This window comes from Periplaneta americana, chromosome 4, assembly GCF_040183065.1.
Source record: "Periplaneta americana isolate PAMFEO1 chromosome 4, P.americana_PAMFEO1_priV1, whole genome shotgun sequence".
In the NCBI taxonomy this organism is placed as follows: domain Eukaryota; kingdom Metazoa; phylum Arthropoda; class Insecta; order Blattodea; family Blattidae; genus Periplaneta; species Periplaneta americana.
In genome coordinates this window covers 21,284,722-21,345,669 of record NC_091120.1, presented here as the reverse complement: position 1 = coordinate 21,345,669, position 60,948 = coordinate 21,284,722, and the positions used below count along the sequence as shown (strand labels likewise).

The 60,948-nt window shown below is 35.2% G+C and overlaps 2 protein-coding genes across 3 annotated transcripts; one reads left to right on the top strand and one right to left on the bottom strand.

Annotated features, from left to right (window-relative positions):
* Positions 1–201: 201 nt before the first annotated feature.
* On the bottom strand, positions 202–4,868 carry LOC138697567 (AN1-type zinc finger protein 1-like). Its single transcript, XM_069822913.1, has 3 exons — positions 4,625–4,868; positions 1,450–1,834; positions 202–881 (listed from the first exon to the last, which is right to left on the bottom strand). The coding sequence occupies exons 2-3, from the start codon at positions 1,828–1,830 to the stop codon at positions 432–434; spliced, it is 831 nt and encodes a 276-aa protein (XP_069679014.1). The 5' UTR covers positions 1,831–1,834; positions 4,625–4,868; the 3' UTR covers positions 202–431.
* Positions 4,869–8,773: 3,905 nt separating this feature from the next.
* On the top strand, positions 8,774–23,987 carry LOC138697569 (peroxiredoxin-like). 2 transcript variants are annotated; one of them, XM_069822914.1, is made up of 7 exons: positions 8,774–8,959; positions 10,640–10,688; positions 11,364–11,505; positions 13,193–13,328; positions 14,466–14,594; positions 15,690–15,795; positions 23,686–23,987. In XM_069822914.1, exons 1-7 carry the CDS (start codon positions 8,906–8,908, stop codon positions 23,772–23,774), a joined length of 705 nt encoding a protein of 234 aa, XP_069679015.1. In that variant the 5' UTR covers positions 8,774–8,905; the 3' UTR covers positions 23,775–23,987. The 2 variants fall into 2 exon arrangements, with proteins under 2 accessions (XP_069679015.1, XP_069679016.1); XM_069822915.1 differs by lacking the exon at positions 8,774–8,959 and adding an exon at positions 9,046–9,197.
* Positions 23,988–60,948: the final 36,961 nt, after the last annotated feature.

Here is a 60,948-nt window from a genome sequence, read left to right as displayed (position 1 = left end):
AACAAAGGAAATTGAAGTTTTTTGAGGAAACTTAGCTGCCTTGTTCACCATACCTTGTGGGATCTGCCAAGAATTGCAATTTAATAGCAGTGCATCAACAGTTTCACATTTGTTTTAAAAGCACTTTATGTTACAGGTAAAATCAATGATTGTGTAACAATATTGTGGTCATTTCTTATCCTACAGGTTTCTACAAGAAAATTATACTTCAATCATATGTTTTTATTAATTTTCCATACCTTCATACAACAAATAAAAACATAATGAAAAATAACCACACAACAAGCCCACAACTTTTGTAATTTTCAACTTATAGTAGTTTAGTATTTTATTCATTTTCCGATTTCACCATTCTTTCTTTCTATTTAAATATAGTTAAATTATTAAGTACCCAAGATGCAAACACACACACACAATATTTTATGTAAAAATTAATCCTTATATAATTCTAAATTTTTAAGGTTATGGGAATCAGAATCATTATCTGTAATATATTCCAAAATCAAAGTCTCTCCATCATTTACCAATCCGTCCTTTAGAAGTTCTTCCAGTTTTCTTTCCATTTCTATGCACACTATCTGCCCATTATGTTGGTGAAAGATTCTTAGCTTCTTTGCAATGTTTTCATTGTTTCTGTTTGGGACATTACAAGCATCTGCAACTGAATCAATTACTCTTCCAACGGACCACTGCTTTGCAACAAAAACAGCTTTACTTTTTTGGGGAACTGTTAATGGAGAATACACTAAGAAGTACACTCTGTCTGTTGTTGGTATTCCTTTAGAACCAACAGCTTTTCCTTTCAGTCTCATTAACTGTACTTTCAATGCAGTCTTGTTAAGGCTTCCTTTCTTCATTGCACGATTTAGACTTGCATCCACCTACAAGAGAAAATAAGTACAAATGTAAGTCACAATCTCGCATAAAAATTGCGCATCAAATCTTCATATATTTTCATTTATTTGAAGTCTGCCATAAAATTAAGTCCATGTGCTTTTATTACAGGATATTAAGAACACCATTCCAAAAGAAGACTTCCAGAGGTGTTTCCGGCAGTGGAAGGATCGGTGGGCTAAGTGTGTGCAAGCACAAGGGGCCTACTTTGAAGGGGATTAGGGTCCCAACCCCGTCAGGTATTTGAAATATTTTTTCTGGCTAAAGGTCGGATACTTTTTAGACAGGCCTCGTAAACTGTAGTGTACGGAGACTTTTGTTTTATTATGTTTTTGGTTTTCAGATTCATTTAATATAATTTACAAGTTTGTTTGTTTATTTTTCAAACTATTGTACATAATTCCGTTAGTATACATCAGGATAATCTATAGAAACGGAACTGCAAGTTTTTGTTTTACTTTTGTATATGTTATTATGTAAAAGAGAATAAATTATTAGGTTGTATGGAGATATTTTTTACTGATTGTATATGTCCCTCAGTTCTTCAGTGCCTACCTGTCGATCAGTCTCAGCCTTTGCTAATTCGAACTGTTTTCTTGGTGCTTCCCATTTCTCCCTTTCCTTGTCTCTTGTAGCCTGAGCCTTGTCAATGCAGCCATGATGACGGTGTTGAAGGCAGAAATGTCTCTTACATACTGGGCAGCACATTTCAACAGGATTTAACGTACTGCAGCCCTCGTGATTGCAACTGTACTGTTTCACAGGCTCTGTCACTTCTTTGTTTGATTCAGCCGTGTCTTGTATGCATGCATGCTTATCTGGCATATAATGCTCTTTACAAAATATAATTTGGCAATGGGTACATATAAATGGAAGAAAATCTAGCTGTTTACATTCCAAGACTGCACATCTTTTTCCCAGTTCTGGTAGTTCCATTTTCCTGTAACAAAGCAATATTTTATAGTCAACATATAATTTTAATATTGCTGTTTATTCTTTTACAATGAAATGAAATATTTCCTATGTCACGTGACTGGCAGTAAGAAGAACCTGCCATAACCTGGAAAATACTTAAGATTTTTTGAAAATCATATTGATGGCTTGAATATTCACAAATTAATTCAGAAAGTGTCTTACAAATTTATCTTGTTTGGTTGCTCTATAAACTACTTTATGCTCGACTATGCCGAAATGTAGTAATTATACACCTAGCAGCAGTCCTTTAATGCATGTCATTAAAGTTCAGGTTTTCGATTATTCTCGGATATGCAATCAAAAGACAACTAGCAAAACGTCACGCAGGCTGGAAATCCAATACTGTCGCAGAAGGTTACTATAATAATTAGCGTTAATTGTAAATAATATTCAAATAAATTCAATTTGTCATCTCCTTTTTCAATGTCGAGTTCAATTTCAAGGTTATATCAAGTTTAACGTTTATCTTACTCTTTAGATTATATCAAGGTCGTCGACATTCGTTGCCCGGAAAAAATCAATACTTTCGCGTCTGCGCACATCTCACAATTTACGAGATCGCACAAGGTCAGTTTGCTCCCCAGTCACATAAGAATTACATGAATACTTATGAATAATTTCAAGTTAGAAATATGGTCGAGCATAAAAAGTCGTATGAAACTTGCCTATAGGTAATTAAGACGCTCGTATGAAAATTATGAAACTCACTTGCACTCGTTTCACAAACATCCTCGCATCTTAATTACTATCATGGGCTCGCATAATGTACTATTATCGAGTGTCAGATCACACCTTACTGAGAGAGAAACACTATCGACCCCAGATCACACTTCATTGCTATTCCGATTTTAAGAATTTCCTTTTCAAGTTATATCACTATCTTGTTCTTGGATGCTTCAAATTTCTGTCTTCCTTTTTGTTCGTAGTTTAAGATATATAGGGTTATTAAAAAATAAGTTACAGTTTGAAATACAGTGAAACTCTGATAACGCCCATTTGTTACACTATCCAGCATTATACGCTCTTTTTGTCCAGTCCCTTGATATCCCTATATAACACCATGTAAAATCCACTGCTTAATATGCTCATCATCCCGTTTAATACACTCTTTCACCTGTGAAAATTCTAAAATACTGAGAAAATTTTCCTGGACTTCTACATTTACAGCTAGTACCCACATATTCAAGAATTTGTAGGAGTCTTTATTTGGTGAATACAATGCGAATGCGACCCTTGGCTATCTGTACCTGCAAGACTACTGTATTCAGAGCCTGTTCTTCTTGTTGGCAGTTTTAAATCGCATTGTCAGTGAAGACTAGATGAAGAGGAAGTGGAAGTGGTAGACATTCCAAATCCTTCTCACAACGAAGCCTTCCCGTGGTATCTGTGATTCGTAGATTCATTAATGTCACTTCCGATTTAAATTGTGTGGAAAATGCAATTATTCATAGTACTGGATTAAGTGCAGGACAGAAAACAATTTTTTACTTTTTTAATAAAGGGGAACTTTAATTGATAAGAAGTGAATTTGTTCTGACATTTCCTGAAAGGAAAGAAATTAATAAAATAACCTTTTATCCTGCATAGTTACATTATTTAATCCTTAAATTTCTTCACAAATGTTTATGCTGATTTATACCTTTGTGTTAAAATTTAAAAAAATCCAAAAATGACCCACTCTCGCTAATACGCAGTCCCATCCCTTGAAGAGCGTCTTACAGAGGTTTCACTGTAGATATAACATTTAAAAAAATTAATCGCTAAACTGGAGAATTCCCACGGTATCCTTGAACCGTGCCGTTATGTTTAGCACCAAATTTAAGTAAATACACAATCTCGCCAACATAAGAACACGACGTTGGTGTGTGGCGTCGTTGTAGGGAGAAATTTGGTTCTTTTCTCTCTCTACCTCCTTCGTTCTGAACATTACTGAGAGATAGCACCACTGTTAGCTACAAGATAGCCTATATTGAAGTAGATTACGTGACTTATTACGTGACTTAGATGAGAGTCTCGAGACAAAACAGTTTTGCTATATTTCTTTTTTTTATTAAATGTTAAGCACAGGAACGCCATTTCGTAATTTTATTTAAGAAACAAGCCAAACAAATTATCTTTGCATCAAAAACGGATGCTCCCTGGACCAAATTATCGTATTTTATACGTAATTGTTTGAATGCAACAGAAGCCAGAAGTCTTGCACTTGACTAATGCAGTGAATTATTTAAGAATATAATATACCACCATTTCGATTGTGTTTTGTTTGGCATGGCTCGGTACGGTCTGGTGACTAGTGGCCAGGGAGTAACATCGACTATCGACATTGCTCTGCCGTGGGTATTATCCAGTTATTCCAAATTAATGTATACACAAAATGGTAACACATTTTTGTATGTATCGAACAATGGATTTGTTCATTCATCACACTCATTTGTTTTGGTTAATATGGTAACAGGTTTTGTTTATAATGTGCCAAAAGTAAATTTACTTCTTATTGAATTTTTAAATCACTATCATTAACTTCTGGTTTAATTACCTTAATACGACATTTACTATTGTTAATGTAGGACTTTAGTTGTTTTCCACTCACGGAGGCACAAAGAGGAGTAAAGCAATTATTTATTACTGAAAGTCGCTTTTTTAAGAGTTTTTTTATAGTTAGCAATAAAGTCTTTGAGTGAGACAGAATATCAATATGAACTCGAATAAGAAATCTGTAATAAAGGAACAGTGAAACTGATATCGTGTCCCTTACCGTGTCAGTTCGTAAATCCTTGATGTTGCTCGCTTAAAATTCCTAAAGCTATGTCAGCCCACTTTTGCTCCTGTTCCTTCAGTGTCATATGAGAATCACCATTATCTGCTTCAGGATCGGGCAATTCTGCAGGTGGAACATTTATGTCGTCATTTGGAAGCTGGTCTTCCCGCCATGCGTCATCTACAATATCCAACAATCGACCTTCAGCTGCTACTTGACTATCCATACTCTAGACTACAGCGGCTGAAAATAAACAAAAAACTGAATTTGAGCCTACATTTTAATTTTTATATTAGTTATTGTTTAGTCAACTGTCTAAAGACACGTCTGAATCTTACAAGTGATAGCAACAAGGCATCACTTATGAGGCAACTAAGCCAGGAGATAATTGGGTAGGATGACCAGTTCCTTTCCCCCTCCATTGCATACATCGCCGATTAGCTACATATTACTGTAATTGGACTTCAGCTGCATACAAATTATTGTTCTTCCTCTCACACATATTGTCAAGTAAGGTGCCTGCCTCACAATAGATGTACAGTACTGGCAAAAAAACCGGACCGACCCTTGTAGCTGATACAAAAGAATCCTGTGCTGTGTATTGTGTCAAACTGTGGTAATTTCAATATGGATAGTGAAGCCAGAGGTATGTACTGCTATTTAATGTAAAAATACGCAGTTATCTTTGCCGAATAGAGGTAGAAATGTAATATTGATGCCAGATGAAAATAAAACTCTCAAAGTTTTTTCGTCTGTAAGTTTGAGGCACTGAAGGAAACAAAAGACGGTAAGAATCGAACAAATGCAATAAATTTCATTGTTACAATTAATTATACAAGATGGATGTGTTTTGTGACTAGCAAAATTTGAATCTGTGACTCTGAAATCAGCTACAAGGGTCGGTCCGGTTTTTTTTGCCATTACTGTACATATCAGCCAGAACCTCAATTTATATTAGTATGACACAATTATTTCATTATAGACTATTGGATCTTTCTAGGATGATATGCTGTAAACTGATTCTTATCAGAATGAAGAGATAAAAAGAAAGGATGCTTTTAAAAAATATTGCCAGTGGAAGTAGCAAAGGTGTTACCAAAGTAAGATCAGAATATTAAAAAATAAAACGTTAAAACTGACCAGATGAGTCTCCTTGGGAAGTCTAGTTACCGCATCAAAGGTAATAAAAGTCACTATCACAAATTCAGTGTAGTTGGTAACAATATGGGTTGTTTCCAAAATTTCATTCAACCCTGTTATGAAAATATTCAAGACAAAGTGCTAGCTCTAGTAGAATGTAACTGAGTGCATGCTCCTTATGTTAACATTATAAATCTTGAAAGCCTTGGCAGTACTAATCCTAAGATACATATGCACAAAAACAAGATAAGGAAGGATAGTTCAACAGGACAAGTTTAGTGCTGTTTTGCGACTTCATCATCACTGTGGTCCTGGCTGAGATGAGGTAGGCCTATTGTTTGATAAGATACTAAGACAGAATATTTTGTGTAAAAAAATAACTTTTATCATAAACGTTCCACTTATATTAATTCAATAAATTAAACAAAAATGTGTAATGGCATACTAACGACATTCTTATAATTATACTTTTCTGTGGTGGTCATTTTTATTAAGTCCAGCTGGATAAACCAACATGTAAAGTAATATAGCAATTTGAATTTAAGAAAACTGAGTAAGAATGTCCCATCTGTAATTATGGAATGGCTGTTATGTTCTTTTCTCCATTGTGGACTAGTGAAAATAGTCGTTCAACACCACCATTATTTAACGAGGGATTATAGAATAACCCACATTCAGTATCTTCAGCAGTTCATTCTTGTGTTAAGAGTAAAACTAAAGTTTTCTTAATAAGTAACATATGTTACTCTATAAAACTTTGTGCATAGGTATTAAGTATGTAGGCTACATTCTAATTTAATTTTGCATCCAAGTATATGGACCTACCCAGAAAATTTACTTATGTACAACTACCGGGTGTTCATTTCAAAGTGTGTCATGACGTCACTGCTGTTGGGTCAACGATTTGAAGCGAGTTTCAGCTTATATGTTAGAGAAGTTGCCTATTATTTAAGGCATTCTTCAATCTGAACTTGAGAACGTGTACGGTATAACTTGAACGTCGTAGCAACAGATGGCGGTCTGTACAGTCTGTGTGCTACCATAACCTCTTTCGAACTGTGTTTTGCGCCGGCAAGTCGTACGCAGGGTATTTGTTATCATCGGTTGCGTACGGTAACATTCCACAACACAAATCAAATGCTCTGTGTCCATGTTGACCGTCGAAGTTAATGTCAACAAATACGTAAGTAATCGTCTTAACCCTCTCCCCCTTTTCCCGACAGTACGTATTTCCAAACAGTTCACATTCCTGCCACTACCGCCGTTACCGTACGTATCGGTACTACTCTTCAGAATGAACGCCGTACTTGTTAGGCAACTTTTCTGCCTCTTAGGTTATACACCTCTGCGGAAGTGTAGGAAGATTGAATTCTCTAGGCTCATCGGCTAGCCACATGACGGCATACAGCGAGCCATGACACATTTTGAACTGAACACCCAGTATTTAGATTATCATTAGATACATGAAAAATAACTGTTTCAGTTTTATTCTGATTTAAAACGAGTTTAGGCCTATTGCTTTCTAGATATAAATTAGCCATATCCATCCATCATTAACTGAGTTTTATTCTGAATACTCACAATATCATTCCCAACTATATTAAAAGTGGTGTCATCTGCATATATTCTGAATACTCACTACATTATTTCCAACTATATCAAAAGTGGTGTCGTCTGCATAAAGCACTGACTTTTATGATAAACAGCTATAAGTCATTATATAAATGAGAAAGAGGAAGAGACCTAGCACAAAACCTTGTGGGACGTCAGTTACTGCAATTAGTGTAATACAGTTTTTATTATTGACACTAACAATTTGGCTTCTAGAAGACATGATTTAAGAAGGGATAACTCAACTCCACTTAATCCATAATTTAGTTTCATTTTGAAAATAGTATGTTGTCATATGTATGAATATAATAGTTACACAGGCTTTAATAGAAGTTTTATCTTAATAGACTATTAGGTAATTTCCGGAAACTTCACTTACTATTAGACACGTGTTGTAGAGATAATGTCACCACCGAAATGTCATATTTTATATCGAAGCAGAGGTTTTGAAAAATCATTTCATTGCTATAAAAATTATTTATAATAACAAAACTTTAATTTTGAGGTACCAATGTACAAAAATTGTCAAATAAAAGAAAAAAAAAACTTTAATTACTTATTGGAAAAACAATGTAGCCTGTCATGATATAGCTAGGTTACACAGAAATGTCAGTCGAAATAACAGTCGATTTTCATTTCAGGCTTTCAACAGTGGATTTCTTGGAGATTCTTTACAATTGTGCTACCAAAGGAAATCTGATATCTACTCATACGGATGTTGCATTATATCTCTGCCGGTGAGTGACCGTTAAACTTCAAGTCACTTATCTTGGTCGTGGACGTCACAGTACTAAAAACAACCTTTTGCTATATCTCTTCCCCCACCACAAACTTTGACGTTACACAGAGGCAGAGAGAGGAATGTGTATAATAAAATATCTGTACTCACCTACAGACCAAAATGCGCATAGCCTATGCATATTAAAAGCCTCAGCTAATCAAACGTAACCTGTTACTGATACTCGATCTTACGAAAACTCGCTATATAGACTATATGCTACCTATCCAAAACTTACATGCAAGACATTCAATCCCGCCGACCACCACTTTTACAGCAATTTTCGACTTTTATTCAGGCTGACAAGCAAGGAAAATTGGAATGAAATACATGCAAAGAACTACGGACCATAACCATTTATCATTGCCAAGTACGTTACTAGTCTTCCTTGGTAACGCAATTGTAAAGAAGCACCTTATTTGGTTGTATAATTATGTAGGCCTATATGTAGTATTACTTACAGAATTATCTAATTGAGATAGCAAGTTGTTATTAGTAACAAAAAAACATGCACATTTTCCCAATGTTATCTATTTAACACTGAGTATATTCAGAAAGGGGTCACGTTGTAATATAATGTGGTGTGAAGCATCTTTCATGAATCGCACTCTGGTTAGGCGTGTTAAAAAGTCGCCGTTTGTAGCGCTTAATAGGCCTGACTGAATTTTTACCGGTGCGTGTAATCCTGCAATCTTCGTTAATAATTACTATCTCAGTTGCTGAAATAATTTGTGAGATATCGTGGGACAATGTTTGGAATTGTAAAATGTATTGCACGAACAGCAATCGGGAAACATGCTTTGGTAAGTTACTTTCAAGCCAATTATAACCTCACTTCTATTTATAGGGCTTACAGTCGTTCAAAGTTACGGAAATATAAATCGTCCAAAAATCCGAAAAAAATTCACTCAGTGTGTCTTCACTGTCTTCTGTATTTCTTACGTGAATAATAATGCGTATTTGACTCAAAGACGCAATAGACTAATGCTGTTAGTTGGAAGAAGAGAATTAGTTTTACCCTATCTAGTAAAATAAATGAAGGTAATGCTTTTTTATTTGTTTATAGCCTAATTTAATGTTTATTTGTCAGTGTTGACTGTATACCAAGGACTCTAATTCACATAAGTACGCATTGATAAATTACAATCCATTGACAATAGGAGTGACAAATAGGCTATATTTGGAAAAATGCCCTACTGTACCTACTTATTTTAAATTTCACAACATGAGGATCGAACCTTGATCCTTTGAGTGAGAAGTTAACTAATCTGTGCCTTGGTCGCAAAACAGAGGAAACTTACCGTTTGATAAAACGTGCTCGATCAGTGAATAATTATAATGGAATTTAAAATTTAATGCCTTGTGTAAGATAACAATTTCATTGTAGGCTAGTTAGTGTAAAAGGCCGACAGTCACAAACAACTGAATTTTTTTGTAATACTGGTAGGTAATTCTTCAGAAGAAGTGAACCAACGCCATACGTTCCACCACCACAAGGAGCATTTGAGCGATTATGAAAGGAGGGAAGAGAGGGCTTATGTTGTCACCTTGAGAAGTCTAGGGGTTAATTCAATGAAAAGGATAACGTTATCAGTGATATGATGAAAAAGAATTATGGGCAGTAAGCGGAAGGGACAACATTGGCGGTATCGTAAGTCCGGTGAGAATAACAGTAACTTATATAACTTATAGTCGGTGTCATCTAGGATTGCTTAATTGTGTGAAAGTAAACGAAACAGCTTAGGCATATGTGAACTGAATTACTTTTCGATTCTCCAGTAATTCGCCCTGGACCTGTAGTCATAGTGGATTATGCAATCATGTATTGGATTTGAATGGCAATGTCTGCGTTCGTAATGTGTCAGTGAAGTTCAGGGAGGGAAAGAGTCTTGAGCAAGAGGAGAAATGAGAGGACATTCTACAGTTGAGGATTGGACATAAAAAAGGGTGTAAGTGCCAATATCGTTGGAATTAAAAAAAAAATATGTCCCTGGCTCAATCCACGGAGAAAAATTATAGGCCTAAGTTCCATTGTAATTTTATTTACTTATGTCCTAACTTCTTCCAGAGATGTGCAAAATGTATGATATTACTTTATTGCTTGCACAAGAAAGCTCTGTTTCCTACGGTTTGTCTCATTGGCACTTAGAGCCTTTTTTAATGTCCATCTTCAGTTAATGTGGTGCAGTTACAGCCATCTATAAGAATATACAGATAAATATTTTTCGATTGTTATGTTGAAAGTATGGAAGCAAGGCTGAAGATTTTTATTGGCCTTAAAAATCCATTGCCTTAGATTGGCATTGAATCTGTGAATCTTGGTTCCAGTGGCAAGCATGGTCATTGCTAGACCACAGAGGACTATGAACTGTACCATACTGTAACTATTATGAAAATGCTGAACTTCATATCACTTCTGTGTGTTTAAACTGTACTGGTAAGTTAAAGAAGTTTAATAACAAAATGTATTATTATTTTTACAGAAACTACCTGTGTCCAGTTTCTCATGTAGCAAGCGAACTATTACTGTTGGTAAGTTATATTAAGTAATTATGATAATATTTTATTGCTGATAATACTTGGTGTTATACAAAAAAAACCTTAAAGTAAATTTAATTTTAATTTTCAAAATGTAATTAGGCCTAAATGTAACTGTTGTGATACAAAGTACCGGTACCACGAAAGCAATCAATCAGTCAATGAATGAATGAATGAATGAATGAATCAATCAATCAATCAATTAGAGTGGAGGCAGAGTGAATTGTAATGGCAAACAATTATCTCATGCCTCCATGTTAATATTATAAAATCAGTAGGCCTACATGTGTCAGAACGAGGCACCCAGATGCTTAAGCCATTAGCCTTGTGAACTAGTTTATTTATTTGTCCTGTGTTTAAATTTACTATTTATTGTCACGAAAGATAGGTTTATACGTTAGCCTATATGCATTTGAGTGGATAGTATATCAATTGGTTGTTCTACCAAGGCAAGTGTAACTTATATATTAAGATTATGTAGGTTTTGTGTTTCTGTTAGTGCTGATATTAATTTTGATTTTTATTAGCAATTCCATGTTACAAATTCATTGCAGCTAGTGTGAGTTGACTTGCAATGTAAATAACCTCACTTTATGTTATTACATTCACAGTACGTTTGTATTATCAAAGTCCCATGGAGTCATTTACATAATATGATTATTTTTTTAGGCGCTCAGTTGTATGCTCCTAAGGTTCAAGAGCCAGCACCTCATTTCCAAGGAACAGCTGTTGTAAATCAAGAATTTAAGGAAATCAGTTTAGCAGATTTCAAAGGAAAATATCTTGTCCTATTTTTCTATCCACTTGATTTGTAAGTATTGAAGTATTGGAACATAATTTATAAAGTACTGTATTTCAGTTTATAATTACCTGTGGTCATGGGGCATTGAATAGTTGGTAATTTAATATTGCCAACAGTTAGAAATGAAAAGCATTAACCCTTTCTTGCATTCGTCAACCTCCACAATCTTTGTGGTCCTCCAGCTTTTGTTGACCTATATATTGAGGATTGAAACTCAACATAAGACAGCCTGAAAGACATTGAACTTCTCTGTGATTGTGATGTGCACAAGATGCAGATTTCCATGGAAACACTTATTTATTGTTTCGTGATAGCTTTTGTCAGTAACAATAAATGAATATTAGTATCTGCTTCACTGACAGTTTGCACCACAACAAATTTTTTTAGCAGTACTGGCATCACATTTAGCAGACAAGGAGACATTCTCAACTCGGAAATCCATCTCCTAACTAATCACACTTAAAGTTCACTCTCCAGTGATGACAAATACCATGTTTGTTAGTAATATCTTTGTTTACTTCATTAAGAATCTGGTAATCCCCACCTTTCCCCATGTTCTTCTGAGGGCGTATTTTGTATTTCAAGAATAGTTGTCCCAGTTAGAAGGCAAAACCAAATAAAGCTTTTATTAACTCTAGCAATACCAAGGTATTTTAAATAACGCGCAGCACCAACACTACTACTGAAATGTTTAATTTTGAAACATTTTTTGAAATTTGTTATCAGCAAATAATATGTACTATAAGAAAAGAGAAAAATTGAAATATTATTGTAAATTTTTATAACAGTCTGCAAAATTTTATGCATCACTTTCTTCACACCTGTCCTCACATACTGAACAGACTACAATTTTACTACAAAAATGCTTAATTTTGAATAACTTTTGTAAATTTGTAATCAATAAATAGTATGTACTATAATAAAAGGGGAAAATTGAAATGTCATTGTATATTTTCGAACAGTTACATTAATTGGATTTTTTTTTTGTCCACTTAGATATATTTTTCTGACAATTCCTGTTAACAATAATAGCTCTTTTAGGTTTCTCAATGTTTAATGGTTATATATATATATATATATATATATATATATATATATATATATCACAGAATAAATATTTAAATTATCTTATTATTATTATTATTATTACTATCATCATCATCATCATCATCATCATCATCATCATCATCATCACTATTTCTTACCAATGTTTATTATTGTCACACTAACATTACTTATCCAACTTTCATTATTTACTTTCATGTTGTTTTATGGTCTAGATATTAATGTAATAACTATGTAACCAATTGTATTCTATTAGAATTAGAGTCTGGCTGGGCGGAAGAGAAGGCCTACTGGCCTTAGCTCTGCCAGATTAAATAAATAAATTATTATTATTATTATTATTATTATTATTATTATTATTATTATTATTATTATTATATTTTCGCATTTTAGTAAAATTATTAGTGAAAACGATTAAACAATAACAAAATAAGATAGGAGGATTCATAACTGACAATACATAATATTTTCATATTTTTAATCATATTTAAAATATACATTTTGGAGAACATGGGCACAAAGTATCCCCTGTTGGTATTGTTAGGGTTAATTATTGATAGTATGTTGTGGTGTATTTAATTTATTATTTGTAAAAATAATGATAAAGATAAAATATTACGATTTCTTTCAGCACGTTTGTATGTCCAACAGAAATAATAGCATTTAGTGACAGAATTAAAGAATTCAAGGAAATTAATGCGGAAGTTGTAGGTGTTTCTACTGATTCACATTTTAGCCATCTTGGATGGATTAACACTCCTCGCAAAGTGAGTAAGATTTGTGTTTGTTATGTATATAGTGCACTTTTCCTTTCAGCCAAAAACTAGTTCATGGTACGTCATTTGGATGGAATTTGTAATTTCATAAGAGCCGTCTTTTGGTTAAGGGCTGAAGTGCTGTAATCCACTCAAAATTCATTCATTCGTAGTGTTCTGTCCAAGGGCAGGTCTTTCACTGCAAACCTAGCATTCTACAGTCTTTCCTATTTCCTGTCTTCCTCTTAGTCTCCACATATGATCCATATATCTTAATGTCGTTTATTATTTGATATCTTCTTCTGCCCCAAACTCTTCTTCTGTTCACCATTCCTTCCAGTGCATCCTTCAGGAGGCAGTTTCTTCTCAGCCAGTGACCCAGGCAATTTCTTTTTCTCTTCCTGATCAGTTTCAGCATCATTCTTTCTTCACCCACTCTTTCCAACACAACTTCGTTTCTTATTCTGTCTGTCCATTTCACACACTCCATTCTTCTCCATATCCACATTTCAAATGCTTCTCTTCATTTCGTCGTAATGTCCATGTTTCTGCCCCATACAATGCTACACTTCACACAAAGCACTTCATTGTGTCTTCCTTAGTTCTTTTTTCAGAGGTCTGCAAAGATGCTCCTTTTTCTATTAAAAGCTTCCTTTGCCATTGCTATTCTCCTTTTGACTTCCTGGCAGCAGCTCATGTTACTGCTTATAGTACATCACAAGTATTTGAAGCTGTCCTCTTGCTCTATTGCCTCATTTAGAATTTGCAAGTTTAACCTTCTTTGCTTTTCTTTCTATGACAATGGTCTTCGTCTTGTTTGCATTTATCTTTATCCCATACTGCTTACAGCTGTCCTTTAGCTCCACTAGCATATCCCTTAGTATCATCTCCTCTTCTGCTAACAACACCATATCATCAGACCCTGATAGAACTGATACTTAACCCTAGCGATGAATTTCGGATTATTAAAACTATTAGTAAATGGATTTTTTTTACATTATTTTATATTATTCAGTAGCTTAAATTTAATACAGAGTTACAATGAGTTACTTTTCAATTAATTTAGTTCGTTGAGATTTTTTTAAAGAGTTTATGTATGTACAAATTAATTCTGTATGTAGACTAACGGATTGCATGTGTTTCACATAGGCTGGAGGCTTGGGTCCGATCACCTACCCTCTGTTATCAGATTTCAACAAAAAAATAGCTCGTGATTATGGCGTGCTGCTTGAGAATGATGGAATTGCACTACGAGGCCTTTTCATTGTTAACACAAAGGTATGTTGTTTTCTAAACTCTGTGCAATGAAACGTCCAATACACTAACAGATTTATATGTGTTGTTATGGGAAAATAAAGTCTCAATGGATGTCATATTTAAACACGCAATCCTTTTCATTTCACCATTCCTCACATTATGATATTAATCTTTTCTGATGCAAATGCACTTGCAAACACTAGTTCAAGCATTATCAAAAAGACAAATAATATCTGACTTGTTAAATGTAGAAATTGTGTGTTTTTTTCTTATTCCCCCCCCCCCTATTTTGGCTATATTCATCATGATATTAATATATAGACCATGTAGTACTTTCTCTGAATCTAATTGAAGAATAAATATTTTTATGCTCGACCATGCCTAAATGTAGTAATTATGCACCTGGTAGCAGCCCTTTAATGGACTTCATTAAAGTACACCTATTCATTAAAGTTCAGGTTTTCCATCAATCAGAAAGCAATATGAAAGCACAAGTATCGATTATTCTCGGATATGCAATCGAAAGACAACTAGCGAAACGTCACGGAGGCTGGAAATCCAATACTGTCACAGAAGGTTATGTTCTGTTACTATAATAATTAGCGTTAATTGTAAATAATATTCAAATAAATTCAATTTGTCATCTCGTTTTTTAATGTCTAAATCAATTTCCAGGTTATATCAAGATTAATATTCATTTTACTCTTTAGATTATATCAAGGTCAGTGACATTTGTTCCTCGGAGAAAATCAATACTTTCGGGTCTGCACACATCTCACAATTTACTATTGCACAAGGTCACTTCCGCTCCCCAGTCAGATAATAATAATATGAATACTTATGAATAATTTCAAGTTAGAAATATGGTCGAGCATAAAAAGTCGTATGAAACTTGCCTATAATGGTAATTAAGACGCTCGTATGAAAATTATGAAACTCGCTTGCTCTCGTTTCATAAACATACTTAATTACTACCATTATAGGCTCGTTGCATAATGTACTATTATGCAAGGAATGCTGATTCTTTCACAGAACTTCTCTCACGGCTAACAGCAGATCTCTCTAGTGTGAGTGTTCTTTAGTTGTGTGACGAATGTTAATTTTATTTATTCAAAGGGAACACTTGTCCAGATGACAGTGAATGATCTTCCAGTTGGGCGTAGTGTGGATGAAACTTTAAGGCTGATTAAGGCATTCCAATTCGTAGAAAAGCATGGAGAAGGTGAGTCAATAGTCATATACATTAGTTTTATCTGAACGGTCAGAGTTTAACATGTACTTCATCAATTTCTGGCAAGGTAAATATTTTGATAAGCTAAATGTTCAAAATACTTCATTTCACTAGACATATATCTTGTTTTGCTTGCAGCAGCTTTATTTCAGGTACTGTAGCTTTTCTATTTAATGTCATTGTACATTCTTCCATAATAATACTAATGGTGAAGACAAGCATTCAGAAATGACAGACAAATGTAGACTGCTTAGAGCAATGAAAAGATACAGGCTTTAGCACATTTATGTCACGTGATCAAGCTGATTCCTATGTTACTATGTGAGCTAAAGTGTGATTTGCTTTGTTTATATTTTAAGTGGCTTCTGATAATCTATGGATGTAATATACAGGGTGTATCAAAAATACGTGTACAAACTTCAGGCATGGGTTCCTTACACCAAAAGAAGGAAAAAAGTTCATATGAACATATGTCCCATAATCCTTTGTTTCCCCATTATTCATTTATTACTAAAAGTTTGCGTTCAACGGCCTTCGAGGTCCAACCTCAAAACTTCATTTCTTTATGCACTCATTCATACAAGGCTGTGACTCGTTGTATCAGAAATGGACTGCAGATGGCGAAGTGTTGCCATGGAGACTTGTTTACATGTGTCATTTGTCATTAGTCTGTCTTCAATGTTGCAATTGTGAACGTGGAGTGAGTTAACGTGTTTCGTTCAACCATGGCAGGACGATATTCATTTCGTGAGCAGGCTGACATCATTTTTATGTATGGTCGCGCGAATGGTAATGGACGCGAGGCTGTACGGCTGTATCAGATGGCATTTCCAGACCGAAGACAACCGAATCATCAAACCTTTGTTGCTGTGTATCGTCGCGTTGCTGAGACAGGAACCGTTGCACCACAGACTGGTGATCGAGGAAGACCAAGAGTTGTTCGTACGCCGAACCTCGAAGAAGACATTTTACACTGTGCCGAAGACGATCCAGGTATCAGTACAAGACAATTGGCTGTGGCAACTGGTACATCACACAGTACAGCATGGAGGGTACTTCACGAGCAGCTCTTGTATCCGCAACGTGTGCAGGGCCTTTCGCCTGCCGATTATCCACCACGGGAGAACTTTTGCCGATGGTTTCTAGCACAAATAGCCAATCCATTGTTTGTCTCATCAGTTTTGTTTACAGACGAGGCAACGTTTGGGAGAGATGGAATTACCAATTTCCACAATGAACACGTATGGGCAGATCGTAATCCTCGTGCTGTATTTCAGGCTAGACATCAGCAACAATTTAGAATTAATGTGTGGGCTGGAATTGTAGGTGACTGTCTGCTAGGTCCATACGTTCTACCAGCACGTCTTACAGGTGCTATCTACACGGACTTTATCCAAAACACTCTTCCAGAATTACTGTACGAAGATGTGCCTCTGAACATAAGACAAAACATATGGTTCATGCATGATAGGGCTCCAGCACATTTTAGTTGCCTTGTTCGAGATACACTGACTGGTGTCTACCATGACAGATGGATAGGCAGAGGAGGACCAGTTCAATGGCCAGCACGTTCTCCCGACCTCAGTCCTTTGGATTTTTATCTTTGGGGGCACCTTAAACAATTGGTTTATGGAGCAGACATCCTGGATCAAGAAACTCTTCATCGACGTGTCACGGAAGCCTACGAAACCATTCAAAATCATCCCGGAGTATTTGAAAGGGTGCGACAGTCCATGATTCGATGAGTGCATGCATGTCTAGAAGCAAGAGGAGGACATTTCGAGCATTGGTTATGAGTTTTGTGTGTTGGCACATTATGAGTGTACCAATGTGTTGAACAGTTCCTAACGGGGAAACAAAGGATTATGGGACATATGTTCATATGAACTTTTTTCCTTCTTTTGGTATAAGGAACCCATGCCTGAAGTTTGTACACGTATTTTTGATACACCCTGTGTATGGTATATGGTATATTTCTCAATATACTCGGTCCTGCTGGCCCTTCACATTTCTGTATTCGGGCCAGTATTTCCTTACTTACACTATTTACAATTTTAACAAAGCCGTGATGTGACCCTTGAAGCCTGTTCATGTTCCTTTCACTTTCACTTAATATTCATTTCTTGTTCTATTCCTACATTCAACTGCATTCCCCTTTTCTCGTAACTAAATACTGCCGTCTTGTAAATAACATAATACATTTAACCTTACGTATTTAATATAGAACCCTAACCCTCGTTGACTATTTTCCTAAAAATTCACCCTATTATTAAATACACTGACTAAACACTTCTTATACTACACATTCGCGCTCGCAGCCTAGCACATTTGTTACACTTTTTTTATAACCTTATTTGAACAAAACTATTATTCAATAACCCTGAAAAAAAAAAAAAAAAATGTCGCAGTTCAATTTGAATTATCCATTACATAACTTACACCAGCTATTATTTGAACCCACTAATACACCACTTTCTGAGATTATAAACAGTTTTTTCTTCTCTATTGTCCCCACGTTTTGCACTCCTAGTACGATTTGCACTCTCAATATTTCCCCTTCTATTCCCCGCACTTATTTCATTTCCTCGATCACTACTCTCTTCTTTCGATGGTTCAGCATTCTTCTCTCCCCCCTTCTGCCTTCTAACTCCAAGGTCTCCAACTCTGTTGCTATTTGATGCTTTGGTAGTTTTGCCGACTTGGCCTTGGGGTGACGTCATTCCTGCTCGTCTACTTGATGATGCAGCCGCTGCCTTCGAGTTCATCGCCTGAATGGAATCTGATGATATGCTGATTTTCTCCGACATCCTTCTATCGCAATCTCCTGTGTCGCTGCCCTCTTGCCTTCCGCAACTTTACCTTTTCTATTCATTCCGCTATTATTTACAATTTCTCTTACTTTCTCCTTTATCTCCTATCTATCCTTTTCTTTCATCAATGTTATCATCTTTTGACGGTGCATTTAAGTTTTCTAAACAAAATTCAACATCGAATAACTCTCCATTAATTTTCAATTTATCCTTAATTAATTTAGCGTAATGTTATGGATGTAATATAATTTGTAGCTAACAGCTTGCTTCATATTTTATATTGTTTATTAAACGCGTCCACACCTGTGGAGTAATGGTTAGCGAGTCTGGCCGCGAAACCAGGTGGCCCGGGTTCGATTCCCGGTCGGGACAAGTTACCTGGTTGAGGTTTTTTCCGGGGTTTTCCCTCGATCCAATATGAGCAAATGCTGGGTAATTTTCGGTGTTGGACCCTGGACTCATTTCACCGGCATTATCACCTTCATCTCATTCAGATGCTAATGACCTAAGATGATGACAAAGCATCGTAAAATAACCTACTAAAATAAAAAAATAAAAATTTATTAAAAGCCTGATTATTATTATTTTTAATTCTCTGTTACGAACAAACAAAAACCAGTTTAGACATTACTAATTTGTAAAAATATATTTTTTGCATGTTCGCGTTCTTTGCTGTATTTACAGCTGTTGTTGTTAGGCCTTGAAAGTTAGAATTCTCACACAGAAACTTGTTCCATCTTGGGTCCTGTGTACATTACTTTTAACACTTATTATAGAAGATTGATGTATGGGCAACTTATATTATAATAATAATAATAATAATAATAATAATAATAATAATAATAATAATAATAATAATAATAATAATCCGAGGTGCTACAGCCCGTGAAGGGCCTAGACCGACCAGCCGGCTGCTGGCCTCACGCCCACATGCCGAAGCAGAGGTGGACGATCATTCAACCAGAACGGAGGTATCGTGTGGTTAGCACGATGAGCCCCCCAGCTGTTATAGCTGGTATTCGCAACCGGATTTCGCTACCTATCGTAGCTCCCCAAGTGCATCAAGATGCTGGATGGGTACCGGTCCCATACACTGGCCGAAATTTCATGAGAAAATTTCTTCCCCCATGAGGAATCAAACCAGTGCACATTCCGTAATGCGAGTCCTATGCGGGATGCCTTAGACTGCGATGCCACGGCGCGGGACATGGGCAACTTACTAGTGTTATATATTTAAGCATGTGGGCTTACAGCTGTTTCGGTATATACACCAGAGGCGGCTCCTCAGGGCAGGCAGGGTAGGCTAAGCCTACCTCAACACATTTAGAAAAACCTAAAAGTGGATATTTATTAACTACCCCAACACATTTTGAAAACCTTATATAATTATATACTCTTGTCTAGGTGCTTAGAAATTCTTCAATTAACTATGAATGGGATTTTTTGAGGGTTAGTTGGACGTTGCTTACTACTGGCAGTTCGATTTATGCGACAAGAATACACTGGACAGATCACGATGCGTCAGAAGGTAGGCAGAAGCGAAGTTAGCCGACCTTCCACGTAACTTCAAAGCTGGCCCTGGAGTAAGCATTAAAAGAGATCGCTATTCTAAATGCTTTCTTAGCGCATGCGTTCTATGCTTAAGCCAGCGCGCTAGAATTCTGCCTGCCCTAACGAGAACCCACGAGCATTATTGAACACCTACGATTTGCGAAATTTCTGTTTGAAAGTTTCACGAGTTGGAACGTAGATTGTTACGAGTAGTATAACAGTTTTTAAACAGTGTGTTTTAAAAGATGTTTTTTTTTAACAGTGTATTTTAGAAAATGTGATTTTTGCAAGTACATACTGTATATTAATGTTACCTATATTTGGTGATTTATAGTTAATGTAAGTGATAACAATAATATTATATTATGACTGATATAATAAGTAAACTGTTACGTTGTCGGTTTTCGCGTCGTAATGACATTGAAAAGAGAAGTATTTTGGACAATGGACGACCCACTCTTGCATTAAGCTCTATTGTTCATAAAGTCAGTGCTAAAGGTGCAAGAAAATTTAATCCTTCATGGTATGAAACACTATGAAATGGAAATATAAAAATTGGAGGTTTATCTTTCGATAAGGTGGAAAAATTCAAATATCTTGGAGCAACAGTAACATATATAAATGATACTCGGGAGGAAATTAAACACAGAATAAATATGGGAAATGCCTGTTATTATTCGATTGAGAAGCTTTTGTCATCCAGTCGGCTGTCAAAAAATCTGAAATTCAGAATTTATAAAACAGTTATATTACCGGTTGTTCTGTGTGATAGTGAAACTTGGACTCTCACTTTGAGAGAGGAACATAGGTTAAGGGTGTTTGAGAATAAGGTTTTTAGGAAAATATTTGGGGCTAAGAGGGATGAAGTTACAGGAGAATGGAGAAAGTTACATAACGCAGAACTGCACGCATTGTATTCTTCACCTGACATAATTAGGAACATTAAATCCAGACGTTTGAAATGGGCAGGGCATGTAGCACGTATGGGCGAATCCAGAAATGCATATAGTGTGTTAGTTGGGAGGCCGGAGGAAAAAAGACATTTGGGGAGGTCGAGACGTAGATGGGAGGATATATTAAAATGGATTTTAGGGAGGTGGGATATGATGATAGAGACTGGATTAATCTTGCACAATGTAGGGACCGATGGCGGGCTTACGTGAGGGCGGCAATGAACCTGCGGATTCTTTAAAAGCCATTTGTAAGTAAGTAAGTATGGTATGAAACACATAAATGGCTAACAGGAAGTGAAGTTAAAGCTAAGCTGTAGGTGGTCACGTTTGTTATTGTAATCTAAAGAAGGTACTTGGAATCAGATCATATTTGTAACTCGGTAAGTCTAAAGAGACTTGAAAAGAATTTGAATCCAATTTCGGAAATGTTGTCTGAACAACAAGGGTTGCAAGACAACAGTATTACAATAAACTAGAAAAAACCGACAAATTATGAGACGGCTCATTGATGTAACAGTATTGTTATGTAAGCAAGAGTTAAATTTTCGGGGGGCATGATGAAAGCGAGCTGTCATTGAATCGCGGGAATTACATAACCTGAACACACGTTTCAGCGTCACATTGTTGACAAGTAACTCCATCTGTTAGCACAACCGTAAAGCATCTAATAGGTGCTATAGAGTTACCAACAAAAAAAAAAAAAACTAGTAAGTTGCCCATACATCAATCTTATAGAAACTTGTTGCTAGGGAAACCATTCTTCATAACATAAAACCACAATCTAGTATATACAGTCACGAAGCTTGAGTTGTGAGAGTGCTAGGAACATTAGACTGTGCCGGTACTATTTCGCATTGTCTGTAATGAGGCGATAGTAGCGATCCTAGTGGTTAGCAGCTATCTATGGATGCATATTTACTACGTATTGAGCTCGTGACTGTATATACTAGACTGTGATAAAACCATACTGAAATAAACGGATTACAGTGCACTTATTGTTACTTAGTTATCATTACAGTTTTGCTTTGGAATATTATTGCTCCAAATTTTCAATGCAAAATACAGTAGAATTCCTCTTAACCAGCACCAAAGGGACCAGGCTAGTTCCGGATAATTGAATAAATATTGGTATATACAAAAAAAAAAAGTTCGTACCTATTTCATGATGCCAGATGTTGAAACTGCAGCCATATGAATGTTATTTCTCTATCACTTGCTCATAACTGAATAAACATAAAAACTGTGTGGATTTTCCTTATTAAAACACATCACACAAAACAAATAATATACTAATTTTAGGTTAGAATATTTACTGAAAACGAAAGTTCGTGCGAATTTCATAATGTGGCAAAACTGACGGCCCAGATTGTGGCAGTCTGGCAGATTTAAACTTCTTTTTGTCCTGCCAAAAGTGTCATTGTTTTTGTATTGCTAGTTATTTGGGTGCCGGTTACGAGAGATTTTACTGCATGCTGTATTTGTAATTTTAAAAATATAATTTTGCAAAAAATGTTGTACAATACACTTTGTGAAGTGCATTACAAAATCTCGGAAATTGAAAAACCCACTCTGCTCGTTTTTCAAACTTTTCCTCAGTTTTGTAAAAAGCACTTCACAACCTTGTATTGTGATATACATATATGTCACAGCCTTTTTATTTAATATAATCTCGATGAAATATCTGAATAATAATAATAATAATAATAATAATAATAATAATAATAATAATAATAATAATAATAATAAGTAATATATATAAATATATATACAGGGTGTATCTAAATTGGTGTCAAATATTTCGGGGATGTGTTCCTAACACCAAAACATTACAAAAAGTTCATATGAACATTGGTCTCAAAATAATTTATTTCAGAGTTACAAGACAAAATTTAATGTTACAAAAATTGCTCGGAGTGGCTTCCTCCTGCTTCGATGTGTCCCCTAAACCTGCGTTACATGCTCTGGCGTGTTCTGTTGAAAATTCCTGGAGTGTTTCGTATTTCGTGAAATCCAGTTTGGATGCGCTCTCAGAATATCAACATTAAGTACAGGAGTCGCATAAACCAGGGACTCTAAATGTCCCCAGACGAAGAAATCCATTGGATTCAAATCAGGCGATCGAGCAGGCCATGCAATGAATCCCCTTCGACCAATACATCTTTGGGGAAATCGATCATTAAAAAAATTACGAACTATCAGACTGAAATGAGCTGGAGCAGCATCGTGTTGAAACACATTCGTTGGATGACGTCCAGAAGCACATCTTCAATTAAATGATGCAAATCATTTCGTTCCGTTCACTCACAGAATACATTTTCTTCTGATTTCTTTGCTCTACAAAATACAAACAAACAAAAAACCATCAAACAATCAGCGGTCAATGAAGGGACAAATCCTTTAATAACTCCCTAACGAATGGTTTTCGGGCCCATGTTCTTATTAACTTTTTTAATTGTTTTGATGTTAAGAACACATCCCCGAAATATTTGACACCAATTTAGATACACCCTGTATATATATATAAATTGTGCTGATGTATTGTGCACACTTTATTTTATATTTTACAGTTTGTCCTGCGAACTGGAAACCAGATTCACCAACAATCAAACCTGATCCTAAAGGTTCCAAGGCGTACTTTGAAAGTGCAAATAAATAAACTGTAGAAAAGTGCTTCACCTGTGTGGGTGAATACTTCCTTTGGCTAGTCGCACTTGTTAGTTACCATCACTGTGATCTCTGGGAGACTTTTGGAAGATGCATTGCTTACAGACCTCAATTTTTTGTATATTATACATAACTTGTATGTACTATATGTAGTATAGAATATAATAAAATGTATAAAATATATAACTGAGTTGTTTTGACTGGCTGACTGTTGATTTAATTTCTGTTAAAATATTCTTTTAAGTGTGTGAACTGTACTTAGGTCATCAAAAAATATTGCAGCTGAAACTGTGTTTTTATGTCACAGATATTCTAGCAAAAGAGTTGTCATTGAAATCTTCATAATGGTATGTAAAGACTTAAAAAATTGTAAGTAGCATTCTTCAGCAGTGTGAATTAATTACTGCATTTTTTCCAAAATATATAATTATAAAATATGGGGTGCAGCTACTTCAAAATGAAGTTCGCAACTTTGCCCGACTTTCCTCCTGCGCATCTCCTAAGGTGGTAGCACTTGCCATTATCTTCCTGCGCAGATTTGTTAATATTGTTAAATGGCATTTGGATTAGCAGAGCATATGCTAGGATCAAGTTCAAGTGTGATAAGTAGGGACCGGATTTTTATGTAATTACATACACCGTGTTCCGCTTATAAGTATAACAAAAGAAATAGCTATAACTTCTGAATTAATACAAGTATATAGTTGAAACCAACTGCTACAAAGAATGAAAACTGGGAATTTTTGTTACCTTATGTTCCATAAACCTCAACATGGCTTCCATTGGTGGCACGGGAAATATCCAACCGGTATTCAACCTCGACCCAAGTGTTATGAAGCATCTGTGGTGTAACATTGTTGACAGCAGCATAAATTCTTTCTTGTAAGTCTGCCAAATCACGTACTGGCGTCCTGTAGACCTGGTCCTTAACAAACCCCCACAGGAAAAAATCAGGTGGTGTTAGATCTGGTGATCTGGCAGGCCATGTGATGTACGGTGATCCTCTTCCGATCCATCTTGCAGGGAATTGTTCGTCTAAGAATGTGCGAACCATGTTGGCAAAGTGTGGTGGAGCCCCATCTTGCACATTTCTAACTCGAGTCTGTTTCTCAGATGAGGCAACCTTCCACGTCAGTGGAAAAGTAAACCGACACAATTGTCGCATCTGGGGGTCGGAAAATCCAAGTGTCGTAATTGAACACCAACGGGATTCCCCTAAATGGAATGTTTGGTGTGGGATCATGCGTGACAGAATCATTGGTCCCTATTTCTTTGCTGAAAAGACAGTCACTGCAAACACGTACCTGGATATGTTGCAACTGTATGCTGTGCCACAACTCCCAGATGGAGCAATTTTCCAGCAAGATGGGGCTCCACCGCACTTTGCCAACATGGTTCGCACATTCTTAGACGAACAATTCCCTGCAAGAGGATCACCGTACATCACATGGCCTGCCAGATCACCAGATCTAACACCACCTGATTTTTTCCTGTGGGGGTTTGTTAAGGACCAGGTCTACAGGACGCCAGTACGTGATTTGGCAGACTTACAAGAAAGAATTTATGCTACTGTCAACAATGTTACACCACAGATGCTTCATAACACTTGGGTCGAGGTTGAATACCGGTTGGATATTTCCCGTGCCACCAATGGAAGCCATGTTGAGGTTTATGGAACATAAGGTAACAAAAATTCCCAGTTTTCATTCTTTGTAGCAGTTGGTTTCAACTATATACTTGTATTAATTCAGAAGTTATAGCTATTTCTTTTGTTATACTTATAAGCGGAACACGGTGTATTATATTCCTTTCAACCTAACTGTATATAAATAACAAATCTTTGTGAATCTTGTAATTACCATTAATATATTAAAATTTGATACTACATATTTTTACATAGTTACTCCACATTACATATTATGGCTTGGTATTACATAAATCTACATATTTAGGGATTTTATTCATTTTTACTTCTCTGAAAGGATAAAAAAAACTTCTGCTGGGGAAGTTTACAATTTGAAATACACAGTTTTAAAAAGCCTTTTTATCTACCCTAGAAAGGATATATTTCGGGACGAAACATAAACGTCCTTAGTTCCAGGAAGTAATAGAAGCACTCACCCCATACCGCCCACTGTAAATATGAGTGAACAAAAGGCAACCTTTCTCATACAACTAACTTGTAACGTAAAAATCACTCAGAAAGCAGCGTTGCCTTCATGCGGTGGACTGGGACGAGGACGACATGATTTGTTTCGAACTATAATTGTTCTGCACACGTCTTAACATATCGTTCCCATGCAATTTGCAACCTTACCCACCCTCTTCCTAATTCTTCTTCCAGGGAAAACCCGTGTCAAGTCTGACATGAGACTTTCAGGTTATTACTTGACCTCTTTACTTTAAATTTAGTAGATCTATATGGAAATGGGATTTTCCGAGCAATTAGAAAGTATGGTTCTCGGCTGGAATAATCCTACCCTTCTGAATGAGACAAGTGATATAATTTTAATTCAAATCAATTCAGTACTTCAGTAGACAGAGTTGTGAACATGAGTACGTTAGGAATATATTGTAGTTTCAGTTCTTGTGTTAACAGCCAGGATAATTGTACATAAGTTATTGTACATTATGACCATATTTTTTAGTTGATATTTTTTAAGTGTCTGTTTATTTTCTTAGTTTTAAATTACTGATATTTTTAAGAGTGTGTTTATTTTATTGGTACAATGAGTGATCCTCAAGAAGGGCCGTCCACGCCAAAAAAAACGTGAAATCAGGAGAGTTATCTAAAAGTGAGAAATCTTGGCGGAAACAATCATTCGTTGAATCATGGTTGGAGGAACCTCATTTTAAAGGTTAGTTGGCTATAAAGTAAAATGTTTGTGTTGCAAAAAGGAACTGTCGGTCGGTAAAAGGTAATTAGAAAGACACGGCATAAAAAATGCATTACTTACTTACTGGCTTTTAAGGAACCCGGAGGTTCATTGCCGCCCTCACATAAGCCCGCCATTGGTCCCTATCCTGAGCAAGATTAATCCAGTCTCTACCATCATACCCCACCTCCCTCAAATGCATTTTAATATTATCCTCCCACCTACGTCTCGGCCTCCCCAAATGTCTTTTTCCCTCCGGCCTCCCAACTAACACTCTATATGCATTTCTGGATTCGCCCATACGTGCTACATGTCCTGCCCATCTCATACGTCTGGATTTAATGTTCCTAATTATGTCAGGTGAAGAATACAATGCGTGCAGCTCTCCGTTGTGTAACTTTCTCCATTCTCCTGTAACTTCATCCCTCTTAGCCCCAAATATTTTCCTAAGAACCTTATTCTCAAACACCCTTAATCTGTGTTCCTCTCTCAAAGTGAGAGTCCAAGTTTCACAACCATACAGAACAACCGGTAATATAACTGTTTTATAAATTCTAACTTTCAGATTTTTTGACAGAAGACTAGATGACAAAAGCTTCTCAACCGAATAATAACACGCATTTCCCATATTTATTCTGCGTTTAATTTCCTCCCGAGTGTCATTTATATTTGTTACTGTTGCTCCAAGATATCTGAATTTTTCCACCCCTTCGAAGGATAAATCTCCAATCTTTATATTTCCATTTCGTACAATATTCTGATCACGAGACATAATCATATAACTTACTTTGTCTTTTCGGGATTTACTTCCAACCCTATCTCTTTACTTACTTCAACTAGAATTTCCGCGTTTTCCCTAATCGTTTGTGGATTTTCTCCTAGCATATTCACGTCATCCGCATAAACAAGAAGCTGATGTAGCCCATTCAACTCCAAACCCTGTCTATTATCCTGAACTTTCCTAATGGCATATTCTAGAGCGAAGTTAAAAAGTAAAGGTGATAGTGCATCTCCTTGCTTTAGCCCGCAGTGAATTGGAAAAGCATCAGATATAAACTGGCCTATACGTTCTCCGCTGTAAGTTTCAGTAAGACACATTTTAATTAATCGAACTAGTTTCTTGGGAATACCAAATTCAATAAGAATATTATATAAAACTTCTCTCTTAACCGAGTCATACGCCTTTTTGAAATCTATGAATAACTGATGTACTGTACCCTTATACTCCCATTTTTTCTCCAATATCTGTCGAATACAAAAAATCTGATTAATAGTCTATCTATTACGCCTAAAACCACACTGATGATCCCCAATAATTTCATCTACATATGGAGTTAATCTTCTCAAAAGGATATTCGACAAAATTTTGTATGACGTCAACAAAAGTGATATTCCTCGAAAGTTACTACAGTTAGTCTTGTCCCCCTTCTTAAAAATAGGTACGATTATGGACTCCTTCCATTGTTCTGGTACAATTTCCTTTTCCCAAATTGCAAGTACAAGTTTATAAATTTTGCTAGATAATGCCCTTCCACCCTCTTTTATTAATTCTGCTGGAATTTGATCGATACCTGGAGACTTGTACTTTTTCAGATTTTCTATCGCAATTTCGACTTCTGAAAGCGTAGGTTCGGGTATAAATGGCTCAGCAGTTTGTATTTCAATTTCGTCCCGATCATTTCTATTTGGCCTATGTACATTTAGTAGTTGCGCAAAATAGTTTTTCCATCTGTTTAGGATTGATGGAGAGTCTGCAAGCAAGTCGCCATTCTCATCCTTGATCACGTTTACCCTTGGCTGATATCCGTTCTTAAATTCCTTTATACCCTTATATAAATCTCGAATGTTTTTATTCTTACTATTTGTTTCTACCTCATTCAGTTTTTCCTTCAAGTAATCTCTCTTTTTATTCCTAAGTGTACGACTTGCTTCCCGTCTTTCATTGAAATAATTATCTCTATTCTCCACAATTGGATCCTGTAAGAATTTCAATTTTGCCTGTTTCCTTCTATCTAATACAATGGAACAATCTTCATCAAACCATGGTTTCTATAAAAAATGCATTACAGTTGAAAAATGTCCCCAGAATTACCGTGTTTTTACAAGAAAGCCATCTGATGACAAAGTAAAAGTTCAGATTACGATGTTTGGAGTCCTATCAAGTAGCTTTCAATGAGTCCTTGAAAAGATTGCCCCTTCAACAAGATGTATAAGTAATTTGACTTTTCTAGATCCAAAAATTGCATTAGATGTCAGTAAGATTGTTGAAAGGTCTATAAACACACTTCAATAGTTGATAAATATAAGACAAAAGTAAACTAAGAATCATTATTATATGAATGGAGTCTTTTACCCAATTACTTTTTATTCTGAAGAGAAAACTGCTTATCTAAATTTGTCTGTAGCAGAATTTTGGAAGCGAATAGAAGAATGTCACAATTTCAATTCTGAATTTTTGTTAAAAAGTTAAGGAAAACAAGCCAAAATTTCCCTTTCTTTTCCCCATTCTAATTCAGCTGTAGAGCGCATATTTTCAATGGTTAGTGATATAAAAAATAAGAAAAGAAACTATCAGCAAAAATATTATCGTCTCTAGTGCGGGTGAAACTTGACGTGAGCAACATGAACAGAAAGTGGTACAACTATCCAATCACCGACGAAATGATGAAAATATGTAGCCTACAACAAGGATTCAAGAGACAACAAAATATCTGGGCTGCTGGTTGCAGAAGAAGAGGGAGAAGAAGAATGTGAACAGGATCATCAATAATATGCCGATCTGAGGGTGGGTGCTGTGTTGCACTGTGATATTTATTAGGAACATTGTCTTGTTCTAATTTATTATTTTCATTTCATTTCATTAATAATCTTCCTCGTATGTAATCGTGAAAACTTCGTAACTAATTCAACAGTTCATAGCACAAATACACGTCAAAAAATGACTTTCATACTCGATCGGCAAGTCTATCGTGCTATCAAAAAGGAGTGCGTTATATGGCAGTAAAAATTTTTAATAGCCTCCCTATCGATATAAAAAATGAAACTCAAAACATAAAATTATTTAGGGCCAAATTAAAGAAGTACCTAATTTCTCACGCCTTCTATTCCGTAGGTGAATTCATGACATTCAATAACACTTCATGAAATTGATACTAAAACTTTGTGTTGTACTAGTAGACTATATTGTAAATCTCGTCTGTATATATTTCATCTAGACTGTGACTATAAATTAAGACTTTATAATAGTATTAAGTTTTTTGGCTTGTTCCATATTCTAGCTGTAAGCATGTATGAATACCATGGAATGTTAATAAATACACTACAATACAATTCGTTTTTAAAATGTGTATTTTGGAATTTAGGCCATACCACCCAAGAGGGATTTTTTCTAAATTCGAGGGATTTTTCAACCCATCTGAGGGATTTTCTTTCTTAAAAACCTGGCTACACTAGACGGAAGCGTGAGTCGCAGTGCCACTGAACAGTAGGTTAATTCTAAAAATGTCCGTGTGAATTTTGAATAGTGCAGGGAGCGGACTGTGAAAACGTGATTAAAGTTATTACCTATTAAAACATCGTTTTCTTCGTTAAAATTAGAAGATAAATTTGAAGTTAAACGACTAGGCACACATCAACCTAATGACTTCAGTTTTACGTAGGCGGATGGTATGAAAAAAAGAGAACTTCTGCAACTCTTGGTTTACAAAGAAGTAACTGTAAGCATAGGCGGAGTTATGGGCCCAAACTTGGCCGGACTTTTTTTTTTCTATTAACGTTAGAAAATATTGAATTCAAAAGATTTTTCTTGCTTTTTTATGATTAAGTTTCTATGCTTAAATTGACGAATTAATGTCTTCAGACCATGTGTCTGGACTATAATAATATTTATTTTAAATTTCTAAATGTATAAAATTTCATACCTGATTTTTGGAATGGAATCACTATAATGTTTTTTTTTGTAACAGTCTGTACTCATGTGTTAGAACTCTGCAGGTGTTCAAACAGCCACTTGGAGAACTATGAATAACATACTGCACAACAGTGCAGAAAAAAAGAAAAGCGATCCCAGTATAGTGTGTAAACTTAAAGACGAGATTAAATAAAATAATAATTAGAATTTACATTTCATATTATGATATGTTGCTGTTTTAGATAAACAGATAAAGTAAATGTAAAATTGGTCCACCGCTGTGGAGTAATGGTTAGCACGTCTGGCCATGAAACGAGCGGCACAGGTTCAAATCTTGGTTGGGACAAGTTGCTTGGTTGGGGGTTTTCCTCAACCGAAGCAGAATTACTGGGTAATTTTCGGTGTTGGACCTGGGACTCATTTCGCCATCATTAATTCACATATCATCCATACAATAGTCTCGGTTAAGTTCATGGTGCGGAGTGCTGTACTTGTACAAGAGCGCAGCCATTCGGTTACCCAATCATTCACAGAATAGGAATGGTAAGCACAATAAGCCTCAGGCTGCAGTGCAAGCCTTCGGGTCCCTCCTCGTACAAGAGGAAAAAAAAAGTAAAATTGTCTGTATATTTTGTTCCAATCTTACTTTACAATACCATTATTAAATGATTATTCCGATATACTGTACCAAGGTCAAGCTATAACGGGGGGAGGAGATACATGATGTTCCCTAATAATCTCGTTATATCGGAATTCTATGGATTTTGCTTTCCCCCCCCACCCCTCAAGGAAACGGTTCTCTCTCCGCCTATGACTGTAAGTGACGAAAAACAAATTTTTTTTTCTATTGTCTATTGTCTGGTGGTGAGGGACTGTGGACGTCAACAGGTTGCAAAGATCTAGAACAGTTAAGGGAGCGCATGAAAAAAACAAGACGAAAGTGCAGTACATTTAGAAAATGCTTGTAAGTTTAACCTCTTCGCTTACTATATATTTTACCAGTTTTGTCAAAAAAAGTGTCATATTTTTTTTTATTTTCGTAAGGAGGTCATTTAATATTGCAGAATCACTGTACATCAATAATTTTCTTACATTCCTAAAAAATCACTCTGAAAGTACATTCATACCTGAATTATTATCCCGAATTATCTCGTGCACCTTGATTCCAGCTCTGGTAGTTGTCCCACTTTGATTTTCTCCTGAACTATTTACCAACTTATGTTTTTTTATGGTTTAATTTATGAGATACAATACCAGTGCTGTTATCAAGGCGTTAAATGTTGCTTGTCGTGTGATAGACTCGAAAGCAGGGTGGCACATTGCATTCCGGACAGTAGTATCTGCTCTGCTACATGAGAGAGTTTTGGGAAGAATGGTGTAGCAGTCATTGAATATTATTTGTACCAGTACATCTGTTCTTCAGGTTTGTGAATAATGTTCTGCAGTATCACTATGCCCAAAATTACACGTATTTCAGAGTTTGTAGTAGGCCGCCACGAATTATTTTCAGCATTCTGTGAACACTTATTAGCATGCCGAATCGTCTCCTCGAATATAATGTTCATGAGGTCATTATTAAAGAATAATTAAAAAAATTGAGAATTATCGTTATCAGAAACATTGTTAAAATTTCAAGGAATGGGGACCTTGGAGGTGCAGAAGAAATGGTGCCAGGTGTCTTCTTTCAAACCACTGTCGAAAAGACGCGATATCAACTGATCTGAATTTGTTTGTTGGTCTATAACTTCTTCTTCTGATACCGATGTTTCATTCCCTAATCTTCTGCAGGAATATATTCCTGATCAAAAGCTTCGGAATCACTAACTTGATCCATCTTTACACAAAAAACGCTAAACACAAACAGAAACCGCCAGAACTAACTAGCATCTACTCACTACTGTGTGTGAATGCTATATGAGCATAGAATTCCACTCGCAAGGAAGAAGTATAAAAAACACCACCAGATATAGCAATATCACTAACTTCTGTAGCTATCTAGTGAGGAAAAGGTTAATGAAAGAAAGGAAACGTATATATTCGGGATATAATCCTTAGCAGAGAAAATGGGACTCAAACGAGTTAACTCGGGTTAATAAATTTTGACACAAGTTAGCAACCCGAGTTAACTCGGGTTAATCAGGGAAGTGGTTAAACTATTTGGGATAAATATCGCAGCACAAATTGATTCCGTGGTCAAATTTTCAATCCAGAAACACAACGAACAGCTCATAAAAAACAGACATATACTAGCAAGAGTAATTGATTCATCTTTGGTCACTTCCTGCAGAGCGCGCGTCTCATGAATTTTCACCTCTTCGGCTGACGCAAACCGCAGTCCCTTGAGTAGGAATTTGGCCTTTGGAAATAGGTAGAAATCTGCTGGAGCAAGATCTGGAGAATGTGGTGGCTGTGGAAGGACAGGTACTTTGTGTTGTGCGAGGAACTCGCTCACCAAGAGCGACCGATGTACTAGGATACTGTCATGATGAAGAACCTAATTCTGTCCTTGCCACAAATTGGGTATTTTTCGTCAAACTGCATCACGAAGACGTCGAAGAATTGCAACATGCGCCTCCTTACTGACAGTTCGACTCTCAGGAATAAACTCGAAATGTACGAGACCCTGGATATCGAAAAACACTTCAAGTATTACTTTCACCTTTGATTGGTCGGCACACTGAGACTATACGCCTGGAGAGTAGGCAACATACCACACGGACAAGGCAGAGAAGTTGCCTATTGAGCATGGCGTTGCCACCCGAAGTTCGGGTAATTTCTGACTCTACTAGTATCAGTGGCGTAGCGTCAATGTAAGCTAAAAAGCTTAGCTTCCCCAGTTAATAATGATTTCATAATAAACCTGCAGTTTATGGAGAAAATTATTTATTAATTTTAATAGAATTTATATTTACGCGTTAAATATTGTGATGCGGCAGCTCAGGATGATTTGTGATGCAGCAGTAAACAAGAAGCCTGCGCACACCAGCTTCCAAGCAGACTGTGTAATCCACCCCGCAGATTTTTTGTCCCTTTCTAAGTAAACTACCCTAGTCGCAAGGCTCGCAAGAAGCTAGCTTTAACATTTAAAATAAGTAGTTTCCGAGTTATCCCTTTTCGTCAGTTGTGTTCAGTTGAAGTGTTAGTGTGCATTGTGGCTGATATAATAAATAATGAGCGAAATAACAGTTCCTGACACTAATTTACTTGAATTTTTTTAGGACAATTGTATTATCAAGACTGACTTACGAACAAAAGTGTGATCTAAAAAACAAATGACCGACTCCCTTGCTGTCAATGAAGGACACAACCAAAAGACAGACGCATACTTACGTAATGATACTAATATTGTGATTTCTCTAAGTATGACAGGGAGTGAGCTAATGTTATACGTATACGTGTCTATTTGTTAGAGATATGTGTAAACCGTGAAATCATATTTTACTACGTACTACCATTTGAGGTCATGCCTTATTGGTGTTACTTACGATGTTCCAACCAATTTTCGACTGCTGACTTGACATTGACTACTATTTATTTTAAGACTGTATTTTTGTAATACGTTTTCTCATACTGCATGAAAGACAACTTGAGTTAGCTTCCCCTGCTCAAAATTTCATTCTACGCCACTGACTAGTATATACAATATTGTTAAGATCGTTTATACACGCTGTAACATCTGTGATAATGTAGCGTGTTTAGGATCTTTGGGTTTATCAGTAGGTCGTTTTTACTATTTTTGAGTTCTGTTTCTAATATCGTACGTTATAAATGGCTTGTATTCATGTAACTGATTTTGATTTTGATTAATGTTTATGATATTGGCGACTGAGGTGATGATGAATCAGGGTATCTAAATTTCCATTCCGGCATTTGTGACTAAGGGAAACCACAAAAACCACAGCCAGATTAGCCGTCCACGGGGTTTGAACCTGGGTCTCCCGAATGCGAGTCTCAAACATTACCGTCTGAGCCAACTAGTTGTATTCTTTTATTAGTAATAATAATAATAATAATAATAATAATAATAATAATAATAATAATACTAATAATAATAATAATAATAATAATAATAATTTACTGGAAACAAGTAAAGAGGTAGCCTAGGTTTGGAAGTAAATCCCGAAAAGACAAAGTATATGATTATGTCTCGTGATTAGAAAATTGTACGAAATGGAAATATAAAAATTGGAAATTTATCTTTTGAAGAGGTGGAGGAGTTCAAATATCTGGGAGCAACAGTAACAAATATAAATGATACTCGGGAAGAAATTAAATACAGAATAAATATGGGAAATGCCTGTTATTATTCGGTTGAGAAGCTTTTATTATCCAGTCTGCTGTCGAAAAATCAGAAAGTTAGAATTTATAAAACAGTTATATTACCGGTTGTTCTGTATGGTTGTGAAACTTGGACTCTCACTTTGAGAGTGGAACAGAGATTAAGGGTGTTTGAGAATAAGGTGCTTAGGAAAATATTTGGGGCTAAGAGGGATGAAGTTACAGGAGAATGGAGAAAGTTACACAACACAGAACTGCACGCATTGTATTTTTCACCCGACATAATTAGGAACATTAAATCCAGACGTTTGAGATGGGCAGGGCATGTAGCATGTATGGGCGAATCCAGAAATGCATATAGAGTGTTAGTTGGGAGGCCGGATGGAAAAAGTCCTTTGGGGAGGCCGAGACGTAGATGGGAAGATAATATTAAAATAGATTTGAGAGAGGTGGGATATGATGATAGAGAATGGATTAATCTTGCTCAGGATAGGGACCAATGGCAGGCTTATGTGAGGGCGGCAATGAACCTCCGGGTTCCTTAAAAGTAAGTAAGTAAGTAAGTAAGTAAGTAAGTAAGTAAGTAAGTAAGTAAGTAAGTAATAATATAATAATAATAATAATAATAATAATAATAATAATAATAATAATAATAATTAGTACGTCATAAAACACAGTATTTGGTATAGTAAAAACCATTCAGTTTGAAATAGACTAAAGGCTGGTTCACAATAAATCGGGAACGGAAACGACAACGATAACGAGAACGGAAATAATGTTAAAATAAATGTATTTAAATGTGAGCATTCACAATAGTTAATTGTGGATGCTCACATTTAAATACGTTCATTTGAACATTATTTCCGTTCTCGTTCTCGTTCTCGTTGTCGTTTCCGTTCCCGGTTTATTGTGAACCAGCCTTTACTGATGCATAACAGAGGGTTCATCACGTGTTAGCATACACTGCTAGGCCATCACTTGGTTTTTGTGTTGCTTTAAAAAGTGAAGTTAGAACATACGGAAGGAAAATGAGACAGACCATGGCGTGCATAATAACTGTAACTTTATGAGGACTGCAGTTAATCGAAGTTACTTGAAAGCTAACGCCTCAAAGAGAAATTGTGCGCACGAAATTGTAATATCTCCTATTCCCATATATAATTGGAACATTATTCTCTCCGTCCACAATTTCCTTCTTCTTTCAACTTCGCTCACATTTCTTCATTTTCTTGATGTCTCCGTTTTTATATTCTCCTATCAGCGTCACCTTTCTACCTTATTTTTCGACGACAAACTTGTTCCGTCCGCCCAACACCCCTCCCCCCATTCACCTTTCTTTCCCGTCTCGTCTTTTATTTTACCCCCATTTCCCACAGGACCCATTTTATCTCCGTCTTTGTTGAGCTTCAATTTTTGACCGGCCTAGCGCGCGTTACCGTTTTGCCGACTTTTTATACAGAAAATCCTAGTTCCAAACCCCGATTTCAGTAAGAGAAAAGAAACGAAACGTACCTCGTATATTTTCACGGGATTCACGTGAAAGAAAGATGGCAGCAATGATTCTTCTCTTATTCCGCTCTCTTCTGTCTTCTTTTTGAATGTGAGGAAGGCCACAAGCTCGTGTTTAGCCTTGCTCAGATGTGCAGTGTGTGGTCATCATGCCAGTGCAGATAACCCTCAGTTTAGGAAATGAAATTGTAACTTGAATTTGTTTGTTTGAATTAAATCTAATACTAGTGTCTTGTAGCAGCAACTGCTGCTTGATAGAGATTGAAAACCACAATAAAATTCCTATACACAAAATCCCACATTACTGATACTATTCATGACCTTCAAAAAACCTAACACAGCTGTATTAATAACAAATACCTTACTATAATAATACCGGACAGCTAGCAGTTCTGAGTGCGAACGACGATGGTGCTGCTACCTAGGCGGCCGGTGTGGAAATACTCGCGAAACAAGCTGCAATCAACTGCAATGTATATTGTTGCTGGGCTAGTTAATAGTTTTATTAATTGGTGCTGTGTCAGGGTGTATATGTGCTGTTTGTAATTGCTAGAATTACAGTATTACAAATTTCTCCAAATCATACTTTCGATTTCCGAGAGTTCATAAAACGTGAGTCAACAAAATTATTTATTAGGCCTAATGCCTTTGTTTCTGTATTCATGGAACAATTAAAATCAGCTTTATTTATTTAAGCCTAATAAATGAATAGAAGTTAAAATATAGGCTAGTGGAAATTTTAAAGTTTTAGCAAATTAAGTTTTATTGTTGTCTACATGCCTTTACTAATTATTACAAGCATCAGATTACTACCATTTTTATCTTTGCAGTTGTCAGCAATGCGTATATAAAGCGTTATTGTAAATTCATTCTCAATGTCAGAATTGATTTTGTCTCACTAAAGCAAAGAAAAAATACGCAATATTTCTCACATTATGCAGTTTTGATATAAAATAATGTTACATTAAATACGGTACTATTTGATTAATATTTGTATTTGTGGACGTAATTCCACGCCGCTCCGCTAGATGTCAAGTCCTTTCTTCATGCATAATTTCACTTCTTAAAGTGTTGTTACAAACATCATTTTCTACATAGTCGTTTATGAGTTCTTAATTCAGTTACATTATTTTCTAAACGTTCTACCACATTTTCTTGGTTGACCAGCTACACTCATAATAATGAACTAATGAAGAAGAATTAAATTCACAACGTAGCAACACTATTAGCAAATACCTTACTATAATAATACCGGACAGCTGTATACTAGCAGCATTGATGTGAGTGCGAAATATCGCGGACTTGACATCTAGCGGAGCGGCGTGGATTCGGACTATTGTTTAAAACGTGAGTTACTGATGTGGAATAATAATATATGAAACACTTAAGAAATGTTGACTAGTCTTTAATGTGAAATTATCATCTTATATCAAAGCTGCATATTATGAGAAATATTGCATACTTCATATTACTTTCCGTAATTAATTGTTACACATTTTTTCTTTGGTTTAGTGAGACAAATTCTGACATTAAGAATGAATTTACAATAATGCTATATATACGCATTACTGACAACTGCAAAGATAAAATTTATAGTAATCTGATGGTTGTAATAATTTTATTAGTAAAGGAATGTGGACAACAATAAAACTTAATTTGTTAAAACCTTAAAATTTCCAATACCGTACATTTTAACTTCTATTCATTTATTAGATCTAAATAAAAAAGCTAATTTGTATTTTTCTATCAACACAAAGACGAAGGAATTAGGCCTACTAAAGAATGTTGTTGACTCACGTTTTATGATCCCTCGGAAATCGAAAGTACGATTTGGATCAATTTATAATGCTGTAATTTTGTAGCAATTATAAACAGCACATATACACCCTGACATTTTAACACAGCACTAATTAATAAAACTATTAACTAGCCCAGCAACAATATATATTGCAATTGATTACAACTTGTTTCGCTAGTATCTCCACACCGGCCGCCTAGGTTGCAGCACCAGCGTCGTTCGCGCGCAGAACTGCTAGCTGTCCAATATTATTATAGTAAGGTATTTGCTATTACTTTTTTAGTAACACCAGATAAAAACACACGTACTATATTGAAGCACAAAAAAAATACGTGACAGTTGAAAGATGAACAAACCATTATAATCGAGGTCTCGAAAAGCATGATATTGTGACGTCAACATCTCGCATATTCAGAAGGAAACACGATGTTTCATAGTTTGAAATTTCATTATTTGAACCATAGCCTTTCCTACTGTATACACAAAGCCCCACATTACTGACATCAGTCATGTGCTTCAAAAAATCTAAAAAAGCTGAAATGAAGATAAAGTACATTACGTGAACCACGGCCCTCTGCACAACACTACGAAACGAACTGCAAGATGTCCTACGGTATACACTTTACTACAACGATCGTACATATTTTTAAAATTTAAAGTTTTTATGAACTAGCTACAAACCATTTAGATTTTCCCGCAATATTAATATTATTAGCTTCCGATTCAGACATCACACAACCTCACAGAATGTGTACCTAGTTTTCATAAAATTTTCCCCCACAGTTCAAATGAAATATGTAGATTATTTATATATCTTGATTACACACTTTTAATACTATATCACTTAGGAATATATTTATGATATGTAGGGTGGAATTCATAGTCGCCACTTATAAAATGAGTGAACCCAAAAGTAATAAGTGTTTGCTTATAATAAGGGAACCCTTAAGTCAATTCCGAATTCATAGACAACACTTATTTTCACGTAATGAGTGCTCACTTAAAGCTGCCGGACATGACGTCATAACAAAAGCTGACTCTCATTGAACTAATCGAAAGCAGCTCTACATGTGGAGTTGCTATAACAACGAGTTATCAATATTATTGTACTGAATAAGTTATATACAGCAATAGTTTCATGATATGTTAAATTCTAGTTGCATGGTAGTTATAGTTATAATCAGATATCCTACTAATTGGAACACGTGTTCTGTAGTAGTGAATTTCTTAAATAAACAAATTAAGCCTATTAGGCCTACTATATAATATTGTATATTGAATTTATTAATATAGTGTTATATTTACTCTGTAATTTGCCAATTATAGCTACATTTCACATTTTGGCAATGATATCTATACTTAACTCTTTTAAATTTATTTTTACTTGGTATTTTTCATTTATATCTATATCTGTGTCTTTTATTTAGGTAGCATCTATTTGTTTTTTTTTTTTTCATTTTTCATTTTTAATTTATAATTACACTTGTATCTTGCATTTGTATCTGTTTTATCTCTTTTTCATGTCATCTGCAATTCTATGTTTTTTCCAGAGGATACTCCATGTCTCTAATATACCTCTTTGGGACACGTATATTTTCCTCATTTCGTTTAACAAACTCCACAAAATTCTCAAAATCATTCTCAGTATCCATTTTAAAAATGAGTGGTCACTTAAGGGTACAGATCAGCTCACTTAAGTAATCACTCATTATGTGAATGAGGGACAACTATGAATTAGAAATGAGTATAAGTAACCACTTAAGGGTTCACTCATTTATAAGTGACGACTATGAATTCCGCCCGTAATCACTTTCATGTGTTAAATGTAAACTGAATATGTTAAATACTAGTTCTGAAGATGGCTACCACTAAGCTGAAACTAGTCAACTAGGTATTTACAAATTAAGGCCGTGTCTCAAAGGCCAGTGGCGTATACTGGTTAAAGGGTTTGGGCTACCACTGACCCTATTATTACACAAAATATATCTAACAATTACTTTAATTTTAATTACTATGGTAAAACTAATAATACAAAATTATTACATTATGTTATATTATAAACTTTTTCTTTTGTAATTTCCTTGGGCTACCGCCGGTAGCCCGGGTAGTCCGCAAAATACGCCCCTGCTCAAAGCTCAAGTCCATACTACACACTAGTGACATGTATGCTTGAAATACGCCTTCTTCATAGATTATTTTTCTATAAACCACGACATCGCGGTGCAGCACTGAATTAAGAAAGGCAATACCCTAATGCATTTCCATTACGAATTATGTTGACTATTACACTCTTACTACGTCATACTACTTTTGACCAATAAAACGGTACGAAAGGACGTATTTCAACCAATCATGTCTGCTTATCGCACAATTTTATCGCGTCCCTAGCATTTGTTTAATTTTATCGCGTCCCTAGCATTTGTTTAATTTTATCGCGTCCCTAGCATTTGTTTCTTTGTTTGGCAACATTTGAAACTGCGCTGGTCTGGACGTCAAAAATATATATAAAATTACAAACCACTCCAGTCGATGCACAGCAGTTTCAAATATGACTCGCATTGGCATTCAAGAACAAGAATTAATAAAAATCACTGATCATACCTATGCATCTTCAGAAATCCGATTTACAAATAAATGAAGAGGAAATCCTGAATAAGTTGAATACACCATGTAGGCCTAAATCAACGAGTTCCACTTCTATTATGCACACGTCCAATATAACATCAATTGAACCACTAACCACATTCAAATTTGAAAATTACATTCAATAATTATTCCTTTTAAAATTATTCATTCGGAAATCCTGAATAAGTTGAATACACCATGTAGGCCTAAATCAACGAGTTCCACTTCTATTACGCACACGTCCAATATAACATCAATTGAACCACCAACCACATTCAAATTTGAAAATTGTACATTCAATAATTATTCCTTTTAAAATTATTCATGTTTATTTTTTATGTCATCGTCGTTAATTAAAACTTTTCTAACATTTGTGTATATTAGGTTATGTTATAGCTTCTGCTCTGAGAGGATAAAAAGAACTTCTGCTATATGATATTATGGATAGTCACGTATCAGAGATTGTTTAATATTAAGATTTATTGAATAGTAATCATTACAGTGTCTGTATAAAGACACTACTGCCATCTAGCATGCACCTAGCGTAATATTTGTAATGTTGAGATGGTACAATAATACGTTTGAAGACAGTTGTATTTTCGTAAGTCAATTAATATTTTATTGTATTGGAGTACTTCGTTACTTCTAATCTTTATATACTTTCTTCTAATCGTGTAATAGTCAATTAAATCCCACTCGAGTTTTGATTTTCTCTAGATAAATCAAAACGTCTAGTGAGATTACTGTTGAAAAGACAAGGACTTAATATATTACAATAATGTTTAAAACATTGTACAGAAGGTACTAACAATGCCAGTGTTCAAAGTTAACGTGTTAGCCTACATTATATTTATATTATTTCATTTCCAAAGCATCTTCAGATTTCATAACCCCAATTGTTAATGAAGTATCCATGTTTGTTTAGTGAACAAGTCAACAATCAAGCAAGCATTTTCGTTTACTAGCTACTATGGACTTGATTGCTATGCACTATGTAGCTTTGGATCATGACTTCTGACGTCACATCCGGCTATTTAGTCAACAATCTAGTTCACTTCAGCTGAAAATGTAGCTTTGAGACACGGCCTTAGTTTAAATTTAACATATGAAAGTGGTTATCATTTATATCACTCAGAAGGCCTTAATTAAGGATATGCTAATTTTAAATAAAATCTTTTATTTATAAGTATAATTTTAAGGTCATCTTCTAAGATTTTATTTTATAATTGATAATCAGTGGTGCTTAATCATTACATTTTATTTTTATAACAATACTCATATTTAATTAATTAGGCCTATATCTTTATTTGCTATTAATTTCCGGATCCTCGTGGTCATCCTTAATTAAGGCCGGACGATTTATTTCTCTCTCTCTCTATATATATATATATATTATTTCTATGTAAATATTTATAGTGTGCAATTATTCATTGTGTGAAATACGGTCGAATCTTGTTAAGTTTTAATTCAAGTCATTTCTCGACCGAGGAAATTAGCTTCATCGCGCTACTGAAAAGTTATGAGTAAGGCTCGCCAGTAGCGGCCGGTGATCGAAATCCTCGGTGAGGCCAGATGCAACTAGTTTTAAGTAGCAAACATAATAAGCCTCAGGCAGTGCAAGCCTTCGAGTTCCTCCACAGTGCAAGGGAAAAAAAGTCCTGTCTTTTTTCAATTGATGCTAATTTTCATTGGGGAGAAGGTGATAATCTTTCTTGCTACCGTTTTGGTGGTCGTCCTTAGGATCTTGGAGTATCTGGGTACTCTGTTACAGCGATTTGCAGAAGATGATAATGGGATATTCTTGAAGTGTGGTCTTTTCATCCGTTCCTCCTTAGTCTAACCCATTTTGCCACATGCATATGGTGCCATTTAAGGGGAGAGGACGGAATTTTTTAAACCTTTTTTCCTATTGGGTGTAAAATAATAATTTTTTGTATGTAGAGAGCTCATACCTGTAGAAACTCAACCAAAAATAAATATTTTGAAAAAAAAAATATTTGGTGGCCCAGATTTGAAAAAAAAAAACCCAATGCAGGATTTTATTAAAATCGATATATCTAAACTATTTTTAAAGGTAGATTCATCCCGTTTTTTGCAATGTACTTGCAAAAACATGCTCTACAAACTGTCTGTAACAGAATTTTGATATTAGTCCCTACGTTTGTAAAATAAAAAATTAAAATTTAGTAACACTTTTCTGAATTCCTTTCTTGTAAACAAACGGAAGTAGTTTTAAAATGAAATCAATTAAGAAAATTCTGTTACAGAGAAAAGTTTCCTAATAGTCTAAAGAATGTGTATTCTAAATTTCATGCATGTATCTTTAATAGTTCAGAAATTATATCCATTTTTGTCTGCCAATGTAGCAAAAAAATGAAGTTACCGTAAACCGATAAAAGGGGGTGAGTTATTTAAAAATCATAGCGCAGGGAGTTTAAAAATGGCGTCTCAACATCCGATAAGGGCACAAATACCCATGAAAAGTTATGCAATACATTCCACACATATCAAAGAGTATTTTAAAGAATTTTTTTTTTTGAAAATTCGATTTACCGGAAACAACAATAAAAGGGGGTGAGTTATTTAAAAATCATAGCGCAAGGCGTTTAAAAATGGCGTCTCAACATCCGATAAGGGCACAAATACCCACGAAATGTTATGCTATGCATTCCACACATATCAAAAAGTATTTTAAAGAAATTTTTTTTAAATTCAATTTACCGGAAACAACAATAAAAGGGGTCGAGTGATTTAAAAATCCATAACGCAGGAAGTTCCAAAATGGCGTCTCAGCATCTGATAAGGGCACAAATACCCACAAAATATTATGCTATGCATTCCACACATATCACAGAGCATTTTAAAGAAAACAATTTTTTTTTTTAAATTTACTCATTTTTCACCAAAAAATTCCATCCTCTCCCTTTAAAAAATAGCAGACTTGAAAACATGTTCAAAATATTCCTCTTTTCACCCCCTACAACATTTCTATATAAAGTTTCTTCATAAAAATAAAAATAGGAAAGCTACAAGTAGTAGTGTACTGTACTTTTCGCTGATCTGGTATAATTCCTAATTATTATTAAGGGGAGAGGATGGTATGTTTTGGTGAAAAATGAGTAAATTAAAAAAAAATCTTTAAAATACTCTGTGATATGTGTGGAATGCATAGCATAACATTTTCTGGGTATTTGTGTCCTTATCGGATGTTGAGTCGCCATTTTTAAACTTCCTGCGTTATGGATTTTTAAATCACTCGCCCACTTTTATTGTTGTTTCCGGTAAATTAAATAAAAAAAATCTTTAAAATACCCTTTGGTACGTGTGGAATGCATTGCATAACATTTCGTGGGTACTTGTGCCCTTATCGGATGTTGAGACGTCATTTTTAAACTTCTTGCGCTATGGATTTTTAAATCGCACGCCCACTTTTATCGGTTTCCAGTAACTTCATTTTTTTTTTGCTACATTGCCAGACAAAAATGGATATAATTTCTGAACTATTAAAGATACATGCATGAAATTTAGAACACACATTCTTTAGACTATTAGGAAACGTTTCTCTGTAACAGAAGTTTGTTAATTGATTTCATTTTAAAAATACGTCCGTTTGTTTCAAGAAAGGGAATCAGAAAATTGTTATTAAAATTTAATTGTTTATTTTACAAACATAGGGACTAATATCAAAATTCTGTTACAAGCAGTTTGTAGAACATATTTTTGCAAATACATTGCGAAAAAGTGTTTGAATCTATATTTAAAAACGGTTTAGATATATCGGTTTTAGTATAATCCTGCATTGGGTATATTTTTTTAAAATTTGGGCCCCCAAATAATTTTTTTTTTTAATATTTTTATTTGGTTGAGTTGCCACAGCTATGAGCTCTCTACATACAAAAAATTAATATTTTACAACAAATAGGAAAAAAGTTAAAAAAAATACCATCCTCTCCCCTTAAAGAGCCCTATAAAATCTACTTTAGATATATAGCCTACTATACAAGGAGCCTAAAGGAAGGTTTATTGAACCTAAAAATCACTGTTTTGTAACGAGTCCAACAGTAACAAACTGGACTTCAGGCCAAGTCCTGTTTTGTACAGCACATTGCACATTGTCGTAGACTCGGTATCAGTTCTCATGTACAATTTTGCGCATAGCTAGCGAAATAATGGCTTTCGTCTTACTTTCTGCTCGCATAAATCTTTTCTGGATCTCGTCTCACGTCCTGCTGAACCCATCCTAGTCTTTGATAATGTAAAGTGTGATGGAAGATATTACATATTGCAAATTGTCTTTCTAGATGGGAAATTTGTTGTTATATTTATAATGTACTTTGTGTTGAGTTGGCAGTGCCTCCGCTGTCTTGATATCTCGACCTATTTCTTTCCCTCTTTTTATATAAAAAGTATTCTTCTTGATCCTCGTTTTACCTCTCCAGAGGGCCATTTTTAGAAAATAGTAATGCATTTCATTCTTTTTTTCGCGAGTTTCTTGTTTTTCTCTGTTATCTCGACGCTCCTAACATTGCCACGTCTCCCTTCTGCACGGCGCAATGGCGGTTTTCTACTAGACATTTAGTGCAGTTAAGGGTGGTGATATTTTACCTTGCAGGATTGAGAAAAAGAAAGCTAAAGGTTGGGGACTTAGCGTTCCCAAAACTCCAGTTTTCTTTCTTCGTACAGGAAAGAGAGGAGAGAGGGAGAAAGAGAGAGAGAGAGAGAGACCAATTCCACAATCCATTTTGCTTCACGGCGCCTCTACCTTTAGAGGGGAAATCTTTTCCATTTTAACCCAAACACTATACCACTTTTATTTGACATTTAGCGACTATGTATTGCCGGGAGGAAAAGTGAGAGGCGAAAAGTACGATAACAGCGTAAAAATGCGAGAATGAGAAACAAAGAACTTGATGGAATGAACACATCGGAGAAGTGAGCCACAATCAAATTCTGCTTTTCTTACAAGGAGAGCTGATGAATATGTTTCCGAGATAGAAGGTATTGGAAACTTCGATGAAGAAGAGCTTTATAAAAACTGTCTTCCTCTAAATCGAAGTTGATGTTGAGCCTCTATTCAGCGTTAGCCTGCTGTAAAGACATTATATTTACTTACATATTCACATTCAATGCGTTTTCTCAATGAATAAGGCCAATGCCCATTATTAGGGTGTGTTGTATTGTATTTAATTTATCTTAATATTGAATCACCCGTATCTTTTCTGTAAACGTGTCCCCTTAGGCTTCCAATATTTTTTAAGTACTTCCATAGGTAAATATTATAAATATAAGAAGCAAACACGCCAGGGGCACAATTGCCCGTCCTGAGTTTAAGATTGAATAAAATGAACAAATTGAGTAGCACTACCAAAGAAAAAGATGTGTATGAACTGTAGTTTTAATGTTAAAAAAATATTCCACATTTATAAGCGCTTAAGAAATAAAAGACGAGCTAGTTAATGACTTTTCTCAAATGAAACCAAGGCGTTATCCTTTGCTGCATTAGTGGTTGTTACTTATTGAGGATTGAAATTGAAATTTTTTTATTAATAAAATTGTGTCTTTTCGTTTGTTCGCACCTACGTCTTATTAATTAAAACCAAGTGTACAGTATGTATAGTGAACTATGTAAGTATCGTGTAAGTAGGATAACGAATGAAAACCAGGTAGAGTATAACTTATGTATGGAAACTGGAAATATACTGAAAACGTACCTATAAAATAAATAAATAAATAAATAAATAAACAAATAAATAAATAAATAAATAAATAAATAAATAAATAGATAGATAGATAGATAGATAGATGGATGGATGGATGGATGGATGGATGGATGGATGGATGGATGGATGGATGGATGGATCGATAGATAGATAGATAGATAGATAGATAGATGAATAGATGAATAGATATAAAAATAAATAAATAAATAAATAAATAAATAAATAAATAAATAAATAAATAAATAAATAAATAAATGAGTACGTAAATAAGTAAGTAAATAAATAAATAAGTAAATAAATAAATAACTAATTAAATAAATAAATAAATAAGTAAATAAATAAATAAATAAATAAATAAATAAATAAATAAATAAATAAGTAAGTAAATAAATAAATAAGTAAATAAGTAAGTAAATAAATAAGTAAATAAATAAAGAAATAATAAATAAATAAATAATTAAATAAATAAATGAATAAATAAATGGGTAAGTAAATAAGTAAGTAAATAAATAAATAAATAAGTAAATAAGTAAGTAAATAAATAAGTAAATAAATAAATAATAAATAAATAAATAATAAATAAATAAATAATTAAATAAATAAATAAATGAGTAAGTAAATAAGTAAATAAATAAATAAATAAATAAATAAATAAATAAGTAAATAAATAAATAAATAAATAAATAAATAAATAAATAAGTAAATAAATAAATAAATAATAAATAAATAAATAAATAAATAAATAAATAAATGAGTAAGTAAATAAGTAAGTAAATAAATAAATAAGTAAATAAATAAATACATAAGTAAATAAATAAATAAATAATAAATAAATAAGTAAGTAAATAAATAAATGCCGGTAAGTAAATAAATAAAAAATAAATAAATAAGTAAATAAATAAATAAGTAAATAAATAATAAATAAATAAATAAGTAAACAAATAAATAAATAAGTAAATAAATAAATAAATAAGTAAATAAGTAAACAAATAAATAAATAAATGGATAAATAAATAAGTAAATAAATAATGAATAAATAAGTAAATAAATAAATAAGTAAATAAATAAATAAGTAAGTAAATAAATATGCTATCTCGAGAGTCCAGCACGCTACCTCGAGACCAAGGAGACGGACTTGTGTAGGCTTGCACGATACAAACTTAGGCCTACTGTTTTACAAAATATGTGGAAATTGAGATAATTTACTCCAAACAATTCTTATGAACTCATTATTTGTCAATAAAATTAAAAATAAGAGCGTTATAAGCAATGTTCCATGCTTTTTACTCTCTCTCTCTACGTAGTGTCCAGCTGAACAACGACTTCATTCGTGATGTTTCCCTCATTGCAGCGGTCGTCAGCACACAGCACGCTCGAGCTAGCGTCACGTACCAGCGGATGGTGCACCGTATGCTCTTTCCCTCTCTGCCTGTTGCACGACGGGGCATTTGATGTTGCTCCGAATACCCTTTACCCATTGCAGCGAATGCTGACGACCACTGCCTTAATGCTATCAGAGAATCGCTTGCCATTTTAAAATACCATCTGTACTTTGTTTTCTAAAAAGAAAGATCTTTTGTTTGAACGTCTAATCTGTTTGTTTACTATGTTTAGGCCTGTTATAGAATACTATTATTTTCCTGTACTTAATTTCCTTGTTTTTGTTCGTTGCCTACATTTCTCTTTTGTGGTCTGTTTTGTTTCCACTCTGTGTGTTAGTTATGCTTTGTGCAATGGGGCAGTCCCGTTATTTAGAAAGCTGAAAGAGTCTTTCTAAATAATATTATGTGCTATATAGAAGAATAAATTGCATAAGATTTGCTGATGATGTGGCGTTGTTAGCAGAAGAGGAAATGATACTAAGGGATATGCTACTGGAGCTAAATGAAAGCTGTGAGCAGTATGGAATGAAGATAAATGCAAACAGGACGAAGACCATGGTCATAGGAAGAAAAATACAGAAGATAAACTTCCGAATTCTAAATGAGGCAGTAGAGCAAGTGAACAGCTTCAAATACTTGGGGTGTACTATAAGCAGTAACGTGAGCTGCTGCCAGGAAGTCAAAAGAAGAAAAGCAATGGCAAAGGAAGCTTTTAATAGAAAAAGGAGCAACTTCTGCGGACCTCTGGAGAAAGAACTAAGGAAGAGACTAGTGAAGTGCTTTGTGCGAAGTGTAGCATTGTATGGGGCAGAAACATGGCCATTGGGACGAAGTGAAGAAAAGCGAATAGAAGCACTTGAAATGTGGATATGGAGAAGAATGGAACGTGTGAAATGGACAGAGAGACTAAGAAATGAAACTGTATTGGAAAGAGTGGGTGAAGAAAGAATAATGCTGAAAGAGGAAAATGAATTGGTTGAGTCACCGGTTAAGAAGAAACTGCCTACTGAAGGATGCACTGGAAGGAATAGTGAACGGGAGAAGAGTTCGGGGTAGAAGAAGATGTCAGTCGATAGACAACATTAAGCTATATGGATTATATGCAGGCTTCGAGACTTTGGACCCGATACAATAAGTTTACTGTGCATGTACTATAGATTGTTGATTCCTGCAGGTTGTGAAAGGTAGAGATGTGTTGAGGTAACAACGTTGCTATTTAGAGTAGAGTACGGTAGTATGGGGAAACACACACATATGTACATTCCGAAAGTAAATATACATTACACAATGACAATGTCAAAAGAATGTGAAAAGCATTTATTCTCCTGTCTTTTATAAGCATTTGTGTTTAATTATACACAGTGTTAATGGGGAAAATAAACATGTATCAATTTTAATATCTTCATCTATCCTATTGGTCGTCGTTAGAAACTGCAGTTACAGTACCGAATTGCAATATATACAAGATATATTTTCAGTGTCTCAAACGTAAATCTCTTTCTGTTATCTGCCAAACACAGTTTGTACTGTGAAAAGCTGCGCTCTACGTCGCATGACGTGATAGGAGCAAAACGAAAAAACCTAACATCATTGCAGTCTCTAGGAGACACTCCATTATTCTCGTGTGACTCTATGTCTACTAATTTGCAATATTTATATTACACAATGTTCCACATCCGTTATTTTTACATAAAATTGATTTCCACTTCTGTTTTACACGTTCAGTAACCGGTGTACTTGGTGCCTCATTAATTATCTGTGTTATTTCCACAATTAATTTGAGGGCTTCCGGCATCTCTTGCTCTGACTTTTTTAACCGTGTAATAGTTTCAGACAAATTTTGAAAATAGGTTTGTATGAAACCCAAATTATTCGTTAGAACCTTCAAATCCAGAGCGTTTTCCTTTGCGTATTTGTTGGCATTCCTTCTACAGTACCCCCACCCACTGTACGCTTTACCACTATACTCAGTACGCCGTTATGCGGATTTCCCATTGAACTGCTCTATTGGGTCCGAAGTCTCGAAGCCTGATTATACCTATGAGGAAACAAAGAGGAAGGCAGGAAATTGGAAAGACCGGAGAATGCTGAGTTTGGAAGGAAAGACCTGCCCTTGGGCAGAACACTAAATGAATGAATCGACTTGTACATCTCAATTGCAATGTACAATTAAAATAGCTCATGTATGACGCATTCAATTTTTTAGACATGATGTCAAAGAAATTAAGAAAGAGTTACAAGGCATTGCATTCACGACGTATACCACAGTCTACTATATACAGTCGCGAAGCTTGAGGTGATTTTTTGCAAATCTCGTGATAAAGCGCTCCAAGCGGTTAGCAACTAGAAACAATAGACTGTCCACGGTCGACTTTGGACTGTGTCGTATTTCCATCGAGTGCTAGCTCGTTGCGTATTTCACATTGATGCTTGTGAAATGTTCGTTATTGGTTGTAATGAAAATGTTAATGGCTAAAATACAATAATTGGAATAATAATATTTTACTAGAGACGTAGAAAAATTAAGTTTGTTTTAACGAAATTTATTGATCACGTTTTACTTCCAATTCTGGTGGGATTATTATTGCTTAACCGCATCCCACTTTGTTAACTACGCAAGCCTACACTACAAGTACCGGTACACGTAAGTTACTCCATTAATTCATATTTCCATTATTATTGTTGTAAAGGGAAATGCAAATTAATATTTATTGGTTTCATAGTTAATTATCGCTATAATCTTGAATGAGTGAAGCGATTATAGTAAATTTCAGTTCGTTTCGCACAAACAAAAATAATATTAACCTATTTCTTGCAGGTATCTTCGAGTTTATGGTGGAATTTAATATACTTCATTGAAATAATAAATTAACTTTATGCATTTAATAGTTCAATAATGGAAGGAAGGTATTAATTTTTCCAAAAGCACACAACGAAAGTGTAACATATTTTGTCGTCTACTAGGAGAGAGATCTGCGATGATGAGGCGATAGTAGCGATCCTAGTGGTGGGAAACTACCCATGTTTGCATTTTTAGTACATATTGAGTTTCGCGACTATATATATACTGTTTTCGCTATAAGAAAAATCCTAATGTAAACACAAGCACGTGGCTGTCATACCCGTGATTGGCTCACAGTCGAAACACTCACATGACGCAGGAAAATATAGTCTGTATTTGGAAACTATCATCTTGTATTATTTGAAAATAAAAAATTGAATTCTAGTTATTAAATACAATGAAACATATAACTTCACTCATATGTAAAACGATATGTAAAAGAAAAGCTACTTTTATATTTTGTTATGTACTATGAACGCGGATGAATACAAACAGTAATACCGAGGTAGTCTGTTCTTGTAACAAGTTGGCGTCCCTTGAGCTTGTCGTTCACGTTAGCACGTGGTACTGAAGTATGGCTTCTGGATCCTCGTTGTGTGTGGTTATTAATCGTAAGAGTGGAAACCCTCTCAAAAGCGGAGAAAAACAAATAGTCTTAAATGTATGTAATAAGTTCTGTGAGTTTTAATTAGAGTAATTATAAAGTAAATATTTCCTAAGCAAACGAATGCATAGTAGTGAGGTTAGGCGTACTTGACGAGTAACGGGAAATGTTTAACATGAAACAGAATGTACAACAGTAGGCGGGAACACGTACTGAGAATCTATGGCGCCAAACAGTGGCCAATGAAGCCTCACTTCAGTCACGTGCTAATGTTTATATTAAGATTTTTCTTACAGCGAAAATATTATAGTAGACTGTGACGTATACGCTGTAACTGACAAGTAGTCTATCCATGCGATCGCTTTAAGTTGGAACATCTTGTAGCGAAGTTGTTTGGTAGGTAGTTGGCCTAGGTTGCGCTTCCCATGCGGAGGGCAGTGTTTTCGTTCCTCCTCATCACAGCCTGCTACTCTGAACCCGCGCAGACCATTAGTGGCTTCATTGCATTGAGTAGCGAAGACGCATCTTCTGCAGACGTTACTGTGTCAGTTTTAAATGTTTGAAACGTGTTTGTTCCTGTGCGTCTTAAAACTCATTACGAAGAATATACAATCTACTGTGTCTATCAGGTTTGTGATTTCTATGCATAGCTGTTAATTCTTAAGAAATAAATACTAGTAAGAGTTTATTTTGTGAGTCATAAATACAATCATGGCAAGATCTTCTGGGGGTTTTCTATAACACGCAACACGGAATTTTCTTTGACGAACAAATTGGAAAAATGGTCTGATTTTTTAGAGGGAATGTAATTTGGAATATGAAGAATTCAGACAGGACGTCAGTTGATTTGAAAACAATAAAAATGGGAAAGAATTTATCGTTGTAAGTAACAGCGTCGTGCATTACAGACTCTATGTTCGAGTACCGGCTTGCTGAAGTTCGATATTCATCGATGTTCGCACTGCAGGCTTGTGGTGTTTGTTCCACCTTGTTATAAAAATATTCGCTGTCCTCCACTTCGAGTTCTGTTAAGGTGGGATAAACATATTTCTTCTTTATGTAACACACTTCGTAAAACAATTTATAAGTTTGTAATTCTTCGCTCTTACATCCCTACAAATATTCCGCTATTAGTTTATTTAGGTTTGGTTCAGTCTGTCATCCAGTATGGAATAATCCAGGCATGCCAAAACCCTACACATTGTGCAGTAGTCTCTGTGCGATGTGCACTTTCTATTCCCCTACCTGGAGGGAGTAAATCGCCTTGGAGGGGAACGCGACAGGGCTGTACAGACCTGCAACAGCATATCAGCTTTTGTTTCAGTAACTCAGTTTCAGTACGAGTGCTGATTTGGCTGTCTGTGAATGAGTTATGATAAATAAAGTGAGGAATTCACAGATAACGGAGAAGAGAAATTACGAATCATATAACATAATTGTTATAATGTTTTCCTCAGCCAACAATAATTATTTTAAAATGAAAGTTTTTTATCAGCTCATGTCGAGGCAATAGTCTTGTGACAGTTTAGATCAGGCTGTAAAGTTCTCAAAATATGATATTGCCAGCGATTATTTCTTAATCAGTACTCTCACGACAAAGCGTACTTGACAATGGCGTTGTTTTGGAGTCTGTACTAACACAGCCATCAAATATTAGACGACTTAAGACTTTAATTTCATAAGTTGGTAAGTGATGAGAATATAGTGAGGAATACATATGAGGCTCTTGAGGTTGTAAGGAGCGAAGAAAGCAACTATATATGCAAGGCGGAAAAATTTTCTGGAAAAATATATAATGACAAATTTTCCATCTCACGTCACTGTATTATATGCTGATATACTTACATTAATAAACCTTTAAACCTGACATAAATAGAATATCGTCGCTTCACAGCTTGTGAACTACACTTTTAATTTGTCTCAGAACGCTCCCAACTTGTCGATACTTGCTCTCAACGTTTTCCAAATAAACTATATGCGAATTTAAATTCTAAGCTTAATTTATATCATTTATTAATATTAATGTTAATTTATATTGACATACAGCAAGGAAATTATTTCAGTGTAAAAACTTCATAATAATATTTTCTTCAACATTTGTACCAATGGTCCCAATAAATAGTAATGCTCGGCGAACAATGAAAGAGTAGGGTCTATTACTTTAACATAATTAATACCTACTACGTATAATGAAATACTTGTTCGTTTTTTGTTGTTTCGAAATTACTGCAATATTTTTATCTTTAAATAGGTCTACTATATAAAAATCATATTAATATAGGCCTATTATGCTTTACAAACCACTACTTTCTCAAGTATAACTAAGTAAGCCTAAAGTTTCATGCATTACAATTGTCAAGTATAGACACTGATAATAACCGCGTTTTTTTTCCTTCTGCTAAGTGTGTTTATAATGTCCAAATGCCTATTTAATCCAACCATAAAAGCGCAGAATAGATTATGTACACCCCTCCAGCTAAGAAAGGGTAAGAGCAACGCTCGAATGATGCAGTCTGCACAGACCGGCGATCTGCGCACAAAACTGCACATTCAGAGTCTGATTTCTGACATGCCTGGTATAATCGAATGGAGAGGAGGAATAAAATTTACACTTTCTCTACTGATATTGTTTCAAAAGCAGATAATTAAACTTTGCTTAAACAAGTCAATTGATTATCCAACAAATTTGATTTAGGCCAGCGTTTTCAGACAGAGACTAAACGGAGCGGAGCGCTTCACTGTGACTCCTTGCGTGCTCCGGTGTTTCCACAGACATAAAAAAGTTCAAAGCGTGGCTGCGTCTACAGCAGGAGCGCTGGAAGAACAGAGCGCAAGTTCTAGTTCCTTCTTTGACCCAAGCTGGGAGAACGTGTTTTTGTTCACAAAAGTGAGGAATAATGTACAGTGTCTAATTTTGTAAACAGTTCCTGTCAATGAAAAGATTCAACGTGAAGCGTCATTACGAGAGAAAGCATCAAAATGATTACAAAAATATATAACGTGCTGATCTGTTAAAGCAGCGTTTCTCAAACTATGGTCCGCGGACCACCTGTGGTCCTCGAGTTCTGTCCTTGTGGTCCTTCAAAAAAGATAGAAGAAAAAATAAAATTCAAACGAATTGCGTATCACACTATAGCTGAAAATCTCAGACATTGGAAAGTACACATGGCAATCACCTTTCACTTTTTCTTCCAGTACTAATACTTTCTGAAATTTCTTACCCTACCCGTCTACCCACTTCCCACTCTACTCTCAGCAACAAAATATGGATTTAAAGCACTATGAACGTGGCGTTTCTCGCCATCTTTTCCCTGTATATCTGGCGCTGAGCCTGTAACCCAGCCAGGGACCACCTGAATGCATAACAGAGGACTAAAGTACCGAACCTTTTCATGTATTGATGACTTTCTTAATAGTTTTGCTGACACCCAGTCTGCACATTGAAATGGACACGTACACCAATAAGAGAACGTGCAACATTGCATCTTTACTTGTTGAAAATCGGGCATGTTTCTGCATTAATTTTTTTATTTGTTTTTCCAGATGACGATATAATTTTTTTTTTTAAGATCCGACAGGTTTACTTTTACACTTGCGTGTTTCGTCTCTAAGTGCCGTTTTAATTTCGCGGGTTTCATGCACTCGTTTGAAAGCACTTCGTAACAAACAACGCACCGAGGTTTTGGTTCACTCTCATTGCCACGCCAAGCAAATCCAGGTTCCAAATAACTTTTGTCATATTTACGGAAGTATTTTTTCTTTGAATAGCTATCAGTAGGACTAGATATTTCCTTAATGGCACTATAATTAATATATTTCTTCACACACAGCTTCTGATATTAGCACTGCCTAAATGAAGCGTATCATCATGTTCCTCTCTTTTCAAAGATCCGGATCAAAGTCAGTTTTCCATTATTTATAATAGGCACTATTTAACAGAGACATGGACAACTACTAGCGTGTACCACCAAGGATTGCAAACAACTAACTGCTAACAGGCAAGCGATGAATCAACAATGCACAGAATTTGTTATAAGTTTCTTGTGATTGGCTACAAGAAATATAATTACAAAAGTATTATAATTAATTAATTCTATTTTAAAATATAAGTATACTGGTATTGAAATATGCTACAAAAATGATAAATTTGCTTTCGAAGGGAACAAGAGTAAGGTGGTCCGCTGAACTGTTCTGACTTAAAAAAGTGGTCCCCACTTCAAAGAAGTCTGAGAAACGCTGTGTTAAAGCGTATGAAATTGCAAAGTGATGAAGATTAATGCAATGTATTTAAACTCTTTTCACTGGAGAATACTATATTACAGTATTATCTGATTTTCTTTACGAATTTAGCAAATTGACAGCCTTGACACTGAATTAGCTATATTCGAAAATCCACTCTCCGTAGATATCAAAACTGTGTGCGACCCTGCTGTACAGTTGGAACTCATTGAATGGAAATGACATCGTCGCACAGTGTGTAATTCAGCGAGTCTAGCCGGCCAAAAATCATTTCTCGAAAACTAATCGCTCAATTTTCATAAAATGTAGTATGTACCTTCAATTATTGAAGTGGATAAGTTTTTAATAATGAAAATGAAAATAGCAACTATTTTTACTGAAAATAAAAATACTAATATTGTAAAAAAATTCGATTCGAGTGAAAAAAATAAATTAATGTTCATAATGTGGAATGCACTTAAAATTGAAAGCGTAAGGCGAAGGAATATTGCTACATATCTTATCCGTTCGGACGTCAGATGCATCCCCTTCAGAATCTGTATCCTCGCTGCTAGTCTCTCCTTTGACAGCACCGACTAATGGAGGCTCGGAGAGAACTGCAGCACTACTACTGAAATCGACCGCGATTTCCTCCTCTTAATTTCTTTAAGCTGGTGATGTAAGGGTCCAAAGAAATAAGTAGCCTGAGTAAAAGATCGGCATTTCTGTTTTTCTTGATGTTTTTCTTGCGAAGACTTCTCTGAAAAGTCTAATATAGTATTTGTTCCTCGTTTCCTGGGCTTCCTAAGATAGTTTGCCAGTAAGTATAATAGTGTCCTGTGACCTTCTGACCATGAGCCAAGAGTTTGTGAAGGATTGCAGGCATATAATACTATTCGTGCAAGCATAAATATAATTCCCTTGTCTCCCTTGCATACATGTCAAGTGCCCGCTCATCAGTATTGCAAAACCGCAAGAAAAAGGTTTCTGATATCTTATGTGTAAACGACTTATTAGATTTCCATCTATTCCCGTAATATATGCGAAAGTGGAAACCTCCCTGAAAAATATTCTTGCGGTATTTGCGTCGTTTTTATTGCGACTGCTTTGTTTTACCATGTCAACAACATGTCATGTCAACATGCCTGAACCTATCCTATCTTCAATGTTTCGCAATAAGTAAAACGGTGGATCTAAATTAACTGTTACAAGATTTTGTATTTCCCTTAATTCTTTATATTGATTTGAGGTCAACTGTAGATCAGTAATCAAAGCGAGATCTTTATTAGGTGACATTTGTTGGTCGTTCATGCAAAATCAATTTTTACGATTTTTTTTCCCCATTTTGTCGCACGTTGAAGTAATGCAAGTGAAAGCTCTCCTACAATATTGGCCGCATCTCTTTTCCTAGAAGTTCTGAAATTCATATGGGCAAAAGAAAGCTTTTCTTCTGGCGTTCTTTCTTTAAAATGTGGACTAGTTTTTTTTTCCGTTTTGATCTTTGGCTAAGTCTCCGAAAAGTTTACGTGGACGTCCTCGAATGCTTGTACTGGCAGAATCAAATTGGAATTGTTTTGTAGTAGATGGAAAAGTATTATATATTTTATTTTCAGACTTTGCATCTTGGTTGAAACATAGCGCATTATATTTTAAGACATTTTTCTCATTTCTGCTGTATTTTTCCCACCGTAATCGAATTTTCGAGCATAGAAATTTAACTCATTTTTTTATTGACTGTAAAATGTCTTCAGAGTAATCTTTGAGACCAAAATGTTCAATTATATTTCAGAATTTCACTTTTCTCTCGCTCTTGTTCCACATCTGGAAAACTGCTCTCCTGATTACGGAGCGCATAGTGTCTGAAAATAATTAATAGGTACTCTGTCGGCACCTGTTTGCAGAAAGAAATCACGACGTCTTATTCAGAAAAGTATAATGAATATCTCTACAAACTTTTATCGAGGTGATAGAGGGCTACACCTTTTAAAAGTCAACTCGAAATATATAATAAGGTAAAACTCAAACTCTTTGCACATGTTTATCCAGATACTTATTCTAGACAATAAGATAATAATTTTTGTCACGAAAATCACCTTATATGTAAGTATATATACCTTCTTATAATATATCCACACTCTGTATTAGAAAAAATGCTGTATTAACTTTACCACTTTGCACCATCCAAACACATACTTCGCTTCCGCCTCTGCAGCGTAAATGATCTTATCGGAGACATGCAACTTTCGCTCTGTTGTGAGGGCCCCCTAACAGATGTAAGCATCTGTCTACACTTGGATAGTATACTTTGGAGTGTTATAAACACGTCTATATAAGAATTTAGCATTAAAGATAGGGTGTGAAAATTGATTTTTGGCCGGCTAGCTGCTTGAAATTGCACACTGTGCGTCGCCTTTGTGAAATACTGAAGACAAATGCTATTGATATGGTGCAATTCTACAAAGATCTTGATAAAACATAATTTCAGCACTTACGTAAGAACGCCGCTGAACTTATTTCTATATTTGGTAGCACTTATGTTTGAGAGCAGAGGTTTTAAGTGTTTTTTTATTATTGGGTTATTTTACGACTGTGTATCAACATCTAGGTTATTTAGCGTCTGAATGAAATGAAGGTGATAATGCCGGTGAGAGGAGTCCGGGGTCCAGCACAGAAAATTACCCAGCATTTGCTCGTATTGGGTTGAGGAAAAACCCCGGAAAAACCTCAACCAGGTAACTTGCCCCGACGGGATTCGAACCCGGCCAGACGCGCTGACCGTTACTCCACAGGTGTGGACTTTTTCGTGTTGAAGCAGTTGAAAAACAAGAATAGAGAAAGGCTTTCTGACATCAATCTGAAAAACAGCCTTCGAATTTGTTTGGCAAATATCATCTCAGCTAACATAAAAAATTAGTGGACGATAGAAAATGTCAGATTTCAAACAGTAAGCGCACAGTTATTGAAAAGTGAATGAACATTGATAGTTGTTTGAGAGAATTAATAGAACAATATTTCAGGTTTTATAATAAAAATAGGATTTAAAAAGTTAATTTATTTTATTTGTTGCTAACAAAATGTTTACTATTAAAACTTCGAATACTGGTTAAATATGTATTTTGTATTCTATTATTATTATTATTATTATTATTATTATTATTATTATTATTATTATTATTATTATTATTATATTGTTATTGATATATGAACATCTCAAAATGTATTTGCTTAACACTGCAGTTATGTTTGACTCAGTTATTAAGCTTAGCTTTTTCCTTCCTTATGTAAGTTCATATTTTCATTACGAGAAAGATCTAAAACAGAAATCAAGCAAATGGCGCATACAGCTGCTTCTGATGTTCAGGATACACTGGCGAACAGACCCAAGCGGAGAACGTAACAACGGAGCTCACCCTCTGACTGCAGTCTTCAGTTCCACAACCAGTTTTGGAGCTTACAACTCTGACACTACTGATTTAGCCTATTTTGATTTTAACGTTTTTCATATTGAAAAAATATATAAAAATATACATTAAAATAATATCATAAAAATCGTTAGAAATATACAGAAAAACAACATATTTATTCTTACTTACTGGCTTTTAAGGAACCCGGAGGTTCATTGCCGCCCTCACATAAGCCTGCCATTGGTCCCTATCCTGGGCAAGATTAATCCATTCTCTATCATCATATCTCATCTCCCTCAAATCCATTTTAATATTATCTTCCCATCTACGTCTCGGCCTCCCTAAAGGTCTTTTTCCCTCCGGCCTCCCAGCTAACACTCTATATGCATTTCTGGATTCGCCCATACGTGCTACATGCCCTGCCCATCTCAAACCTCTGGATTTAATGTTCCTAATTATGTCGGGTGAAGAATACAATGCGTGCAGTTCTGTGTTGTGTAACTTTCTCCATTCTCCTGTAACTTCATCCCGCTTAGCCCCAAATATTTTCCTAAGCACCTTATTCTCAAACACCCTTAACCTATGTTCCTCTCTCAAAGTGAGTCCAAGTTTCACAACCATACAGAATAACCGGTAATATAACTGTTTTATAAATTATAACTTCCAGATTTTTTGGACAGCAGACTGGATGATAAAAACTTCTCAACCGAATAATAACATGCATTTCCCATACTTATTCTGCGTTCAGTTTCCTCCCGAGTGTCATTTATATTTGTTACGGTTGCTCCCAGATATTTGAACTTCTCTACCTCTTCAAAAGATAAATTTCCAATTTTTCTACTATAAGAAATTTGACATGAACCATAGTTGTTCATTTTATTGTATTAAGTGTGTCACTGTGCTGGACTTTTATTGGCCAATGGCTGGTGTACAGCACATAAATAAATAGGTAGGTAGGTAGGTAGATAGATAGGTAGGTAGATAGGTAGAGAGATAGATACATAGATAGATAGATAGATAGATAGATAGATACATAGATAGATAGATAGATAGATAGATAGATAGATAAAGAAATAAATAAATAGGTAAATAAGTAAGTAGGTAAATAAGTAATTAAATAAATAAGTGCGTAAGTGAATGAATAATTTAATAAATAATTTAATTAATAATAATAATAATAATTATTATTATTATCATTATTATCATCATTATTTCTGCTGTGATAAAATAGGATGTTGTAACGTTCTTACTAACGAGTGTAGAAATCAGAATAGATACATTTTTGTTACTCATGTTAATGTATCTTCCGGCATTGAACTCGTCATTATGCACGTCATACGCCTTCGCTGCAGGCTAGCCTTGTTCTGTTAGCACACAGCCCGTGTCTCACAGGGTAAGCCACCGGCTTGTCGTTCCGTTGCTGCAGATTCAATCGGCAGGCGTGGTGGTGGATGAGGATGTGCCTGGCTTTCCAGGCAACAAGAGTAAGGCATTGCTGCTGCATCTGTAGATCTTGCACAGTTCCGTGTACCGCTAAGTCCAAGTCGTCAAACTTTTCTCTATTCGTAACATAATTATAAAAATACTCTGGAATCTGAGGATGCAATTTTATCCACGAAAAGAAATAATACAGCCTCGAATTGACGCGAGTTGCTTATGCGGGCCTTTATATAGATCAGCGGTGACCAGAGCGGGTGTCGTGATTACATCGTGTAATCACAGACATTCAAACGGGTACGAGGAGTTTCCTGTACATTGCTGTGTATTTCATTCAAGTACTGAAGACAAGCAGTGGCGGTATCATGTCGCTCTACAACCTCTGTCTCTACAAGCAGTAAGAGGTGGTTTCGTAATGAATGAGGAGAACTTTTTTGTTGTTCTGTCGGACAAAATGTAATATGTATGATTTGAGACTTTCTCGGCGTTGGTTCGCTAATATGTTTTCGCGGGATATCAGCCGAGTTAAGATTTTGGAATGCTCCAAGCTCAGTCCAGCTCAG

Coding starts and splice junctions, on each gene's coding strand:
- LOC138697567 (XM_069822913.1), bottom strand. CDS start 1,830: ATGGAACTACCAGAACTGGGAAAAAGATGTGCAGTCTTGGAATGTAAA. Junction 882..1,449: donor AGGCTGAGACTGATCGACAG/GTAGGCACTGAA, acceptor TTTCTCTTGTAG/GTGGATGCAAGTCTAAATCG.
- LOC138697569 (XM_069822914.1), top strand. CDS start 8,906: ATGTTTGGAATTGTAAAATGTATTGCACGAACAGCAATCGGGAAACAT. Junction 8,960..10,639: donor CAATCGGGAAACATGCTTTG/GTAAGTTACTTT, acceptor TTATTTTTACAG/AAACTACCTGTGTCCAGTTT. Junction 10,689..11,363: donor CAAGCGAACTATTACTGTTG/GTAAGTTATATT, acceptor TTATTTTTTTAG/GCGCTCAGTTGTATGCTCCT.